Source organism: Heterocephalus glaber, unplaced genomic scaffold, assembly GCF_053883595.1.
Source record: "Heterocephalus glaber isolate CG9 unplaced genomic scaffold, H.glaber_assembly_v1.0 deba00001550, whole genome shotgun sequence".
Lineage (NCBI taxonomy): Eukaryota > Metazoa > Chordata > Mammalia > Rodentia > Bathyergidae > Heterocephalus > Heterocephalus glaber.
The window spans coordinates 5697557-5769645 of NW_028258343.1; the positions used below are offsets into that span (position 1 = coordinate 5697557).

General features: G+C 36.1%; 1 pseudogene across 1 annotated transcript; it reads right to left on the reverse strand.

The window, feature by feature from the left end:
• Nucleotides 1-41852: 41852 nt before the first annotated feature.
• On the reverse strand, nt 41853-52306 carry LOC147824220 (THO complex subunit 2 pseudogene; annotated as a pseudogene). The gene is made up of 2 exons (XR_015442474.1): nt 52219-52306; nt 41853-46351 (listed from the first exon to the last, which is right to left on the reverse strand). The product of XR_015442474.1 is annotated as a THO complex subunit 2 pseudogene (transcript).
• Between the last annotated feature and the right edge of the window lie 19783 nt (nt 52307-72089).

The window sequence follows — 72089 nt, forward strand, 5'->3', positions numbered from 1 at the left end:
GGTAAGGTGCTTGCCTAGCATATTTGAGGCTCTAGGTTCATTCACAGCACCACAAAAAGAAAAAAAGGTGATATCATAACACACTTGAGAAAAATGTTTGCATTTATCGTCTTTAATTTCTTTGTAACTTTAAGTACTTGTTGGTTTATTGTGACTCTTTTCCTTTTTTCTACAAGAGTTTCTGTTATCTCTGCTTTGATACATGCATTTCTGACTTTCTCTGCTACCATCATTGCAGAAGATAGCCACAGGGAAGGTACCTGTGTTCCTGGTGAGACTGAAGCAAAAAAATCATTTACCTTTTGGAGAAGAAAGGTAAGTAATTTCCTCACCTTCTTTGATTTCTCTCTTTGTTCTGTGGCTTTGATACATCTAGTAGCTCTTCTGTAGACTTCTTCCTGTTGTAGTGCTAAAATAATTTTTCATTAGGTAGTCGACAGAAAATTAAGGCCACTGCAGCAGTAGTTAGGGTTGGAGTCTCAGAGTAGGTGACTGAGGGGTCAGTTTCAAAGAACTAGAAAGCAAAATCTTTATTCTCAGGAAGTTAAAATATTAGGCCAAAAAATGGAATAAGAAATATTGAAACTAATTGTGTCATCAAGTGCAAATTGACACAGGACAGATTGAGAAGGCGAAGTTGTAAGGGGATAATGCACTGGAAGGAGATAACAACCATGAAGGTGACCGCTGATTTGTATCATTTGGAGGGGAGGAATGGGGCCATGCAGATACAGGAGGACATATATGAGTCCTACATTAAATCATTTCTCTTGTTAATGATACAATGGGAATAATGCAAAGGCTTATCTTTGAGAGAAACGAGTAATGATAGATAAGAAATCAAGTGAGGAATGTGCTGCACTTCCCCTTTGGGTATAAAACACTCTTCATTCCACTCAACCAATTAAGTCATGGCACAACCTGGGAGGCAGATGTTCTTACTTTATAGATGATGAAATGGAGGATCTGTGAGATTCAATAATTTGATCAATTCTCATACAAAAAGCATATCATGGCACTAGAAGCCAGTCTTGCCCTCTCTGGGGAGCATCTTCTAAATGCATCACTTTTTGAATTTTACTTAAAATTTTCTTTGATACATTTCATGTTACCAGTAAGTATACATTCTTTATATTTGTATTTCGAAGAGAAAGTCCCCCGGTCCACCACGCAAAGCAATGAAAATCATCTTCAAAGAACCCAGCTGTATCCAAGGTATCAATATTTGACAATTTGCTTTGAAAATACTTACATATCTAGAGGAAATCATAAGGCATCTGAAATGAATAGACACTTCTCAGATGAAGAAGTAGAAACAGCAAATAAATATATGAAAAAATGTTTAACATCACTGGTCATTTGAGAGTTGCAAATTAAAACACTGAGATTTCATCTCACTCCAGAAAGAATGGCTACCACCAAGAAATCAACCAAGAACAAATGCTGGCAGGGTTGTGGGGGGGGGGGGGAGGAACCCTTTTCTACGGTTGGTGGGAGTGTAGACTGGTGCAACCACTGTGGAAATCAGTGTGGAGATTCCTCAAAGAGCTAAAACTAGGTGTTCAGATATTGCCCTTCTTGGTGTATTCCTGAGAGAAAAGCATTCTACCACAGTGATATATGCACACTGATGTTTATAGAAGCACATTTTGTAATAGCTAAATCTTGGAAACAGCCCAAATGCCCATCAACTGATGAATGGCTAAAGAAGATTTTGTTTTTTAAATACAATAGAGTACTACTGTGCCATAAAGAAAGATAAATTGGAGACATCTCTAGGTAAATGAATGCACATTAACACCATACTCTTAAGTGAAATAAATCAGACACACCTGTGTAAATATCACATGGTTTCTCTGATGTGAGAAAATGAAAGTATAAATAAGGAACAAAATATATAATAGATGTTGTGAAATAGGCAGAAAATGTTCAAATGGGAAGGGAAACTACAGAGGAGGGAGGGGAAAAGAAAGGAAAGGAAAAGGAAATAAAGAGAATATAAGGAAAAATGTCAACAAAGCTTTTGTACATGAGGAGGGGCAGAGGGGTTGAAGAGATGGGAGGGAAAGGGGAAAAAAAGAATCAAGATGTATATGTACAGGTACAAATTCCATATGATAAATCTTATCATTATGTGTATCTAAAATGTACCAATAAAATTAATTTTTTAAAAATACTAGATACAAGAAAAGAAGAATAAAGTTCTTCTTAAATAGGAAAAACAACCTGTAATGATCAGAAAATTGGTCAGTTATGGAAAAAGCTCTCAGTGGTAGTGTCTGTTCCAACCATCTCCAGAAGAATGGACATCTAGTGTTGGAAACTGGCCTGTCCAGACACAATGATAAACCCAACCTTGACATTTTACTGACCCATCAGACAACGTGTTTATCTCTTAGATGACCTCTTCTTTCTGATACACTTCTACAGTCAGAAAGAGCTGATTTCGTTAACAGTTATTTTTATCACTGAACCTTCATAAATTGAAGTCCAGTCTTGATATCATTCTGTGGGAGTCTGGCTGCTATGAATTCACTCCTTAGAGGAATAAACTTTACTTTGGGGGTGATAATGTTGTTAGGACCATTTTCAAAGCAGGAAATTCACCCTTGGTGGTACCTTCAGCCTGTGAACTGAACATCTCAAGGCAGAGTTGCATTGACAGTAATGTTTCCTTTTTGGAACATTTGTTGGAACATCAACATCAGTGATGATTCAATGATAGGAAGATAAGAGATTTCTAAACCACCACATAACATACGTCACAGGAAGGATTTAAACTACTGCCTGTGATAATTAAAATAAAATGGAAATCCTTATATTAGACTAATATTTAATGAAAAAACAACATATGTGGAAAATATGTAGATGCTGATATATTTACTAAAACATCTTCCTTATAGTTTTTTCTATATCTGCATAGATATGAAATTATAGATTTTACATGCACCTAAATAATGTGAGATTTTGCTCCTTTTTATTGAGATTGTGATTCTAGCAGGACATTTTTTTTTCCTTTGGAAAAGGTTATTTCTATTTTTGAAGAATAGATTTTGAATAATAGAAGTGCAGTGCAGGAAAGGGAGGGCAATTTAAAGTGTGGAAACCTGAAGAAATCTCTGAATTTGTAAGCAATTCAAGGGATACCTCTGGGGAAGAGAAATTACAGAGAGAATGAGAGAAAGAGAGACAGAGAGAAAGAGAGGGAAATAGAAGAATGAAAATAGAGAGAAAAGGAAATAGTTCTTTTGAATTATATAATGTGTGATAAATAGCTTATGTATTTGAGTAACTTCCAGGACAAATGATTAACTCATTTATTGATGTCCAGCTGTTCTGCTTTTCCTTCCTTCCTTACTTGCTAAAACACTGATTGTCCTTACATCTGGAAAGTACATCTGGCAAGAAAATGTTTATGATTCCTTCACTGCTAGTCAAAGTGGAAACTCTTAGCCTGGGTATGAGGCTGTTTCTGAACATGAACCTTTTACTTAAGGAGCCTTTTTGGTATTGTCTGGAACTGAGCATTATAATTCTCCAAAGAAAGTAGTAGCTTGTTTAAATATTCCCTTGATTTTAACATACTAATGTACATTTTATTATCATTTCAGCTATTTTATGTAGTCATTTATTACAAAAGTGAACTTTAAAAGTTCATTTTGGAATCTTGTAGCGATGACTGTCATTGTATCTATTTGAAATAAAAATGTATCTTGGCCAACAATGTGTCCCTTTTAAAAGAGCCTGAGAATTGTATTCTCAGATTAATGATCTGTTTATTTAAATGATGACCATGGGGCTCAGAAGCAGAGGACAAACATTTGTTGAGTTTTGACAGTCTGATACATTATTTGTGGTCAGCTCTTGTTCATTAAGGGCTGAAAAATCTTTGAGCCTTGCAGATGGTAACCTGTAAGGACCCGTGGGCAGTCTCCCCATCTTAGCAAGCTCTCCTCTTACCACTTCTCCTCTACTCCTCTACTTCTAAGGTAGAAGTCAGTGGGACATGAATTTTAGCACTTTGGTTGTTGAAAGGAACATATCAACTATGATACAACTTTTAGGAAAACTGTTTACCAGGCACTATTAAAGACTATCATATATTTTTTCTATATCTCTTCCAAACTCCTCAATGCATGCAATATTTCCAAGATGTAGACATCAAGATTGAGAACCAGTGAGATGTTTGGACACCTAAAGGGTGACAGATACTGCAGATACTGCAGATACTGCAGCAGAAGCAAAAGATGCTTGCAGTTCTAAATTGAAGCACATAGTCTTTTTCACTGTCTCATTGTTTCTCTCTAGTGTCTTGCACTAATCAGTATTTGCTTCTTGACTATGTTCTTCCAGATCTAATTTCTAGGTCATTTTCTTGCTAGTCATTATTTCTCTCTCCCACACACCCAAAACTTATTCCAATCATCAATATCTTAAATGAGATGTGAGATGTCGATTGCAGCCTAATCTGTGCGCGTATGAGCTGACCTATGCCACTACCATCTCCAAAAATTATATTAATGCAGTTATCAAAATACTGAAAAGAGAGAGGATTCAGAGCCGAGTCGCTGAGGAGGAGGAGGCTTCTGTTCGTGCACGCCATCTGCCACCCGACTGGATACAGGTGAGGGGGCGAGAACGTCGCCACTGTAGCCTCCAGAGAAGACAAGGGCATCGCTGCTTCAGTCGCCATGGCCGCCATTTTCGCTTGCAGCCATTCTCCGTTTTTCTTCAATAGAAAAATCTATTATAAAAAATGGTTGTGCAGCACCTGGAAGGAAGCTCCCCTGCCGCCATCCCAAGCTCCTAGGGCAGAGAAGCTGAGCTGGTCTCAGAATCTGGAAGGAAGCTCCCCCACCGCCATCCCAAGCTCCTAGGGCAGAGAAGGTGAGCCATGTGGGTGCCAGAAGCACCGCCCCGCCCGTGGAAATGAGAAGACACGTAAACAAGCCTCAAAAACAGACTTCTGGATCACCTACAGCAACCCCAAAGGGAAAAGAGATGGAACAATTTGATACTCAACCACCTGGACCCTCTGAACTGGCAACAAAAGAGGATCTGGGAAAAACGAAATCAGAAATAATTACTGAGATAACAGCAAAGATTGTGCTCATGGTGCAAGACATGATTAATAAATCTAGAGAGGACACAGATAAAAAAATAGAGGAGCTGAGGAACATGATGGAATCCCAACATAGGAAACAAATGGAATCCATAAAACAGATGCAAACAGATTTCCAGGAGATTAAAAACTCCATTGAAAGTCTGTGCAGCAGAATGAACCAATGTAAGGATAGAATTTCAGATATAGAAGAAATGACTGCAATTAGTAACCAGGAAAAGAAAAATTGCTTTAAAATTGTAAAGGAACACGAGAAATCAATCCAGCAGCTGCTAGATGATCCAAAGAAGAATAATATAAGACTGATTGGAGTCAATGAAGAAAGAGGAGAGAGTGCAGATGACATAAAAAAACTTCACAGAAGTGATGGCAGAAAACTTCCCAAGGAGGGGAAAAGAACTTGACATACCAATAAGTGAGGCATATAGGACTCCAACAGGCCTTGATCAAAAACAATCTACACATAGGTATATAATAGTTAGGATTCCAGAAATCCAACAGAAGAACACAATTTTACAAGCAGTGAGAGAAAAGAAACAAATCCCATACAAAGGAAAGCCCATCAGAATCACAGCAGACTTCTCAATGCAAACCTTCAAGGCCAGAAGAGCTTGGAGTGATGTATTTCAAGCTCTAAAGGAAAACAGCTTCCAACCCAGATTGATGTACCCTGCAAAACTATCTTTCAAAATTGATGGAGAAATAAGATACTTTCATGATAAAGAGCACCTCAGGAACTTCATAAATACCAAACCTACACTCCAAAAATTTTAGACAATACCCTAGGAAAAGACAATGAGGATCACAACCCCAGGAAACCCAGCAGAATGAATCCATTGAGTGTGACAAATTAAATACAAAGGGGGAGAAGCCAACAAAAAGAAAAAGTCATGACAAGGCTTTTAAAACTTTTAACTTCATCTCCCCAATGAGTGTATAATTCAATCTTGTTATTGTACTGATTAGTATTTTTCTGATTCTAGAGTTGCACACCTTTCCTTGTGCTATACTATTTATCTTCTTCTTATGTCTACTTTTTAATTGCATTGTCTGTTAATGAGCACTAAGAATTCTTTATATATCCTGGTCATAGGTTATATGCATTGTAAATATGGTCTGTTTAAGGACTACTTTTCATTTTAATGATGTCATTTAAAGTTCTAAATTTTGGTGGAATCTCATTTATCAATTTTTTTCTTTTATACCTCATGTCTTTTGTATCCTAGGTAGTTCTTGCCTAGCCTGAATTCATAAACATTTTCCCTTATAATTTCTTCTTAAAGTTTTATACTTTTAGGCTTTCATATTTGGGTTCATAGATACCTTCAGGTATTTTCATGTATGGAAATAAAGGGTTGAGGTTAATTTTTTATATATGGACACCAGGCGTTCTAGTGCCATTTGCTGAAAACACTATCTCTTCCTCAGCTCTTGTATTGAGTTTATATTCTATAAAATGCTAATGTTAAATAATCTTTCAAAACTCAGTGGACCATATATGTGTGGTTCTATTTCTAGATTCTCTGTTTTATTCCAATGATCTATATGTCTTTCCTTACACCAACACTGCCTTGATTACTGTAGCTTTAGAAGAAGTCTTAAAATTAGGTACTAAACGTCTTCCAACACTTTTTTTTTATCTTTTCTAGGTCCTTTGTAGTCCTACATAACTTTTAAATTTCAATATCCAATTCTTCATTCATAGCAAGTATACACAGACCTGAATTTTTATATATAGCTTGTGTTTTCTAATCCTGATAAATTCAAATACAAATTCTAGGGGCTCCCAGAGATTTCTTAGTATTTTCTCTGTAGATGATCATTTCATCTACATATAAAGATTTTACTTCTACCTTGCCAATCCTATCCTTATTGTGTCATTTTATTTCCAGACTATTTTGGTTGGGCCTAAGTTTCAAAGTTTAATGGACAGATAAAGAGTAAGCATATCTGCCCTTTTTCCCCACCTTAAGGAGAAAGCATTGTATCTTCTCCATTCACATAAGGCGTTCTCGCTGGAAGTATGGAGTACATGTCTTTAATCTGTTGAGAAGGTTCTGTTCTACTTCTAGTCTTCTGATAGATTTTACCATGAATAGCTGTAGAATTAGGTCCAATACTCTTTCTCCAACTAGTGACAGGATCATATGGCTTTTTCCTTTCCTCTGTTAAAATGATGACTTTTGGGGGTGGGTCTTCCAAAGCTGAACCAACACTGCCATGCCTATAACAAAACCACTTTCTACATACTGCCAGATCTGACTTCTAATATTTTGTTTTGTTAAACAAACTTCTATCTATGTTCATACTTTTTTCTTCTATTATCTTTATCCAGTTTTAGGATTAGCACAATGTTGAGTTCCTGAAATGAGGGGAGAAGTGTTCCTTCTTTTTTCTGCTTTAGTTGTTTGATATAATTTATCAGTTAAAATGTATACGAGCCTGCTGTTGTCATATAGGTAGGGTTTCAAGCTAGGAATATACTTTCTTTAATAGGTGCTATTCAAATTTTATATTTCTTCCAGAGTTAGTTTCATTACATTGTTTTCCAAGGTACTTCTTAGAGGTTGTCAAATTTATTTCAAAAAAGATTTTTGTAATATGCTTCCCTATCCTTTTAAATTCTGTAAAATCTGTGGTAATGTCTCCTAGATCTTGATATTATAATTTAAAAAATGTATAATTGATATTGTGTAACAGGAAGAAAAGGTCTGAAGGAGCAGGGGAAGTGGGAGGGGTAGGGAAAAGAAAAAATATGTGAAAAGGAAAAAAATGGAAACAAAGTCTTTGCAAATAGGGAAGGGTGGAGGGGGTGAAGGGAGGGCAGGGGAAGGGGAAAAAAATAAGAACCCAGATACTCATGTAATGGTACAAGATCCCAATGATGAATGTAACTGTATTTTATACCTAAAATGTACCAATAAAAGAATTTAAAAAAAAACTGAAAAGAAATGTGTAATATTTAACTGTAGATGTAAATGTATATCTCTTTATTAAAATGTTGTTAATGCGATTTAGTGATGAGTCCAATATTTTTCTTAATTTTTAAGTAGTAAAGCATAAATAACATTTTGAGATCTACATAAATATTGTAATATGATTAGGAAATAATGTGATTACTATCATTACCATAGTTATGGGTACCACCAGTATTACTGTAGTATCACCCTCATAATGAAGGAAATGCTAAATTTCTGTCAAAGTGGGTGAAAATAACAATATTTTCTCCCCAATCTGTTTGCAGGTGCTCTGGATTGTACTCATGGACCACTGGGATCATTGTGAATCATTGAACTCAGCTTTAAAATTCAATTCACTGAAGGCACCAGGACAATTTGTTTGTTTCTGATCAGGCAAGGGAGATAACATGGGAGCGACAAAGTGTTTTGCTCACATATCTGTGGTGCTCTCCTGGGTTTTTCCACTCAACAAAAACCTAGGCACTTCCTTGTTATGCTCCAGTGTCCCTCCCCGACTCCACTTGGAATATGATTGTTTATTCTTTGTTTTTTTATGTTTCTTTTTTATTAGTATATGTTTGAAATACATAATAATTCCATTCATCTTATGGAATTGGTGTGTGTTGATGTATATATAATATCTTAATAATTTTACTTCCCTTCCTTCTCCCTCCATTCCCAGGTTCCTTTCCCATCTCTACAAAGCCTACCTTGCTGTTTCTTACCATCTATCTTTTACTCTTTCCTTTAAATTATTTCTATTTGGGGCTTATCATATATGGGAAACCATGAGATATTTAACCTTTTATGTTTGATGTATTTCACTTAGCATTATGTTCTCGAGGTGCAAATAACTCATATTTATCCTCCTTTATGGCTGAGTATTATACTATATTATATATAATCACTTTTGTAACATGAGTCCAAACAGCTGTGAATGTACATTAATTGTATAAATAATCAAGGGTATCATGGAGCCATATCAAATGCCTTTTGATATTAAGCTGAACTGTACTGGGAGAAACCCTATAAAAATACAACTCAGTGATCCAGTTTTAAAAATAAACTAAAAATTAATTTAACAATTTTTTTTTCTTTTTGAATCCTGAAGGCACATCATCTTCACTGTAGTATTTTCCAAATTTAGCAAATTGTTGTAGAAAGTGACTAAAAATCAACTTGAATGATACTTGTTTATGAATTTCAGAATGCATCTCATTCACTTTTCTGAGAGGGTAACAGTCTTGAGGCTTAATTATAATTTGCTTCATCCTAAGGCTTTTAGCTCATTTTCAACAATAATAAAATGTCCATATAGTATCTCATAATCTAGTTACTCTCTGTCCTCCTCTACTTGTTTTTTCCTTCCTTCCTTTTCTTCTGTCCTCTGTCCTTTTCTTTTCTTTTTTACATTTTTACACAATTAATATGGAGTTATGTCAACTACTTTGGTCATAAAGAAAAGGAAGAAATACCCATTGAGTCAGACCTCACATTTCACTCTCATGAAAGCACTGACCATCTTGGACTTGATATTTGAACAGCTGATTCAGCTTGGTAAGACCAATCTTTTAGGAAGGATGAATTTTTCCATGGATGCATCTTGAATAGTTTTCATCTTACTTCCACTCCTCCCAGCATGAAACTTCCAGCATACTTGAAAGCTATGGTGAAGGTATTTTTTGACATTAAGCCATTTTGAAAGCAGTCTATTCACATTTTTTATGCTTTAGCATTTTTAGGAAGCTTCAATTAAATTTGACTTTAGCTTTTCAACTTTCTAAATTAAGCTCTCCTGGATGTATGTCATTCATCTTCTATTTTTGGTATATGAATGAATTTCAGAGTTCTCAGTATAGGCACTCTTTCATTAATTTCCACTATTTTTGCCATTGAAAAGTGGTTTAATAATTAATTTGCTAAGGGTCTCGTATGTACCTGTTAAAGAATCAAATTGTAGAAGTACATTATTAAATTTGCATCTACTTAAATTTGGTGATTATCAATGGACAATATGTGTGGAGTACAGACAATATTTTATTAATATAGCCAGTTCAGATCAGGATAATTGGTATATCTATCATGACAGTATATATCATTTCTATTAGAAACCTTCAAAACTTTCCCTAGTAGCTATTTTAAAATGTTCAGTTCATTGTTGTGGACCATAGTTATCTCACCAAGGTGTGAAACATTGGAAGCAATCCTTTGTAACTGCTTCTCTATAACAAATGGTCATCCTGTATCTATCTTTCCTTCCCCTATACTCTTCCAAGGCTTTGATCATGTATTATTCAGCTTCATGTCACTACAGTGAAACACCTGAGATAGGTTACTTGTGAAGTAAAGAGAGGTTTACTTTAGTTCATGGTTCTGGAGTTACAAAGCCATGACGCCTAGAACAGTTAATTTCTTTTGAGGATGGCAGAAAGCAATGGTGGGGAATGAGTTGGAACAAACTGCTCACATTTTGAACCAGAGCAGAGAGAGAAGGGACCAGGTCCCAAAATCTCCTTAAGGGGCAAGCTCCCAAGGATGTATGGTCTTCCTAAAAAGGCTTACCTCTCAAATGTTCCCCACATGTCAATATCGTCCCCCTGGGGAATCAGCTTTTGAATCACGGGCCTTTGGAAGACAGTCAACATCCAAACTTAACGAATAACCATTGTCTCTACTTCTTTGAGATCAACTTATTCTTCTACACAAAAATGAAAGCAAGTGGAATTTGCCTCTCTGTATCTTCTTATTTCACTTAATTTAATCTCTTCTGGTTCCATCTATGTTACTGCAAATGTCAGAATTTCATAGAATTTCACGTGATATTCTATTGTGCATATGTACCATATTTGCTTTACCCTGGTATTATTGAACAACTAGGTTGATTGCATATCTGCATTATTGTGAATAGTTGCAATAAGCATGTGAGTGCTTATTAACTTATTGATAAGAATTCTTTTGCATAGATACTCATCAGTGAGATTGCTGGATCTAATGGTAGTTGTATTTCACATTTCCTTTTTTTTTTTCAGATTTAGATATTTGGAAGTTCATTTTCTTTTTTTTTTTTTTCTTCCACCATGAAGTTTATTGGTACATTTTAGGTATAAAATACATTTACATACATCATTGGGATCTTGTACCATTACATGAGTATCTTGGTTCTTATTTTTTTTCCCCCTTCCCCTGCCCTACCCTCACCCAATTCACCCCTCACCACTTGCAAAGATCCCGTTTCCATTTTTATCCCTTTCTCATATTTTTCCCTCTTTCCCCTCCCCCACACCTCCCTCACCCCCCAGACCTTTACTTCCTATTACACAATATCAATTACACATTTTTAAAATTAAAATATCAAGACCTAGGAGACATTACCACAGATTTTACAGAATTTAAAAGGATATAGAAAGCATATTACAAAAATCTGTTTTGAAATAAATTTGACAACTTCTAAGAAGTACATTGGAAGACAAATTAATGAAACTAACTCTGGAGGAAATATAAAATTTGAATAGCACCTATTAAAGAAAGTATATCCCTAGCTTGAAAACCTACCTATATGACAACAACAGGCTCGTATACATTTTAACTGATAAATTATATCAAATATTTAAAGCAGAAAAAAAAGGAACACTTCTCCCCTCATTTTAGGAACTCAACATTGTGCTAATCCTAAAACTGGATAAAGATAATAGAAGAAAAAAGTATGAACATAGATAGAAATTTGTTTAACAAAACAAACTATTAAAAGTCAGATCTGGCAGGATGCAGAAAGTAGTTTTGTTATAGGCGTGGCAGTGTTGCTTCAGCTTTGGAAGATCTACCCCCAAAAATCATCATTTTAACAGAGGAAAGGAAAAAGCCATATGATCCTGTCACTAGTTGGAGAAAAAGTATGGGACTAAATTCTACAGCTGTTCATGGTAAAAGCTATCAGAAGACGAGAAGTAGAACTGAACCTTCTCAACAGATTAAAGACATGTACTCTATACTTCCAGCAAGAATGCCTTATATGAATGGAGAAAATACAATGCTTTCTCCTTAAGGTGGGGAACAAGGACAGATATGCTTACTCTTTATCTGTCCATTAAACTTTGAAACCTAGGCCCAACCAAAATAGTCTGGCAATAAAATGACACAATTAGGATAGGATTGGCAAGGTAGATGCAAAATCTTTATATGTAGATGAAATGATCATCTACAGAGAAAATACTAAGAAATCTCTGGGAGCCCCTAGAATTTGTATTTGAATTTATCAGGATTAGAAAACACAAGCTACATATAAAAATTCAGGCCTGTGTATACTTGCTATGAATGAAGAAGTGGATATTGAAATTTAAAAGTTATATAGGACTACAAAGGACCTAGAAAAGTTAAAAAAAAAAACAGTGTTGGAAGACATTTAGTACCTAATTTTAAGACTTCTTCTAAAGCTACAGTAATCAAGGCAGTGTTGGTGTAAGGAAAGACATATAGATCATTGGAATAAAACAGAGAATCTAGAAATAGAACCACACATATACGGCCCACTGAGTTTTGAAAGATTATTTAACATTAGTATTTTATAGAATATAAACTTAATTCAAGAGCTGAGGAAGAGATAGTGTTTTCAGCAAAAGACACTAGAATGCCTGGTATCCGTATATAAAAAATTAACCTCAACCCTTTATTTCCATACATGAAAATAACTTGATGGGACCTATGAACCCAAATATTAAAGCCTAAAAGTATAAAACTTTAAGAAGAAATTATAAGGGAAAATGTTTATGAATTTAGGCAAGAACTACCTAGGATACAAAAGACATGAGGTATAAAAGAAAAAATTGATAAATGAGATTCCATTAAAATTTAGAACTTTAAATGACATCATTAAAATGAAAAGTAGTCCTTAAACAGACCATATTTACAATGCATATAACCTATGACCAGGATATATAATGAATTCTTAGTGCTCATTAATAGACAATGCAATAAAAAGTAGACATAAGAAGATGATAAATAGTCAGTATAGCACAAGGAAAGGTGTGCAACTCTAGAATCAGAAAAATACTAATCAGTACAATAACAAGATTGAATTATACACTCATTAGGGAGATGAAGTTAAAAGTTTTAAAAGCCTTGTCATGACTTTTTCTTTTTGTTGGCTTCTCCCCCTTTGCATTTAATTTGTCACACCCAATGGATTCATTCTGCTGGGTTTCCTGGGGTTGTGATCCTCATTGTCTTTTCCTAGGGTATTGTCTAAAATTTTTTGGAGTGTAGGTTTGGTATTTATGAAGTTCCTGATGTGCTCTTTATCATGAAAATATCTTATTTCTCCATCAATTTTGAAAGATACTTTTGCAGGGTACATCAATCTGGGTTGGAAGCTGTTTTCCTTTAGAGCTTGAAATACATCACTCCAAGCTCTTCTGGCCTTGAGGGTTTGCATTGAGAAGTCTGCTGTGATTCTGATGGGCTTTCCTTTGTATGGGATTTGTTTCTTTTCTCTCACTGCTTGTAAAATTGTGTTCTTCTGTTGGATTTCTGGAATCCTAACTATTATATACCTATGTGTAGATTGTTTTTGATCAAGGCTAGCTGGAGTCCTATATGCCTCACTTATTGGTATGTCAAGTTCTTTTCCCCTCCTTGGGAAGTTTTCTGCCATCACTTATGTGAACAGTTTTTTTATGTCACCTGAACTTTCTCCTCTTTCTTCATTAAGTCCAGTCAGTCTTATGTTATTCTTCTTTGCATCATCTAGCAGCTGCTGGATTGATTTCTCATGGTCCCTTACAATTTTAAAGCAATATTTCTTTTCCTGGTTACTAATTGCAGTCATTTCTTCTATATCTGAAATTCTATCCTCACATTGGTTCATTCTGCTGCAGAGACTTTCGATGGAGGTTTTAATCTCCCGAAAATCTTTTTGGATCTGTTTTATGGATTCCATTTGTTTCCTATGTTGGGATTCCATCATGTTCCTCAGATCCTCTATTTTTTTATCTGTGTCCTCTCTAGATTTATTAATCATGTCGTGGACTATGAGCACAATCTTTGCTGTTATATGAGTAATTATATCTGATTTCATTTTTCCCAGATCCTGTTTTGTTGCCAGTTCAGAGATTCCAGGTGGTTGAGTTTCAGATTGTTCCATCTCTTTTCCCTTTGGGGTTGCTGTAGGTGATCCAGGAGTCTGTTTTTGAGGTTTGTTTACATGTCTTCTCATTTCTGGGAGGTGGGTGCTTCTGGCACCCTCAAGGCTCACCTTCTCTGCCCTAGTAACATGGAATGGCGGTGGGGTAGCTTCCTTCCAGGTGCTGGGACTGGCTCACCTTCTCTCTCTCATTTCTTAAGGACTCTTCATTTTGCTTTCCATAACGGCTCTACTAATTTAGATTCCCACCAGCAGTATGTGAGACTTCCCTTTTCTCCACATCTTCACCGGCCTTTATTACTTTTTGTCTTTTTTAGTAATAACTGTAATTGAGTTGAAATAATATTTCAATTTTGTTTTGGTTTCTATTTCCTTGATTATAGGTGATGATAAGCACTTTTTATCTACTTGCTGGATGTTTGTATATGTTCTTTTGAGAAATGTCTATTCATGTAATTTTCCTACTGTTAAAATCAAGTTGTTTGGGTTTTGCTATTGAGTTTGTTTTCCTTATGCATTTGGGAAATTAATTACTTGTCAGGTGAATAGTTTGTAAATATTTTCACTCATTCTTTATGATGTCTCTTTATTCTGTTGATTGTTTCCTGTGCTGTGCAGAAGTTTCTTAGTTGATATAATTCCATTTGTTAGTTTTTACTTTTGTTCCTTATGGTTTTGGAGTCATTTCCAAAACATGTTCTCCCAGAGCAGCCTACTGAAACATTAAGTGCAATAGTCCACTTGAATGCCCACCATGAGGCCTACATCCAGCAGAGACTGGACAGTTGGTCACATTTCCCATCTACACACCTTGGCTCAGATGGTAACCACAGTCTTTGGTGAATGGACACAGAGGCCTCTGGTTTAGGAAGGACACCTCAAAAACCAAAAAGGCCCTAAAGCTAGGAGAGAAAATTGTGACTGCACGGATCCCAAGACTGCAGATCTTGGAAAGAAACTACTCAATCAAAAACAAAGGAACTTTTTCTTTGAGTTGATCTTTTTTGTTTTTCTAGTTTTTATTATTTTTCTCTTTCCTTCATTAGAGTTTTTGAAGGATTGGAGGTTTTTTGCTTCTTTTCCTTCCATTTAGTTTCTTTTCTCTCCTTTTTTCTTTTCTATTTTTTCCTTCTTCCTTTTTATCTTTCTTTTATTTTGTGTATTTTTATCTCAGTTTATCTTTTTCTTGTTCTTTCTTTCCTGAAACTCTTTGCATCACTACTTATTTCTTTCAACTTTTCAGTAGGACCCCAATTCACTTTTCTCTCCTCCTTCACATATACCATTGATTAATTTCTCAAAATTTCCTTTTTTATTCACTGGTTTCTCACCCTCTCTACCTTTACTAGTATAGCTACTAAGCTTTGTGAATCTTTAGATAGCAAGTTAACTTACCCTATTGTTAAATACTGTTTGATACTTACTAGAGCTAAAGTTGTTCCATTTAATAGATATTTACTGTAGGTCAGTAGTAGCCCAAAATTTGGTTTGTATCCATGTTCATAATATAATTATAAATCTCCTTCCTATGGTTATGGTTGGTACACTATTGGTCCTTATGTTTAATCAATACTAAGTTTTTATTTGACACTATAGTTGATGTTGATTTTCTTACTATAGTCAAGATGGCATAGCTGTTGCTATTAACTGGTTTCTTGGGAAGCCGATATGTGGATTGCCTTAGGATTGTTAACAATACAGTGGCTAATTCCTGGAGAACTGAGTACTGAGCCATTTTTACTGCAACCTTTCATCCCACATAAACAGAGGAGGTGGTTGGATCCTTGGGACAGACACAAAGGCCAATAGCCACACCCAGAGAAAAGTACACATTAACTGAAGAGGTCTCCATATTAGAAACAAAGCTTTCCACTACAATCAGTCCACAAAATTCAATACAAAAACAAAGAAGGAAAAAAGGAAAGAATAGAAACATCACAAGACAAGCCAACAAAATGCCTCCAAAAACTCCCACTTCACCCAAAGCTGGTCCATGGGTAATTGAAGGGGAGGAACTGAAAGGCACACACCTGATTTATTTGAAATGATGTCAGGGAGATAACAAACTGGGTCCCAATAAAGCTAACAATGACAAAAGGGCCAATAGAATAAATACACCAATCAGAATGAGTAGTTAAGTAGAAGAAAAAGATGCAGAATCAGCTACAGGAAAAGAAGGTAATGACAGGAATAAGTCAATACTAGAACTCAATCAAACACTTCACAAATGAACTTAACAGATGTTTACAGAGTGTTCCACCCCACAAAATCAGAATACATATTCTTTTCAACTGCACATTGGTCATTCTCCAAAATATACCACATACGCTCATAGCACATGTTTAAGCAAGCGCAAAGTAATTGAAGTTATCCCCTGTATACTATCAGACCATAGTGAGATTATCTTGGAGATCCATAGCAAAAGAAACCGCAAGAATTTCATAAACACATGAAAATTGAACAACACACTTCTGAATATCCAGTGTGTCACAGATGAAATTAAAGAACAAATCAGAAAGTTCCTACAGTAAAATCACAGTGACAGTACAACATATCAGAACCTATGGGACACAAGGAAAGCAATGTTGTGGGGGAAATTCATTGCAGTGAATACTTGCATTAGGAAAATAGAGTGAGTCCAATTAAACAACCTGATGCTGAACCCCAAGCTTCTAGAAAAAGAAGAGAGGGACAAACCCAAAGCTCATACAAGGGAGGAAATTATAAAGATCACGGCAGAAATCAATGCAATGGAGACTAAGAGAATGGTCCAAAAAGTCAATGAAGCTAACAGTTGGTTCTTTGAAAGAATGGACAAAATTGACAAACCCTTAGCCAACCTTATCAGAAAAAGGAAAGAAAAGGCCCAAATCCATGCAATTAGGAATGAAAAGGGTGAAATTACAATGGACCCAGTAGAAATCCAGAGGATCATCAATACCTACTTTGAGAACTTATAGCCCAATAAGATTGAAAACATAGAAGAAATGGACAGATTCCTAGATACGTATGAATTACCAAAGTTGAATGAAAAAGATCTAAAAATTCTAATCAACCCAATATCAATCAGTGAAATTGAAAACGTAATTAAAAACTTACCAACTAAGAAAAGCCTGGGTCCTTATGGCTTCACAGACCAATTCCACAAGACATTTAGAGAGGAATTACTGCCACCACTGTTTAAACTCTTCAATGAAATTGAAAGAGAAGCAATACTCCCAAATTCATTCCTGGAAGCAAGCATCACCTTGATACCCAAAGCAGAGAAAGGCCCAACTGAATAAGGGAACTATAGGCCAATCTCACTAATGAACATAGATGCAAAAATCCTTAATAAGATAGTGGCAAACAGAATGCAGAAGATCATCAAGAAGATCATACACCCTGACCAAGTGGGACTCATCCCAGGGATGCAGGGATGGTTCAATACATGCAAATCAATCAATGTAATACACTGTATCAATGGAGCCAAGGACAAAAACCATATGATTATCTCCATAGATGCACAAAAAGCACTCGACTAAATCAACAGGCATTTATGGTGAAAACCCTAAAAAATTGGAATAGATGGTCTCTACCTCAATCTGATAAAAGCCATCTATGAAAAACCAACAGCCAATATCCTACTAAATGGTCAAAAACTGAAATCCTTCAGACTAAAATCAGGAACAAGACAAGGATGTCCACTATCACCACTCCTGTTCAATATAGTTTTGGAAACATTAGCCACAGCAGTTAGACAAGAGAAATAAATAAAAGGAATAAAGATAGGAAATGAAGAAGTCAAATTGTCATTATTTGCAGATGACATGATACTCTATATAGAAGACCCCAAGAACCCCACCAAGAGTCTTCTAGATTTAATAACCAAATTCAGTAAAGTAGCTGGATATACAGTCAACACACAAAAATCAATAGCTTTCCTCTACAGGAAAATCAGACTCACTGAAAGAGAAATAGTGCAAACAATTCCTTTCACAATAGCACCAAAAAACCCCCTGAATACCTAGGAATCAACCTAACAAAAGAAATCAAAGACCTCTTCACTGAAAACTTCAGCACTCTGAAAAGAGTGATTGAAGATGATATCAGAAATTGAAAATATAATCCCTTGCTCCTGGGTAGGAAGAATCAACATAGTGAAAATGGCCATACTTCCAAAACTGCTATATAGATTCAATGCAATCACAAATTCAAATTCCAGCAGCATAGTTCACACACTTTGAGAAAACAATCCAAAAATTCATTTGGAACAAGTAATGTAGAATAGCAAAAGCATTTCTAGGCAACAGAGACAAGGCAGAGGGTATCACAATCCCAACTTGAAACCATACTACAAAACTACTGCAATCAAAACAGCATGGTACTGGCAAAGAAACAGACCTGAGGACCAGAGGGACAGATTAGAAGATGCAGAAACAATGCCACACACACTCAGCCACCTCATCTTCGATAAAGGAGCCAAACACCCTTGCCTGAGGAAAGATAGCCTCTTTAATAAATGGTGCTGGAGAAATTGGGTTTCAACTTGCCAAAGATTAAAACTAGACCTATATCCCTCACCATGCACTAAAATAACATCAAAATTGATTAAAGTTTTAAATATTAAAACAGAAATGCTGAACCAGCTGGAACAGAGGCTAGGTAAAACTCTTGAAGTCATTGGTGTAGGAAAAGATTTTAAGAACAAAACCTCAGTTGCCCATGAACTAGCACAAACAATCAACAACTGAGATCTTTTCTTATCAAAAAGCTTCTTCATGGAAAGAGAAATTACCCTCAGTGTGAAGAGACAATCTACAATGTGGGAAAAAATTTTCACCTGTTGTTCCTCAGTCAAAGGTCTACTATCTAGAACCTATAAAGAACTTTAAAAAATCAGACCACCCAAATTTAAAGACCCAATCCAAAAATGGGCATCTGAAATGAACAGATATTTCTTAGACAAAGAAGTAAAAATAGCAAATAAACATACGAAAAAAATGTTCAACATCACTGGTCATTGGAGAGATGCAAATGAAAACAACACTGAGATTGCACCTAACCCCAGAAAGAATCGCTGCTGTCATGAAATCAACCAATAACAAATGCTGGTGGGGCGGTAGGGAAAGAGGAACCCTGCTCCACTCCTGGTGGGAGTATAGTCTGGTGCAACCACTGTGGAAATCAGTATGGAGATACCTCAAAGAATTAAGACTGAAAGTCCCATGTGACCCAACTCTTCCCCTGCTGGGTATCTTCCCCAAAGATTTAAAAGACTCATACCACAGTGATATATATGAACCCATGTTCATAGCAGCACAATTTGTAATAACCAAAACTTGGAAGCAGCCCAGTTGCCCATCAACTGGAGACTGGATCAAGAAAATGTGTGGTTTTTTTTATAAAATGGAGTACTACTCAGCCATATAAAATGAGGAATTAGAGACATTCATAGCTAAGTGTATGCACATTGAAGTGATACTCTTAAGTGAAATAAATAGGACACACATGTGTAAATACTGAATAGTTTCTCTAGTGTGAGAAACTGAAAGTGTAAATAAGGACTTAATAGTATAATAGATAATGTGAAATAGGAAGAAAAGGGGCAAAGGGGAAGGGGAAGTAGGAGGGATAGGAGAAAGAAAAAGAAGGGAATAGAATTAATATGAGAAAATGAAAAAATGGAAACAGAGTCTTTGTAAATAGGGAGGAATGGAGGGGTTGAAAGGAGACCAGGGGATGGGGAAAAAATAAGAACCAAGAGAGACTATGTAAAGGTGCAAATTTCCAATGATGAATGTCATTATTTTGTGTGCCTAAATGTACTAATAAAATTCATTTTAAAAAGCAATGAACTCTGACAAAATGAAAAAGGTTATTAACAACTACTTCACAAACCTGTATATCAATAAATTAGAGAATGTAGAAAAAATGGATAGATTTCTAGATACATATGAATTACCAAAACTGAAATAATAAGATTTAAAACCCTGAATAATTCAGTAACAGCCAATGAAATTGAAACAGTAATGAAAAATCTACCACCTAAGAAAGGCCTGGGTCCAGATGATTCACTCCTGAGTTCTACAGAAACTTCAGGGAATATTTGACACCAGTGCTCTTCAAACTCTTTAATGAAATTAAAAGGGAAGATTTACTCTCAAAGTCATTTCTGAAAGCATTACCATGATTCCATAACCAGACCAGGATTCATCCAAAAAAGAAAACTGTAGGCCAACCTCTTTAATGAATATAGATGTAAATTCTTCGACAAGATACTGGCAAATAGAAGCAAATGAATCATCAAAACAATGATACATCATGACCCAGTAGGCTTCATTCCAGGGATGCATGAGTGGTTCAACATACACAAATCAATAAATGTAATACCTTACATAAACAGAAGCAGGGACTAGAATCACATGATCATCTCAGTAGATGCAGAAAAGGCCTTTAACAAAATCCAACATCCTTTCCTGATAAAAGCCCTGAAGAAACTAGGTGGAAAGGACTTTATCTCAATCTGATAAAAGCCATTTATGGGAAACCTATTGCTACTACCATGTTAAATAGGAAAAAGGCTGAAACCTTTCCCTCTGAAATCACGAAGAAGACAAAGGTGTTCACTATCTCTACTCCTGTCCAACTCAGTACTTAAGACATTAGCAAGAGCAATTAGACAAGGCCAAGAAATAAAAGGAAGAGTATAAAGAAAGAAGTGTCAAGTTATCATTATTTGCACCTGACATGATCCTCTATGTAACAGACCAAAAAAATTCACCGAAAGACTCTTAGAATTAATACCCAAATTCAGTAATGTAGCAGGATACAAAATCAACAGACAAATATCCATAGTGTTCCTGTACACTAATAGTGAACGTACTGAGAAAGAAATTAGGAAAAAAATACCACTCACATTAGCACCAAGAAAAATTAAATACTTAGTAATTAGCCTACCCAAGAAAGTGAAAGACCCTTACAATGAAAACTACAGTACTCTTTAATTGAAATTGAAAAGAGCATCAGAAAATGGAAATATATCTGTTATGCCTGCATAGGCAGAACCAATAGAGTCAAAACGACCATACTTCCAAAATTGGTGCACAGATTTATGCAATCACAATCAAAATACCAACAACACTCTTCACAGAACTGTAGAAAACAATCCTAAATTTCATATGGAACAAGAAGTGATCCAGAATAGCAACAGCAATCCTGAGTAAAAAGAGCAAAGAAGGAGGCATCACGGCCTTGGGCTCGAAGTTATATTACAAATCTGTAGTGATAAAAGCAGCATGGTGGTGACACCAAAATAGACATGAGGATCAGTGTAACAGAATAAAGGATGCAGAAACAACCCCAACTACATTTGGCTATTTGATCTTTAACAAAGGGGCTAAAAACATACATTGGAGAAAACATAGATTCTTTAATAAATGTTGTTGGGAAAACTGACTATTCAATGCAAAAGACTGAAGTTGGATCCATATCTCTTACCATGTACTAACGCAAAATCAAAATGAGTCAAAGGACTAAATAGAAACGCTTAACCTGCTCTAAGATAAAATAGGTAAAACTCTTGAAGTTGTAGGCATAGGCAAGGATTTTCTGAATAGTACCCTAGTTGTAGAGGAAATTGTATAGAAAATCAATGAATAATCATATCAAATTAAATGCTTCTGCATAGCAAAAGAAATAATTAACAAAGTGAAAAGAAAATCCACAGAATGGGAAAGTTTTTTGCCAGCTAATGTTCAGATCAAGGACTAATATCTAAAATACATAAAGAACTCAAAAAAAAATTAGACTCCACAACATAAAAGACCCAACAAAAAAAATGGGCGAGTGAAATCAGTACACTTCATAGAAGTACAAATGACCAATAAATACATGAAGAAATGCTCAGTATCACTGGCCATTAGAGCAATGCAAATTAAAATCACACTGAAATTTCATCTTACCCCAGGATCAATGGCTATCATCAAGAAATCAAATAACAAACGCATGAGGCTGTGGAGGAAAAAGAACCTGTCTACACTGTTGGTTGGAATGTAAATTGTTAGAATCGCTATGGAAATTAGTATGGAGAGTCCTCAAAAAGCTAGAACTGGAAATTCCATTTGATCCAGCTATTGCCCTTCTAAATAGTTTTTCCCAAAACAGTTACAGTCATCATATTACAGTGATACATGCATACCCATATTTATAGCAGCACAACTGATAATAGCTAAGTCTTGGAGGCAGCCTATATATCCATCAACAGGTGAATGGATAAAGAAAATGTGGCATTTACACATAGTGGAGTAGTACTTTGCCATAAAGAAGGATAAACTTGAGTCATTTTTAGGAAAATGAATGTTCTTTGAGACCAAGGTATTAAGTGAATTAAATCAGACATACAAGCTTCAATTTCACATGGTTTCTCTTATATGAGAAATCCAAATTATAAAGAACAAAATAAAAGACAAGTAATAGAAAATAGGGAGATAGATTTTTCTCAAATATGAAGAGGATTAAGAGCTAGAGGAAGGGAGGAGAGAGGTGAGGGAAAGAGTATGCCAGAAGGAGTTGAGCTGTGTTAGGTAGTAGATATCTGTACCAACGCTACACAAAGAATGGGAACAGTATGTATTGCAAATGCATGGTAATAACAAAGAATACAACACCGCTGTTTGTGAGCACATAAACAAAGGGATACTTTGTCTTCAAAAATTCTATATATACATCTCCTATAGTTTAAGAACTTCTTTTGATCAAAAGTAGCATTTCTAAGAGATTCCATGTGAAAAAGAACACTCACCGAGATGGGCATCTTAACCTCATCAATTTGGGTTTCCACAGTGATCGTAATGAGTTCTCAAGCCATAATAAGGGCACATCACATTTTTGTGTGTCTATATAATATATGCAAATATGTGTGCACATCTATATAAATACACATGCTCCCTTATAGTAAATGTCAAATATTTTCTTTGTCTTTGTCTGTTTTCTTGTTCCCCTTTGTTATGAGTGGTCCCTAGGGAATTGTCTGGGCAGAACAATTAAAACCTAGATGCAGTGCATTAAATGGTTTCTAAAAAGTGCTTGTGGTGTTTATATAGCATGACCATCCTGGAGGGAATTTTCAACAACTGCTCAAATCAGTCTATTAAGTGTTCTCTTGTTGTGTCCACAAGATGAAATGAAGTGTTAACATTTACTGGATCAATTTAAAGATACTTAGTTTTGACTTTCAAATATTTCATCTCCTTTTGTTCAAGTTATAGGAACCATGTTAGGCATAGGAGCTGAATTACCTGAATCATCAGGTCTTTACCTTCTATGGCAATCTGAATATCTCATTAGCTTCTGGGACATAATTTTTCTTTTTCTCAAAACTATTTCATGGTTAGTTATTTGCCTCAGTAGCCAAAAGAAAAGGAGATGCCATTCTATCTTCTGTATTAGCTTAATTTTACATCGCAGAGCTACATGAGCAGTTCTCCACCTACATTACCTGTCGAGGATTATTAGACGATTGTGGTTTTGGTCATCTACCCAGCATTATTTGAGAGGCTCCAAGAAAACCCTTGTACACTTTCAACAGCCTGTGGCAAATGCCCTGAATTCCATCATTAGTCAGTTTAACCCCTCTGCAAATTCTTGCATGAAGGAATCCATTAAACTATAAATTACCTAGTAGGAATTCATTTTATCAGGCCAGATTATTTTCTCTGAAACAGGGATGTTAAGTCAGAAATCAAGCATTCTGGAAGGAAGATTTTAATACAGGCAGAGATGAACTGTGCCATGATTTTACTTTTTGGTAATTTCTTACCTAATTCCTGTAAATTAGTATCATTGAGTCTTTGAAGAAGGAGTTACCCATGGTGGAGATGTGTGGAGGTCCCAAGGCAGAGTCAAATGGCCAGTTTTACACAGTCACGTTCAATGGAATAAGAGAAAAATAGACATATATGGACATATCTGCAATTGCACTTTAGAAAAAGTACCTAGGTAGCACCTTTCAGAAGGTGCAAGTAGGGAGCGAGAGGAGAATGCTGGCACGAGCTAAGTCACACAGTGCGATTTCTTTCCAAGTCTTCATGAGTTCTTACGTAGCGACCTCTGCACATGAAATCCAAGTAAAGTTCATTTAGTCTCTGCATTGCCACTCTGTCATTAAGTCTCTCCTCTGGGTCAAATTTTTCTCTCAGATTTACAGCCCCTACTTCTCTTGGCCTCCATAAGCAGGAAATTTCCGTGGATTGCTGAGTTTTCAGAATCCTTGCTGCCCACAGCAGACAAATGAAATGATTGCCTCAGCCTTAAGCATTGGTTACAGAGGAGGCTAGAGTATACTCTGAACCAGAAAAAAAACAAAAGCCAAAAAGCAGCCATGTTAGATGTCTGTTTCTCTTGGGACAAGTGTTTGGCAGAATTCTGAATTTAAGGTACTATCTTCTGAAGACAATATTTGTGCTTTTTAAGGAGACATTGCCCCTTAGGCTACTTGCAGTCATATCCATAGCGAATTCAAAGTTTTATAATCTGGTGAACAAGGATACAAATGAAAATTACACTAAATTCTTTCAAAATAGCTTGCAATTAGTGTGGAAAGATTGTTTAAAAAAATCTTAAAATATTTTCTTAAAATGATATTTAAGGGTGGTTTACAACACCTCAAGAGTAGCAAGCACTGCAGATCATCTTTCCATCTTTCATTTTTTAATCTACCGCTGTAAGACGAACGGCCCAATTTGTGAATCCTTTGGGCCTCAAATATTGTGTCTACAGGTTACAAAGTACAATGAAGGTTTTCTTGTTGTCTCATTGACTGGGTCAAGCTTAAGAGTGCAATTTAGAAATCAGGCCCCCTCAGGTACTTCCTTCATGACTTGTCTGGTGAGCTTGCTTACATATACAGCAATCTGTTCTCAGTGGTTGGTTTCAATGTATTGATTTCATAGAAGAGTTGTGACATGGCCTTATTCTTGGTATATTTCAGCTAATTCTGAGTTTTCTCAACCAAAACAGGATGTTGAATATTGTCCTGTTGCTGATTGGAATGATCAACCTTAAAATAAACAAAGATCCATTGGACTGACTTGGAGCACCACCAGTCCTACCAGAAGTGGCTGGGTAAGTGTCCAGGACATGCAGCATTCATTTCTTAAACAAGTTTACAGGATGACTGTTCTCTGCTGGGGTTTTTTTTTTCTGCCTCATTTCTAGGAAAATGCAAAACGTGCTTTTCTTCACATCATTGGATAAATTACCTCAGGATAAATTGAATCCTGTTTGCTGCCCAGTGGTTTTATATAATCAATTTTTTAAAACCTGAGGTTCAAACTGGAACACTTCAATAATATCAAAAATCTGAGTAGTTCTAAAAGTACTCCTTTCTCCAAATTGTATAGATTTTTTTAAAAGTGTAACTATAGTTGGACTTACTGGTCCAAGTTCAGGCTTTGACTTTTACTACACAGTAGGATTGAACAATGTCTTCGAATATCAGTGCCTTTGTTGGGCATGACAATATTTACCTCAATGTTTTGTTTGTTTTGTGAAAGTCAAAGACATGATGTAAATGAACTTTGTGAATTAAAAATGTTGATAATGGTAAGTTATGATTTTGATGTTTCTTGTTCTCATCTCTGTAAAGTGGTCAGCTGTCTTAACAGTGAGCATTGCTCTGTGTAAGCTTTATTGTATCGGCAATAGCTGAATGATGGGAAAGGAGGACAAAGAGGGCTGTCAAAAGAGACAAAGGGAACAGTGAGGGCAGAGGAAGAAAGACTGGCATATGGTGTGGAGGGGGAGGGGAAGGCATAGAGATCTTGGTCAGTGACAGAAACACACACACAAACACACACAATGCCTCTGCAGAAGTAGCTCTTGGATGTAAAAGGTGGATAGTAGGGTTGAGATGTCTCTGATCTTTTTTTTTTTTTTTGGCCAAATTTTGTCTTGTACCACCAACTATCCATTACAAATTGACAGCTAGAGTCATGATCGTTTAAAGAAGTATAAAAACTGTCTTGTTTTCAGGGTGAAAAGAAGTCTTTAAATGATATTATCTAGATTTGTTCTTAGGTCTTCGTATGCAACTATCTGATTCATAAAATACACGATTTAAGGTGGTCCTTTGGCATGCTGGGCATTCTGGAAACACCTTCTGGTGGAATTCTCAGTAAATGTTTTAGTCTCTATGTGAGGTCCTAAGGTTATTTGAGATTCTGGTTAAAATACAGATTTCTGGAACCTACTTTAAACTGACCAGAATAATGTCAGTTTAGTTTGAGCCTGGAAATCAGTGAATGACTTTTAAATGATTACTTCCCACACGACCGGATGAGAATTCCTGGTATGGTTGAAGTGGGCACCAACTCCAGGATCCTGAGACCAGGTCAGCCTCTGTTGCTGCACCCCTAAGCCGGCTGGGTGGCCCAAGGCTCCTGGGCAGTTGGTGCAGTGCCTTTTCCCTGGGGAAAAGGTTAAGGGTCTTCAGCGCCTCATCTTCTTTCAGTGCCTTCCAGATTAGAAGCTCAGAGATGCTCCGTGTACCTTTTATTTTTAATCTCAGTGTTACTGAACCTCTCTGTGTTTCAGTTTGCTGTTTTAGTTTTGTTTGTAGTTGGTGAGTCACAGAAAAAAACTAAGCATTTTTATCTGCAACTTTTGATGTGTTCTAGGTTCTATTATCTGTGCACTTGGGCTACAAGAATGTCTTTTCGCAAAATGGGAGAAATACTGAAGAAAAAGAAAACTTGATATTTAGAGTAGGGGCTACTGTCATGCATCAATCTACATCAAAAGACCAGAGGCTTCCGGCCCTCCCCCGCTCACTGTCTGAAGCCTTCACCAGCCTCAGACCACTCTCAGCCAAAGGAAATGTGCGGAAGTGTGTTTTTCACAGGAATTAACTCTTGCCTCCAAACAGGCACCTCAAATTGCCTCAGCGCCCTTACCTCATTAATGGTCCTGTTATGCTTTCTTTTTTCTTTTTTTTTCTTTTTGTCCACATCGGTGTTCTGTTTTGTTATAACTTTGCAAATTCAATTAATGTTTTGCAGGTAAAAGAGGGAAAAGCCCATGGAATCTTTATTGCTTTATTAAAAATATCCATAGAGCAAGAAAGAATGTGACTGCATTTTTATTTATGGTCTATAAGCCCAGATGAATGCGTGGTAAACGTTGCTGAGATTGTCGCAAAGCAAATCACCATGTCACAAGAAATATTATTAAATTCTATAATTTCCTTTTCTGAAAGTAGTTTCTCTGTGTGGAGTTGGAGAAAGAAAATTACATTCAATATTCACCTTAACCGAAAAGCAGCTGAGTGTGGTGGCTGATATCCTATAAATAGCAGATCTGTGACCTCATTCCTGTTCTCTCCCAGCCTAGCTGTTTCCAGCTTCAAGTTGAATAGAAAATTGTCAATCATCTGATGAATCTGGGCATATAGGCAGCCTATTTGGATAGTTCTGGCTTGCTCCTTGTTTTTCTTTAGTGAGTCAGGCGTTATACCTCCATTTAAGCAAAAGCAGTCTGAGGTCTGTGTTTGTTGCTCTTTGCCTCCATTGCTCAGGTAATTGCAGTTGTGTGGAATTGGCCTAACGTGACCTTGAAAAACTGCTTAACCTTTTGGAGCCTCAGGTTATCCATCTGTAAAGCGAATATTGTAGCTGCCTCTCCCTCATTTCAATGGAATGCTTTGAGAATTGATTAGATAGTGTGCATAAAGCAAGTTGACCTCTTCAAGAAGGAACACAATGTATGATTTTATTTCTGGTCTCAAAGCTCTTAGACCAGGCCTCTTCAGTACAACGTGGTCATTCTCTGTGCTTTTGGACTGCTTGGAGAGGAAATTCACACCATTCAGGGCAAAACAATCCACTCTAGTTTCTAAATGGTGGGGATTGTCTATCTATGGAGCACAAATTCAACAGATGGTTGCCAACCTTCCACTTGATTTTGTGGCTCTTTAAGCCGTGTTCATTAAAACTTCAACAGGCAGACCACTTTGTAGAGGCTTGGAAGGAATGTGTGAATGACAGTTTGTGATGTAAAGGATACAGCCCATAGGAGACATGTGTGTCTTATGTCTCTGATTCTCAGCAGCAGTTGTTAAATTAACATGTAAAATAACAAATAGGGTTATCCTGTCAGTGATGGGAAGTGCTTAAATTGTTTCCCTCATGTTTGTGAATCTCTTACTGATATCAACATTTTGGCACTTTACTAATAAATGTGTTTTGCCATATTTGAGTACAAACATTTTTCATGTTTAATTTTCAAGTTCCTGTTTTTCAGAAGGCGGAACACAAGCCTGAACCAAGGTTTTGGGAAACAGATACCAATTCTATTTCAGTTTTTGTTTTATAATCTTCGCAGAGATGTATTATGCCACAGCACTTTTTAAATGTAAGACTGGCAAAACTTGTTTATTGCTTCTTTCCCCTTTTCTTCTGTGGTCATGTATGTACACATGGCTTCATTATTTTGGCTTGGTGAGTTTTCATTTATTTAGCAAATGTCTGACTTTGCTGAACATTTTAGCTATTTCTCTGGACCATTTTCTTGCAAGCAATAAATGTAGTTCTTTAAATGATTTCTTTCTCTTCTGTCAACTTGGGAACCAAAGTAAAATTGACATTCTCAGAAAACAAAGGTGCTGTAGAACTCAAAAACGTTTACACTGAAATAAAAATTTCTGTTTACTTACAGCTCAGTTTCTGTTGAAAAACAAACATCATAGGGCCTCAAAAAAAGAAGAGCAGCCCCCTGCCGACACATTCTCTCATTGATTGATGATGTTGTCTTGGCAGTGCAGCTTCAGAAATGGGACTCAGGAACAAACGGGTTGGGTGTTATTCAAGGAAATACCTTTTAGAAAAGAAAATAAACCCTAAAATTTACAGAATTGTATTTGAAGCTGGTGAAATCAAGTTCATTCATTCTGTGAAAAATAAAGAAAATGGGCTAGTGCTTTGGCCTCATTCCTATGACACCAATCTAATTTGAAGGACCATAGGCCACATTGGCATGTGTGATATTATGTGTTGAAAGATCCACATAAATGGGATCAGGGATTCTCTAATTTTGGCTGGCTTTGCCCCTCCCAACTAATACAAGCCCAGCTCAGGCCTGAATTAAAAACTATATAAACCCAAAGGGCCACTGAGATGGTGCAAAGCTGGACAGGGTTAAGGTTCATAAGGGATTGCCAGGCAGTATAGTGCATTGCATAGAGTAACTCAATTTCTCCTCAAGTTGGCTTTTTATGATAGTAACTTTCATTATACAAATGAGGAAATGGTACAGAGCGGTTAAGTCATCAGCCAAAGATCACACAGCTAGAAAAAAGCAGAACTAGAATTTGAATTTAGTCTGAGCTCAGAGTTCATCTCTTTCGTGTTAGATTTTATACTGCTTCTCTTTATTTAAATTATAAACAAATAAAGCATTAACATATTAAAACTTTTAGTGCAAAATAATTTTTGAGTTGTCACATCAGAAATTGTCACATCGTATTTTCATTTTCTATTTTCCAGGCATTCTTTAATTTTCTGCTTTCTATTTCCCTAGTGGGCTCTATTACTTTACTGTAATGGCTTTGAACCCATGTGTGACACAGTTTTACTTGGTTCATGTGAATCTTTTATTTATTTTTTACTGCTGCAAAATCTATAAAATTAGTTCAAGAAAGTACAAATCTGTTCTCCATTTAATTCTAATATTTTGCTTTTACCATGAACAAAATTGTATGTCTTCAATCTCATTCTCAAAGTATAATTTTTACTTTTTACAATCATTTCTTTGTTTTCCTCCCTAGTCCAGTATTTCTCATAATTTTGGAGGCTTGGGAGGATAGTGTTTGATGTGTCTTTTTGGGGTGAGTACTCCTCCCCACTATTCTTCTGAGTGGAGGATTGTGTTAATTTATTTTTTTATTTCTCCATTTGGTATGGTTTTCTGGAATGACTCCCCAAACTCTCATGAGCTCCGAGGTGGGGGTTTTGTAAAGTGATTGGGTCATCAAGGTGTTGGACTCATTGGTCAATTCATCCCCTGGTGAGTTTAGCAGCTGCTTGCTGTTGAGAAGTGGGCCTGGTTGGAAGAGGAAGGTCACAAGGCATGGCATGGAAAGTTCTATCTCCCTCCTCAGCTCCTGTCTCCTCCCTCTGGTTCCTGATCACCATGACCTGAGCAGCTTTCCTTTGCCCAGGCCCTTCCACCGTGCTGCTTCTGACTTGGAGCCAGCCAATGATGGATTAAAAGTCATGAGCCAAAACAAACCTTTTCTCCTTGAAGCTGTGAGTGTCAGGTATGATGTACCAGAAAAGACAAAGTGACTAACACACCATTCATGCATTAGTAGACTTGTTTTTCACTATAAAAGAAGTAACTTAACAACTTCCTAACCATTTGCAGGATATTAGGACTAGAGTGCTGATATTTAAAAAAATAAGTGTTGGAGTATTAAATTTACGAAGATTCAAAAGAATTATATAAACATGAGTAGACTCTTGTTCTATTCTCAGAACAAACTAGGGAATTTGGTTCAATGCTACTGTCAAGTATTTCCAATTCATTGATGACCTTGTGGAGCTTAAGTGGCAAAACCTAAAGAGCAGTAGATCTGAAGCTTTTGTATCTGCAGCATATTTCCTATTACCTCACTATATTAGTCAGCTTGAGTTGCTGGAACTAAATTCTATAGTCTGGGTGGTCTAAACAACACAAATTTATTCCTCACAATTTTGAAAGCTGGGAGTCTAAGACCAGCATGCCATACTGATTTTGTTCTACATTAAGGTCTTTCTTCCTGACTTACAGATGGCTGCCTTCTCACTGTATCTGTGCATGGCAAAGGAAAATAGAAAAGAAGTTCTCTGATGCTAATAAGGCTACCAGTCTCATCATAATGTTCCAACCTTATACTCTCATCTAAGTTACTTGACTCCCAAGTGCCTCATCCCCAAATATCATCACATTGGGATTTAGAGCACTGATATCTGAATTTAAGGAGGGACAAAATTCAGTCCATAACCTTCACTTACATTCTTTTCTGCTGTCATGCTGTTAAATTGAAACTTTCCCTTAAATACTATTTTACCAACTGAAAGCAAGAATTTGATTTGGCCTTACAAGATGATCTTGACTTTAGCAGCCTCAATATCTCATAGGAAAGGCACATAAAACAACAACAAAATGACAACAAACAAACAAAACTCTTTGTTAAATAAGATAATAATGTTGATTTGCCCATGGTCCTTTTGTTTTAAACCCAACAAGCTCAACTGCCAATAGAGAACTTTTTGAGATGATGGAGGGGATTTGTGTGCATACTGAGCCACTGGGCTCTAAATTTCTTATTTCCTAGAGCAAAGTCTTTATTTTTAGCAAAATCATATAAAATTATTGAAGGCTGAATTATCATAACTTGAGCTAAAATCCCTGGATAATGAGTACTCAAAAACATTTTCTCCAGAGAGGGTGCAGACCATTTAAAAAAAACTTTCGTTAAGCTGGTTGTGGCAGCATACACCAGTAATCCCAGCACTCTTGGTGGCTGAGGTGTTAGGATTGCAAGTGCAAACTCAGCCTGGGCAACATAGTCACTTAGTGAGAACTTCTCTCAAAATAAAAAAGGTGTTAGGGATGCACCTTGGTATGGGCCCTGGGCTCAATCCCTAGGACTGCAAGAAAAAAAAATATTAGCAAGAGGTGCTGTTACTGGAATTTGCTAGAAAACCAGAATAAAATAAGAAAATATAATAAATATCTCAGTGAGAATTTCTGAGGATTTGGGTATTCTGTAATTGGCTTTTAGGTTTTATAATTTTGTTCTCCTTGTTAAGTAAGCAATGTTTTGTGATAAAATCTTTTTTAAAATTTTACTGTTTTTCAATCTCTTGGTTTCCATCTTGGAACTCTCTCGCTTATTAAGACTTTCAGTTTTCTTAGACACTTCTGCTTGGAAACAGTAATTGTAAACATTTCTTGGAAGATCTTTGGCAGAAGAAGAGAAAAGGGTAGTGGCTTGAGAGAAAACTATGGTTAAGGGAAAGTCTGAATTCAAACTAGACTTAAATCAGAAGATCTAGATCTCCTTTTCTTCCACTGTGGTAGTTCTCTGATTAGTTATTGAACAAATAATTGAAGTTAAGTTGAATAAAAACCACCTTTAAGCTGTTCTTGAAGAGATCATGCTAGATGACAAACTCAACTCTAGACAAATGACAACATAATACGAGTAAGTGCTGTTACAAGAGACGGGCCAACTCCTATGATACCATAGTGAATGTCTAACTACATCAATGATCTATTGATTTTGAGATACTTTTTTCATTAAATCCTTAAAATTTATATGACTGAATTATATGACCAAGAGCATCTCAGTTTCTTAGACTAAGCAGAAAATGTGAAGTAATCACAGCACATAGCCTGTCTAGGGAAAGAGACTTGATACATTTTATAATTTCAGGGGCAATTTCTAGTCTGTCTGAATCATCAAGGGACAAAAAACATAGATGATGTAGAATCAGTCTGTAAAGATTTTGAGCCTTTGTGTAACAATGACTATGCCAAGAATTCCTAGGTGCCTAAGCAATGGCGTTCTTCCCCAGATCCTTGTATTGGTCAGCTTTGTGTCACTATGACAAATGCTTAAAATTTTTTTCACCTTAAAGGATAGGTTTATTTGGGGCTTTCAGAGTTATAGTTCATGGTTTTCTGGCTCCATTCTTTTTTAGGCCTGAGACAAGGCAGAAACGTCATGGTATGCGGTTCATGACAGAGGAAAGCTGTCCATCTCATAGTGGCTGAGAAGCAAAGACAAAGGGAGAAGATATGCTTGTGGGCTTCCTCCTTCTGCTTTTATGACATCAGGACCCCCAATATATTGGCTAGTGCTGACCATATTCAGGGTGGGTCTCCCCCTCAGTTTGCTGTTCCACATGCCAATTGTCTCTAGAAACTCCTTCACAGACATGCCCAGAAGTGTGTTTTATTAATTCCTTATGTGTTTTCCAATATAATCAAGTTGGGAATCCAAAATAGCCATTATAATTCTGCTACCAGCAAGGAAATGTATTTATCTATGAAACTTTTCAGTTTTAATAATGATACTTCTGTTTTTGTTTCTTTTACAGAAGCAAAAAAAAAAAAAAGAGAGAGAGGTGAAGAGAAATAGGGGTCCAAGGAGTACAAATACTCCTTTGTGGTATGTACTCTGCCTGTACAGAAAGAACTTTATTTTCTCTATTTTTGATTCATGATACGTAGTTACATGTGATTGAGACCAGAATGCAAGGGTAAGTAGAAACATAGGTAATTATCTGTTTTCCTTTCATACTTTCTACATGGAAAATGAATATGTGTCTGGTTGACTTTGATTGTGAGTAGCTTAATACAAACAGAAGAAGTCAAATTTTGCAGTAAACTTTGTAGTCTCAGGTGACTGTGCTAGTAACTCTAAAAATTATAACTGCACATTTGATTGCAGAGTTTCTTCTAGTCTTCCTTTAAAAGTAAATTCATGCTTAGTCTCAGCAAATCTGGTCACGTAAAAAATTCCTACAAGTTGGAATGATAAAAAGTTGTAAGGTAAGGAATCCAGAGATTTTCCATATTCCCGTTTTAAAGGTGTGTTGTAAAAGGATCTGCCAGCAAATCCACAAATTTATCACAGTAGTCCAGAAGTCCATATTTTTCCAACTGCCTGCTTGTACTCCCCACACAAACTGTTAATCGCAAGTATTTTTCTGGATGAGGTGATGACAGATGTTACCAAAATGTCCCTATTAGTTATAAATTAGTTCTTCCAGGCACATACACACACTCACAGATGTGAAAGACAGCAGACATGTACCTCTTGTTTGGGAGGCAGCTCAAGGTGGCTGAAATTCAGTAAGTATACAAGTACCAGCTAAGAATCAGGCAGCATTTTTCAAATTCCAGAAGGAATCACAGGGAGCAGGGGACTAGAGAACCAGCTAGGAGATGAAAATTGTATCTTGGGGGAGGGGAGGAGAATGGACAGTTCTTTATACCCTTCTGTTATAGGAAAAAAGAGCAGCCAGCAGAAAGGAGATGAGGATCAACATGGGGTGAGGGTGGAGGGGCTAGCAACTGCTGAGAGAGTCAATAGGCAGATTGTTCATCACACATTGCCAGAAGATTAGCTGAGCAAATGCACAGACAATGCTGATTAGTGACTTGAAATGCATCAGTTCTTACTGGGGAGAACAAAGACAGTCCAGATCACTGCCCTACAGCCTAACAGCAATAATGGAACCCAGCTATGCTCAACATAATGTTTAGAGCTGAGAAATGTGGGCACCTCATCTATCTGTTTGTATTCACTAAATTTCTCTCATCTCTGAAATGGCCTCAAGAGATACATATCTTATTTCTACCGGGTTATCCAGGGACTGGTAGTCTTATAATCACACCCAACATGCTTCAGCCCCTTGTGAGTTGTGTATTTCTTCCCATTTAATCTGAGAAAGCAGATATCATTGAATTGTCACAACTTGGCTTCTTTTTTTTACACTGACCTTGCAAATGCAGGTGGTTACATGGGGGAAAATTTAAATTCCTCTCAAATTTTATTATGTACTTAACATAAAGAACCATTACCAGCAGTTATAGATACATTTGAATATTTTAAAGTTATGAAATGCCATAGAAAATATTTGCCTTTTACCCTTTCTATCTATATTTTTCAGACAAAGCCTATGTATTATTTGTTTTATCTTGACCTCTTTTCTTATTATGAGTCTAGAAACCTCCTGTACTTTTATTCTTCCACTCTCCTTTTGGAGCTTTGTTTTAGACACCTAGGAAATAGAATATGACCTTTGGTTAGCCATAATCCTGAGAAGTAAGACATTTTCAAAGAAATTCTTTGTGTGATAATACTATAGCCATCAAATTCAAATTTTCCATTTAATTGGTATTATAATTAAACCTAATAATAGTACTACCCTTTACATTTTCTTTACATATGCAAAAATAATCTTAGTATTATTTATAGATTTGTGTTATTCTTTATTAGAAGCTTTTTCTATTCCCTAGATAAAAGAGCTTTACTTTAGTCACAATGCTCTTAATAGGATTCATCCAGAATGAAAGCACCATAAGGCTGATGTATCTTTCTCAATCCTCGTTGACATTTTGCACCTTACTGGGCTTGCAGTTTTCTCTCTTTCTCATTGGTTCTTTACTTTTATTTTTATTTTTATTTTTACTTTTTCTTTCCGGTACTGGGGATCAAATTCAGCACCTTGCATTTGCGAGGCAGGCGCGGTGCCACTGAGCTAAATGCTTGGCCCCCTTTCTTTTTATTTTTTATATGTCCAGCCCTATCTTTATTTTTAATACCTGATGTATTTAGGGCACTCTTCTATAAATTCAGAAAACAATTTTTTAAAACTTCAGAATATATTTATATATTATTGTATTATATTATATTTATATATTCTTTATATATATCATATATCCTTTTTTTCTTTTTTCTTTTTTTGTAGCTAATCATGCCATTATTAAAATGTAAACATTTTTGAGGAAATTATATGTATCATATTTAAGGGTCAACAAATTGTTAACCATAATATATAGAGAATATCCACAATTAAATATTTTAGAAAAACATACAGAACAGAGAATTACAAAAGCAGGCAAAAGGCATAAATAAACAATTCAGAGATGAAATGCAGTCACCAATAAACACACAAAAAATGTCCACTCTGCTTGATAAATTTTATCCAATGCAGATTGATTGAAAATAAATCTCTATTAAATGACAAAAAAGGTGGCTAATAGCTAGTGCTGGCAAAGATAAAAGAAGAAAGACTTATTTCATAGCAATTTATTTTTAGTCAACTTGCTAATAGCTATCAAAATATATCTAAAATTGTAATTTGTTAATACAATTTCTAGAAAGTTAGTTACAGAAAATTCAGATGTGAGCACAATACCTTCTTTCAATAATGTTTATAGAGGAAAAAGTTAACTTCGGTAACTAACATTATACTCACACCATGGAATAGTACAGTACCTAGCAACTAATAAGAATGATATATTAATGTGAAAATACTTCTGCATATATTAACTCTTTGAATGAAAAAGATGACTCTCAGAGCTATAAACATAGAATAACCTCACAGATGTTACAGAGATGGAGAAAAACCTATGCATGTGTATAAAACTATAACAAATATCTAGAAATATAACACTAAACTGCCATGCATGTAACTCTGGATAGACAAAGAGAATTGCAACAAGGAAAGATGGGAAGGATTTAGCTAATTATTCTGGGTTTTATAGTTATATTTTATTTTGATATCAGAAACCAGTAAAAGAATGTATTTTCAAGTACATAGATAAATTTGAATCAAGCTAAAGACAATGTTAGTTAATAATGGTTTGCAGGAAATAAACATGAATGAATAAAAACATTGTGTTATTTCTGAATCACCAGATAAAGTTATTTGTGCTATAATGCTTCTCAGAAAAATGTGTTTTTTCTCAATGACATTGATGTTTTAAGAAATAAGTTAAGCATAACATAAATGTTGTGTTATGTGAGATTTCATCTATGTGCGACTCTTAATGTGTGATTTCATACATGAGAAACAGTTGAACATAGAGAACTACATCCACCTCAGTTGAGTCACAAAGAATACACAAAATATAAACACTTATACTCAGACTTCTACTGCACAGAATGAGTCACATCTGTCTACGTGTTGTTACAACTTTCTATGTGATTTCATATGACCTTCCTTCAACCACTTCACAATGACTAAAGACTGAAACCCTTGACATTAATTTCCACAAGCCAACTTCAAGCTTTTTCATGACAAATTGCCATATTTATTGTAGCATTTATGGATTAGCTAACTGTTTAATATGTATAAACTATGCTACTGTATTATTAAGGTCCTAATATTGCGTATTACTGAAAAACTGTTAGAGTGCTGTACCCTAACACCTCTTTCCCTATAAAGCCTGGGTTTTATTGCTTTACTTTACATAGCATAGCACATTTTGGGATGCATATGTTGCACTATTATAGAGCTGATGTTATTCAATATGTGATAGACTAATGAACCTTGGAGTCTGGTACTCTGCTTTGATAGGAATAAAGCAATGCATGGCATTTATTACAGACAATTATCTGTACATCTCTGCCAATCTTTAGAAAAGAAGCCCCAAACTCTGTTTCTTTCAAAAATATTTGGTTTCCTAAACTCAGGACTTCCGTGCTACAGTGCAGCCTACAGTATGTTCAGGTATCATGTAATACTCTTTGTTTCACCCCTTGGAGTTTAAGGTTTGGGGAACTAGGGTGAAAATAGTAATTCTCTGGCTACTGCTATGACACTTTGTTTTTGACTCATGAGTTTTTTTTGACTCATGAGTTTTGTATGTGTGTGTGTTAGCTTTCTTTCACTAAGACAAAATATCTGAGAAAAATAACTCAAATGTGGAAGGTTCATTTTGGCTCATGGCTTTGGAGATTTCAGTCTATGGTTTTCTGGTTTCATTCTTTTTAGTTCTATAGTGAGACAGAACATTATGGTGGGGAGGACATGGTAGAGCAAATCTCACCTTACAGCAGTCAGGAAGCAAAGAGTGAGAGGAAGGGACCGAGATAGGTCATACCCCTCAAAGGCATGCTCCCAGTGATTGACTTCCCCCAACTAAGCCACACCTCCTATTGTCCATTTAGCTATGAGCTCATCACTGGATTGACCCATTGATGAAAGTGCCTTCACAATAACCACCTCTTCAGGCTCCACTTCTGAATATTGGTGCATTGGGGACCAATCTTGCCAGTATTCATGAACCTGTGGATAACAGGTTGACTTGCAAGGCAGGTAGAATTTGAGGCTCTCACATTTCTTAAACAACATATTCTGGGACATCTTTATATATGAGTATCTTCATAATAGTTCAGAACTTTATTGTAAAGATCACAATCATGAAGTAGTGTCCTTTTATTGTTAGACATGATATATCAAATAAAAGGTAACAAAAGAGAGTGTTGGAGGACTTAAACTAAGCAATATTTTTAGTGATCTAAGTATGTGGGGAATATTTTTAGTTTTCATTTTATTTGATTAAAGGAACAACTCCATATAAAGTTAGGATTATTTAAATTAAACATTTGGCTATATGTAGTTGGTTATCTGATTTGCTCAGTTGATATATATTGAGCTTCTATCATATAGAAAGCACAGATAGTGATACAAAAATAAATAAGTAGAGAAGACCGCCCAGATATAATTGGTAAGTGCGCTCAGATCCAGTGAGAAGCCCATGTGGACCAGAGCTGTGTAGATGCTAAGGTCCCAGCCAGGGCCCCTCCAAGACACCAGTGGCTTGGGCCTGCAGGCCCCTGACAAAGGCCGGCCTGGAAAACAGCAGTGCAGATGCACAGGGCACAGCCAGAGGCCTGCCCAGATACCATCAGTAAGTGCATGGAGACCCCAGCCAGAAGACCACTCAGACAGTAGCAACTCGGGTGCCCAGCCCCTAGCCAAAGGCCCTACCAGACAACTGCTACACAGGTGGGCAGGCCCCAGCCACAGCCAATCCCAAATACCTTGCTAAGTGTGTGCAGGCCCCAGCCTGAACCATGCCTGGACAGCAGCATAGTGCAGGGATACAGAAGGCTACCATCCAGGAATTGGAACAGTGGAGGGCAGCAGAGAGAAGGCCTCTCTGAGGCTTACTGAGAATTCAAGACCACTAGGTGAGAAAAAAGTTGTGTTAGCAAAGGCACAGCAGGCTGCATTTGTTGACATGAGAAGACATGTAAACAAACCTCAAAACCAGACTTCCAGATTACATAAGGCAACCCCAAGAGGCAATGAGATGGAACAATCTGATACTCAAACACCTGGACTCCCTGAACTGGCAATGAAAGAGGATCTGGAAAAAATGAAATCAGAAATAATTTCTCAGATAACAGCAGAGATTGTGTCCATAGTGAAAGACATGATTTATAACTCTAGAGCAGATAGTGACAAAAATAAAATAAAATAAAATAAAATAAAATAAAATAAAGGAGCTGAGGAACATGATGGAATCCCAACATAGGAAACAAATGGAATCCATAAAACAGAGGGAAACAAATAACCCGAAAAGTAAAAACTCCACTGAAAGTTTATGCAACAGAATGGGCCAATGTGAGAACAGAATATTAGATATAGAAGACAGGATTGCAATTATTGACCAGTAAAAGAAAAATTTGTTAAAAATAAGGACCATGAGAAATCAATCCAGCAGCTACTAGATGATGCAAAGAAGAATAACACAAGACTGATTGGAGTCAATGAAGAAACAGGAGAGACTGCAGATGACATAAAAAAAACTGTTCACAGAAGTGATGGCAGAAAACTTCCCAAGCAGGGGAAAAGAATTTGACATACCAATAAGCGAGGCATGTAGGACTCCAACTAGCCTTGATCAAAAAAATTCTACACATAGGCATATAATTGTTAAGATTCCAAAAATCCAACAGAAGAACAAAGTTCTACAAGTAGTTAAAGAAAAGAATCAAGTCACATACAAAGGAAAGCCCAGCAGAATCACAGCAGACTTCTCAACACAAACCACTGCTCCTGGTCTAGAGGAAGGGGCTTCCCAGCCACCATCCCTCCCGTTGCTCCCAGCCCAGAGGAGAGGGCTTTTGGGCCATCATCCCTACTGCTGCTCCCGGCCCCTGTCCCACCTCTCCCAGCTCAGAACAGGTAATCCATGTGGGCACCAACAGCGCCCCCCCCAGTCGAAATGAGAAAACACATAAATAATTCTCAAAACCAGACTTCCAGATCACCTACAGCAACCCCAAAGGGAAATGAGATGGAACACTCTGATACTCAACCACCTGGACCCACTGAAATGGCAAAAAAAGGGGATCTGGAAAAAATGAAATCAGAAAAATCATGAAAAAATGTTCAACATCACTGGTCATTTGAGAGATGTAAATGAAAATGTCTCTGAGATTCCACTTCACTCCAGAAAGAATGGCCGCTATCATGAAATCTACCAATAACAAATGCTGGTGGGGCTGTGGGGAAAGAGGAATCCTGCTCCACTGCTGGTGGGAGTGTAGATTGGTGCAAGCACTGTGGAAATCAGTATGGAGATACCTCAAAGAACTAGGACTAGAAGTCCCATTTGACCCCGCTATTCCACTGCTGGGGATCTTCCTCAAAGAATTAAAAGAATCATACCACAGTGATATATGTGCGCCCACGTTCACAGCAGCACAGTTTGTAATAGCTAAAACTTGGAAACAGACCAAATGCCCATCAACTGGAGACTGGATAAAGAAAATGTGGTTTTTTTTTTTTTTTAATGGAGTACTACTCAGCCATAAAAAATGAGAAATTAGAGATATTTATAGCTAAGTGGATGCACATTGAGGCAATACTCTTAAGTGAAATAAATAGGACACACATGTGTAAATACCAAGTAGTTTCTCTGGTGTGAGAAACTGAAAGTGTAAATAAGGACTAAATGTGTAATAGGTCATGTGAAATAGGAAGAAAAGGGGCAAAGGGGAAGGAAGTGGGAGGGCTAGGGGAAAGGACAGAAGGGAATGGGATTAATATGAGAAAATGGAAAAATAGGAACAAAATCTTTGTAAATAGGGAGGACTGGAGGGGTTGAAGGGAGGGCTGGGCAAGGGTGAAAAAATAACAACCAAGAGAGAATATGTAAAGGTGCAAATTTCCAATGATGAATGTCATTATATTGTATACCTAAAATGTAGCAATGATTAGAATGAATAATCGATAATGTAAAACAGGAAGAAAAGGTCCAAAGGGGTAGGGGTAGTGGGAGGGGCAGGGGAAAGGAAAGAAGGGAAAGGAAAAATGATGAGAAATGGAAAAAATGGAAATAAAGTCTTTGTAAATAGGGAAGGGTGGAGGGGGTGAAGGGAGGGCTAGGAATGGGGAAAAAATAAGAACCAAGATGCATCATGTAAAGGTACAATTCCCAATGAGAAATGTAATTGTGTTGTATACCTACAATGTACCAATAAAAGAATTTAATAAAAAAAAAAGAAAAAAGTGATGTTCTAAATAAAGAACATCACAATATCTGTTTGACCATAACTAGAATAAGAAATACATTCTCAATAATCAAGATGTAACATTAGGAGATTTATTGGGCCGGGGAAATTTTGATGACACAATTAATGGGATATTAGGAATAAAATTATGTTGCTGTTAAAACAAGTAAAGATCTTTCCCCAGAACCGAAATCAAAAATTTTACAAGAAGCCAAAATCCTCAAGCAACGTAATTATCCCAATGTTGTAAAACTTATAGTTTGCACACCAAGACAGCCTATCTACATCATCAAGGACCTGGTTCCAGGGGGAGATTTCCTCTCCTTCCTGAGAAAGAAGGATGAACTAAAATTCAGTTAGTGAAATTTTCATTAGATGCTGTTTTTGCGTGGAGTATCTTGAGTAAAAATTGTATGCACAGGGACCTTGCTGCTAGAAACTGCCTGGAGGTGAAAATAATGTTCTGAAAATCAGTGACTTTGGAATGTCTTGTCAAGAGGATGGTGGTGTATATTCATCTTCTGACTTAAAGCAGATTCCCATTAAATGGACAGCACCAGAAGCTCCTAATTATGGGAGATACCATTCTGAGAATGACGCATGGAGCTTTGGCATCTTCCTCTGGGAGACCTTCAGCTTAGGGGTCTGTCCATACCCATATCTGTGTTTGTCTGAGGACTTATGATGTTTCTTCTCTTCCTTTCCTGAACAGTACCGTTTCTCTTTCTTTTCTATCTTTTCTTTATCATGCCTGGACTCCTTTTTGCCACCGGCGGAGATTTTATCCATCTTCTCGGATTTAAATGAATCACTGCCTTTTTCTTTGCCTGAAGATTTTGACTTATTTTTTTCCTTGTCTTTCTCATTTGGATAAGGAGACTCACAAGGACTTTCACTTTTGTGTTTTGAAACCCCCATCGTTCCATTTTCCTCTTTCCTCCTCTTGATTAAGTCCGGTGGCGCTTCACGGTCATTGTTTGAATGATCCCTTTTCCGTTCTTTCCTGTCCTTTTCATCTTTTCTCTCTCTTTCTCGGGATCTTTCCCTTGACTTGTCCAAATCTTTCTTGTCCATTTCTCTCTCCTTACTCTTGGACAGTGGTGGAGGAGTATGATTAATGTAGAGCTTTGCTGAAGACTCCTTGAGTTCGATGAGACTGTCCTTTACTGTGGAGGAATGTGATGGAGAAGGGTGGGTATCAATTTTGCGACGTTTTTGTTCCCTTTCAGGTTCTGCAATATCTGATCGGGGAATGGGTGACTTCAAGGACCCAGAAACTGGTGTTTTTTCTCCTCCTTTAACATTTTCCTTTCTTTTCATTTCCTTTGCTCTATCTCTTTCTCTCGACGGCTCTTTCTCTCTTTCCCTTTCTTGAGTGGGTTTTGCTTCTACGATGGGGACAGCAGTCTTGAATTTCTCATCTTTAGCTTTTTCTTCTTTCTTGAATTTTTCTTTCTCTTTGTCAGACTTAGGTGTTCCTTCCTTGGTCTCTCTTGCTTTTTCATCTTTCTTTGGCTGCTCTTCCTTTGGTTTTTCTTTACCATTTTTACCAAGTACCCTGGCCTCTGGAGTAGTAGCTGGAGTCTTTTCTTTTTTCTCTTTTTCTTTCCCTTTCCCTTTTGCTTTGTCATTTTCTTTAACAGCTTTGCTACTGTTAGAGCCACTATTTCCATTATTTGAATTTCCTTTAGGTGTGGCACTAGATGCTTTATTAACAGCTTTCACACCACACTGAGATCTCTCCCTTGATTTATCATTCTTCTCATTACTGCTCTCATACAACTTAGAGGAACTTCCTGTTGATGATGAAGAAGACCCACCACCAGGCCCATTTTGTAAACTGGCAACAGCACTCCTTGGAGAAGGGTCTTTGTGATGAAACTCATTTTCTGGTATCATGTATGACTTTCTACTTTTCAACTGCCCAGAGTAGCCCATAGCCAATGCATATAGATCTGGCCTCTTCTCTTTTTCTTCTTGGTAGATTTTATGCACTCTTCTTTCCAAAGCCTGACCCAAACTCAAAACTTTTGGATACCAAGGAAGTATTTTTGTTAGCACAATCAAGATATTCCTGATGTGAGTATATTCGCCTGTTTCAAGGCAATGAACTGATGCCTTGGTTAGCTTGTAATGCCATTTAAGTACAACATGTCGAAAATTTTCATAATCTAATTGATCAGCTTTATTTCCACCATCAAATCCAGTTGCCCGCAATATAGTAAGGAATCCTGGATGGTTTCCACATTCCTTTTCATATGTGGCTCTATCACTATGCCACCTGGTTACAGTCTCTAACATACAGCAAAGAAATCTCCCATATCGGCTAGCTTCATTTTCAGTACAGCTTGCAACTGTGTAAATTATATTAGAGAAAACTCGATCATAGCAAAGAACTGTGGAAAACTTTGGAGTTTTTTGTTGATGTACCAACTCAACAAAACGAGCACAGTAAACAGCATCAATTGCTGAAAAAATACATCGAGGAAATATACACAGCTGTAGAAATTTTGTGATGGTCTCATTTTTGGTAGATTTTGCTAAAAGCCAGTTGTTCTTTTCTAATTTCAATCTTTGTAGAACTCTCTGTACATGTTCCATCTGTTTCTTTTCTTCTTTAAGAAGCTTGTCCTGAAGGGCAGTACAACGTTCCTTCTCTTTTTTCTTTTTATTAGGAGGCATTTCCTGATTGTCATCAATTGCTTTCATCTGGACTTTAAGTTTATTGACTTCTCGTTCATAGCTGGTATGTGGAACTGTAAGGTCATACATTGTCAGTGACCAGAATGTGGCATAGAATTGAGGGCTGATGTCATCCCAGACTTTGGAAACATGTAAGGAGACCACTGCTTCATGGACTGGAGCCATCACCATCTCACATGATGTAATGTATTTATGAACTTTATGTTGCCATTTACTTCCCTTTTCTGATTTTTTAAGTTCATCATACTTTGATGAAATGTGGTGTGTGTACATTGTCCTAGACAGAAAAAATGCTGCATCATGGGGTGTATGAAATTCATTACAGAGCACATCAATGGAAGGCACTAGCTTTATATAATCTTCTGTGCTTAGATTTGATGCTAAAAACCCACCAAACTGTACCAGGGTATCATGACACTGGTCATAGAGCTTTCCCACAAGTTTCAAATGTTTCTCTCCACCTTCCTGAAAGATTATCCCATTCCTCTGCTGAGCCATAAGTAAGCAGAGAGGAAGAGCAAGATCATGGTCCAACAGTGCATCCTTTAATCTCTGAGAGGATCTTTTAGTGTTTCTGATCTGGCCAAAATAACCACCCTCAGCTTTCAACTGCTCACCACCTGTCATAGCCTCTAGTTGTTCCATTGTCATCTCCTCTGTAATTTCTATTCCTGCCATTTTTTGCACCACTTCTTTCAATATAAGCAGGTCAAAACCTTTGCCTGCCTTTAGTTGATTGGCCACATACTGCAGAAGACCCTCAAGATCAATTGGATATTTACGAAAAACTGCACCACAGAAACTAGCCAAACTCTGAAGCCAGCTGGAGATAGTCGTGTCATCATGTTTCATTCTCTCCTTTTCTGGATTAGCTAAAGCTTCAATGATACAATAGGCCAAGACATCATAATTCAATGAAGTGAGGTATTTCAATGAATCTACTACAGGTGTTATTAAGTTATCATACTTCTGTATTTGTGACAGGATATAATCAAACAAAATGGTTGGATTGCTGTGGCTCAACTTCCCAATTTGTCTTCCTGAAGGTTTCACATTTTCCTTGGTTAGCCTCTTCATGATATATTTGGCTCTGTCTATTGTTTGAGCTTTAACTTTTACTAAAAGTGGGTGACTCTTATAAGTTTCATTCTTCCACTGGCCATACAGACGGTATCTATGCTGGTAAGGAAATGTTTTAAACATTTCCCATAGTTCCTCAGACATACAAGCATTGCAGTCCATCAAAGAAAGAGATGGAAGTAGTACCTGGTCAGTAATGCTTAGCAAACAGCTAAGGATAACTTCCGTTTTCTCTTTATCTTGTTTTCTTCCATCAGACTCCTTCATAAATGACCTGCCTATGCGCACCACTTTTGCAAATAAAATAGGATCATGAGAAAGGTGAGGACCAAGGTAACAGAACATACTGAATGTATCTCTTCTCAAATCTTCAAAGCTCTCTGCTTGCTTTGGTGCTCTCTTGTTTTGCAAAGCATTAACAGGTGAGCCTTTAGCACCTTTAGGAATGCCAACTCTTCGGTAGAGAGGCTCAATAGTTATGTGAATGAGATTGCAAATAGCAAGGGCTATTAGCTTATGTGAAGCTGCATAGTATGGAGGCATCTGATCCATAATATTTTGTGCATGCTGCCAATCACCGATCTTTAACAAAGCTTCCAACAAACCAAGTTTTTGGTTGTCAGGTGGCTTCTTTACTTTCTCCTCTTCTTTTTCCTTTCTTTTTTCTCGCTCATCAAGTTTTGCAGAAGACAATACAACCATTGTAAGTTTTCTAACAGTTTTCTTAGCTTCCACAATTTCTCGTTTGTGTTCATCCATAATGCAATTATCAGCTGGAAGAAGATGTACGTAAAGATCATCTAAATCAATAAGATTACATTGCAGAAGTACTGCTGCAACTCTGTATAAAGACGATGGAGTCTCGCCATTGGGTTCCTGGTAAAACTTGAATTTGAACCCAAGAATATGACACAGTGTTTGCGGTTCACACATACTCATGTAAGATTCTAATAAAGATATAAAGAAGTCATCGTGTTCTGGCCTGCATCCAAACACTTGTAAAATGACATCCAAAACTCTATTGGGATCCAGATTAAAGCATCCTATTAAAGATTTTATATTTTCTAAGATTAAATCACTAGTAATATTTCCAGATAAATCTTGCCCCAATTCAGCAATCAGCTTGGCATACCCTTCATTCTCTTCTCTTAACAACTTGAATTTTTGCTGCTTATAGAAGAGTTTTGTCTTGATTTTAACTGACTTTTGATTGAATTGCTGTGACTGTTTAATGAGTCCAAATGAGTCCAATGTTTCCGGATCTAGGCATTCCTTTAGAACTGTGTCTGAAACAAAATACAAACATGCTAATACCAACTGTGTAAAATAGTCTCTCTTGCTTTTGTCTTCTAAACAATCTGTCTCAATATCTAATATACAGAAAACATCAGCAAGGATAGAGGGCACATCCTCACGAACATTTGATGCCTGTTCGTGCTTTACATTTCGGTTAATGGGCTTTTGGGTCACCATCCCTACCGCTGCTCCCGGCCCTTGGCCCACCTCACCCAGCTCAGAGGAGGTAATCCCTGCAGGCACTACCAGCCCCCCACCACAGTCAAAATGAGAAAACATGTAAATAAGTCTCAAAACCAGACTTCCAGATCACCTACAGCAACCACAAAGGGAAATGAGATGGAACATTCTGATACTCAACCACCTGGACCCACTGAACTGGAAACAAAAGGGGATCTGGAAAAAATGAAATCAGAAATAATTTCTCAGATAACAGGAGAAATTGTGCCCCTAGTGCAAGACATGATTAATAAATCTAGAGAGGAGCTCAGGAACATGATGGAATCCCAACATAAGAAACAAATGGAATCCATAAAACAGATGCAAATAGACTTCCAGGACATGAAAAACTCCATTGAAAGTCTACACAGCAGAATGAGCCAATGTGAGGACAGAATTTCAGATATAGAAGATAAGATTGCAATTAGTGACCAGGAAAAGAAAAATGGCTTCAAAATTATAAGGGAACATGAGAAATCAATCCAGCAGTTGCTAGATGATGCAAAGAAGAATAACATAAGACTGACTGGGCTCAGTGAAGAAACAGGAGAGAGTGGAGATGACATAAAAAAATCTCTTCCCAGAAATAATGGCAGAAAACTTCCCAAGCAGGGGAAAAGAGCTTGACATACAGATAAGTGAGGCATGTAGGACTCCAAACAGCCTTGATCAAGAAAAATCTACACATAGGCATATAATTGTTAAGATTCCAGAAACACAACAGAAGAACAAAGTTCTACAAGCAGTCAGAGAAAAGAAACAAATCACATACAAAGGAAAGCCCACCAGAATCACAGCAGACTTCTCAACACAAACCATCAAGGCAAGAAGAGCTTGGAGTGACATATTCCAAGCCCTAAAAGAAAACAGCCTCCAACCCAGATTGATGTACCCTGTAAAACTATCTTTCAAAATGGATGGAGAAATAAGATACTTTCATGACAAAGAGCACCTTAGGAACTTCGTGAATACCAAACCAGCACTCCAAAGAATTATACACAATATCCTAGGAACAGACATTGAGGATCACAACCCCAGGAAGCAAAGCAGAATGAACCCATTTGGCATGACAAGAAATTAAATGTAAAGGGGGAGAACCCAACAAAAAGAAAAAGTCATGGCAATGACAAGTCAAAACATTTCAGTTATAACCATCAATGTTAATGGTCTCAATTCACCAATCAAAAGAAATAGACTGGCAGGATGGGTCAAGAAGCAAAATCTAACAATATGCTGCATACAAGAAACACACTTAATGCAAAAGGAAACACATAGACTGAAAGTTAAAGGGTGGAAAACAATACTCCAAGCAACAGGAACCCCCCAAAAAGCAGGAGTAGTTACTTTGCAGTAGCTACTTTGCAGATCAAGTAGATTTCAAACCAACACTGATTAAGAGAGATGAAGAAGGACACTACCTCCTTGTAAAGGGAAGAATCCAAGAGGAAGAGATGACAGTCATAAATATCTATGCACCAAACACTAGTGCACCCAACTATATAAAACAAATACTAATGGACATGAAAAGTCATATATGCACTAATACAATTGTAGTGGGGGACCTCAACACCCCACTGTCACAAGTAGATAGATCAACTAGACAAAAAATAAGCAATGAAATACTAGAACTCCATCGAACTCTTGAACAAATGAACTTAACAGATGTTTACAGAGTCTTCCACCCCACAAAATCAGAATACACATTCTTCTCAGCTGCACATGGGTCATTCTACAAAATAGACCACATACTCACACCTAGAACATGTTTAAGCAAGTGCAAAGGAATTGAAGTTATCCCCTGTATATTATCAGACCATAGTGTGATGAAATTGGAGATCCATAGCAAAAGAAACTCAAAAAATTTCATAAACATGTAGAAATTGAACAACACACTTCTGAAAAACCAAAGGGTCACAGAGGAAATTAAAGAAGAATTCAGACAGTTCCTTCAATTAAATGACAGTGACAATACAACATATTGGAATCTATGGGACACAATGAAAGCAGTCTTAAGAGGGAAATTCATAGCAGTGAATACACATATTAGGAAAACAGAACAAGCCCAATTAAACAACCTGATGCTGAACCTCAAGCTTCTAGAAGAAGAGCAGGACAACCCCAAAGATCATACAAGGGAGGAAAGTATAAAGGTCAGAGGAGAAATCAATGCAATGGAGACTAAGAGAATGATACCAAAAATCAATGAAGCCAAGAGTTGGTTCTTGGAAAAAATCAACAAAATTGACAAACCTTTAGCCAACCTTGTCAGAAAAAGGAAAGAAAAGGCCCAAATCCATGCAATTAGGAATGAAAAGGGTGAAATTAAAACAGACCCAGCAGAAATCCAGAGGATCATCAATACCTATTTCCAGAACCTATATGCCAATAAGATGGACAACACAGAAGAAATGGACAGATTCCTAGATACATATGAATTGCCAAAGTTGAATGAAGAAGACCTAAAAATTCTGAACAACCCAATATCAGGAATGAAATTGAAAATGTAATTAAAAACTTATCAACTAAGAAAAGCCCAGGCCCTGATGGCTTCACTGCTGAATTCTACAAGACATTTAGAGAGGAACTACTGCCGCTACTGTTTAAACTCTTCAATGAAATTGAAAGGGAAGCAATACTCCCAAATTCATTTCTGGAAGCAAGCATCACCTCGATCCCCAAAGCAGAGAAAGACCCAACTGAAAAAGAGAACTATAGGCCAATCTCACTAATGAACATAGATGCAAAAATCCTTAATAAGATACTGGCAAACAGAATGCAGAAGATCATCAAGAAGATCATACACCCTGATCAAGTGGGATTCATCCCAGGGATGCAGGGATGGTTCAATATATGAAATTCAATCAATGTAATACACTATATCAATAAAGCCAAGGACAAAAACCATATGATTATCTCCATAGATGCAGAAAAAGCATTTGACAAAATCCTACATGCATTTATGATAAGAACCCTACAAAAAATTGGAATAGATGGTCACTTCCTCAAACTGATAGAAGCCATCTATGAAAAACCAACAGCCAATATCCTACTAAATGGTCAAAAACTGAAATCCTTCAGACTAAAATCAGGAACAAGACAAGGATGTCCACTATCACCACTCTTGTTCAGTATAGTTCTGGAAACATTAGCCATGGCAATCAGACAAGAGAAAGAAATAAAAGGAATAAAGACAGGAAATGAAGAAGTCAAATTGTCATTATTTGCAGATGACATGATACTTTATATAGAAAACCCCAAGAACTCCACCAAAAGTCTTCTAGACTTAATGACCAAATTCAGTCAAGTAGCTGGTTACAAGGTCAGCACACAAAAATCAATAGCTTTCCTCTACACCAATGACAGACTCACTGAGAGAGAAATAGGGCAAATAATTCCTTTCACAATAGCATCCAAAAAACTGAAATACCTAGGAATCATCCTAATGAAAGAAATCAAAGACCTCTTCTCTGAAAACTATGGCACTCTGAAAAGAGAGATTGAAGATGATATCAGAAAATGGACAGACATCCCCTGCTCCTCGGTAGGAAGGATTAATACAGTGAAAGTGGCCATACTTCCAAAACTGCTATATAGATTTAATGCAATTCCAATTGAGATCCCAGCAGCATACTTCACAGACCTTGAGAAAACAATCCAAAAATTCATTTGGAACAAGAAGAGACCCAGAATAGCAAAAGGAATTCTAGGTAACAGAGACATGGCAGGGGCTATCACAATCCCCAACCTGCAACTCTACTACAAAGCTACTGTGATAGAAACAGCATGGTACTGGCAAAGAAACAGACTTGAGGACCAGTGGAACAGATTAGAAGATGCAGAAACAATGCCAGACACACTCAACCATCTCATCTTTGACAAAGGAGCCAAACACCCTCACTGATAGCCTCTTTAATAAATGGTGCTGGAAAAATTGGGCTTCAACTTGCCAAAGATTAAAACTAGACCTGTATCTCTCACCATGCACTAATCTAAAATCAAAATGGATTAAAGATCTAAATATTAAAATAGAAACTCTGAACCAGTTGGAACAGAGGTTAGGTAGAACCCTTGAAGATATCGGTGTAGGAAAAGATTTTATGAACAAAACCTCAGTTGCCCATGAACTAGCACAAACAATCAACAAATGGTATCTCTTCTTACTAAAAGGCTTCTGCACAGCAAGAGAAACCACCAGCAGTGTGAAGAGACAACCCACAATGTGGGAAAAAATCTTCACCTGCCCTTCCTCAGACAAAGGTCTATTATCTCCAATCTATAAAGAACTTAAAAAGATCAGACCTCCCAAATTTAAAGACCCAATCCGAAAATGGACATCTGAAATGAACAGACATTTCTCACACAAAGAAGTAGAAATAGCAAATAAATACATGAAAAAATGTTCAACATCACTGGTCATTCAAGAGATGCAAATGAAAACAATGCTGAGATTCCACCTCACTCCAGAAAGAATTGCTGCTATCATGAAATCAACCAATAACCAATGCCGGCGGGACTGTGGGGAAAGAGGAACCCTGCTCCACTGCTGGTGGGAATGTAGACTTTTGCAAGCACTGTGGAAATCAGTATGGAGATACCTCAAAGAACTAGGACTGGAAGTTCCATTTGACCCCGCTATTCCACTGCTGGGGATCTTCCCCAAAGAATTAAAAGAATCATACCACAGTGATATATGTGCGCCCATGTTCACAGCAGCACAACTTGTAATAGCTAAAACTTGGAAACAGCCCAAATGCCCATCAACTGGAGACTGGATAAAGAAAATGTGGTTTTTTTTTTAAAAAATGGAGTACTACTCAGCCATAAAAAATGAGAAATTAGAGACATTTATAGCTAAGTGGATGCACATTGAGGCAATACTCTTAAGTGAAATAAATAGGACACACGTGTAAATATCGCACAGTTTCTCTGGTGTGAGAAACTGAAAGTGTAAATATGGACTAAATGTATAATAGGTCATGTGAAATAGGAAGAAAAGGGGCAAAGGGGAAGGAAGTGGGAGGGCTAGGGGAAAGGATAGAAGGGAATGGGATTAATATGAGAAAATGGAAAAATAGGAACAAAATCTTTGTAAATAGGGAGGACTGGAGGGGTTGAAGGGAGGGCTGGGCAAGGGTGAAAAATAAGAACCAAGAGAGACTATGTAAAGGTGCAAATTTCCAATGATGAATGTCATTATATTGTATACCTAAAATGTACCAATGCTTAGAATGAATAATCGATAATGTAAAATAGGAAGAAAAGGTCCAAAGAAGTAGGGGTAGTGGGAGGGGCCGGGGAAAGGAAAGAAGGGAAAGGAAAAAATGATGAGAAATGGAAATAAAGTCTTTGTAAATAGGGAAGGGTGGAGTGGGTGAAGGGAGGGCTAGGAATGGGGAAAAAATAAGAACCAAGATCCATTATGTAAAGGTACAATTCCCAATGAGAAATGTAATTGTGTTGTATACCTACAATGTACCAATAAAATAATTTAATACAAAAAAAATTTAAAAAAATAGAAATAAATTTCCGTTAATGACATGATAGGACAATTCATAGAGATCGTGCTGTGAATCTCTGTAAGTTGAACTATCATGGCTTTTATTTTCACTGAGAAGCCGGCATAAATGCCCAAATTTACCTCTCTCTGATTTCTCCTTGTTCTTTATCCACTCAGCGGGGAGGGCCGCAGTCGCCGCCTCCATCTTCCCCTCCATAGTAACAGAGGTCCGAATGTTTAGAGCGCGAGCACCGCCCACGCGGAATGCCGCACGAGCTGCGAGTTCGGTTTTTGATTTCCCTCCCCACTTTCTCCCCCAGCCTGCGGAAGCCCGAGGCCCGGCCACTAAGCAGGTGACTGAGACCCGTGAGCCCCTTCACGAAGTGAGTGAACGCTGGCCGCCTGTAGTGTTCACTTTAAAAATATTAATTTGGCATGTTTCTTTAAAAACAATTCTGCCTCAGTCACAAAGATTTGCTCTAATGTTTTCTTGTAGAAATTTTAGAATTTTATAAAGGTTAGTGATCTATTTGACTTAATTTTTTATTAGGAGTAAAGAATTGCTCAAAATGTATGGTTGTCTGAATATACAGTTCCAGCATTGTTTGTTGACAAAGGATATCCTTTCTGTATTTTACATTTTTGTGAAAAAAAAAAAATCAGTTATAGACAATGTTCCCATGGCTCTGTTTCTGTACTCTGTTCTATTCCATTGATCTTTGTGGCTATGCTGAAATTCAAGATTGTGTTGAGCTGTTTGTCAATTAGAATTGTCTCAACAACATTAAATCTTTCTGTTTATTTGGGTCTTCTTTGATTTCTTAAACCAATCTTTTCTAGTTTTTGGTATATTGTAAACTTAGATTTATACATAATAAATACTTCTCTTTTGCTGCTATTATAAATAGTCCTGTTTGGTTTTAATTTTTAATCCCTGTTGTTTATTGCTAATACTATAGAAATATTTTTAATTGAGCTTCAGCTCATGGCTTACTAAACTCATTTATTAGTTCTAGAAGATTTTTTTTTTGTAATTTGTTAGGGTTTTCTACTTAGATGATCATGTTGTCTACAAATAGAGTTTTGTTTATTCCTTTTCAAAAAAAAAATAACCGAATACTACAGCCTGTCCTATTTGACATATAAAGCCATGTTCTATAACATGTTAATGTTAAATAACCTTTCAAAAATCAGTGGACCATATATGTGTCGTTCTATTTCTAGATTCTCTGTTTTAGTCCAATGATCTATATGTCTTTCCTTACACCGACACTGCCTTGATTACTATAGCTTTAGAGGAAGTCTTAAAATTATGTAATAAATGTCTTCCAACACTGCTTTTTTTCCCTTTTCTTTTTACTTTTCCAGGTCCTTTGTACTCCTACATAACTTTTAAATTTCAATATCCAATTCTTCATTTATAGCAAGTATACATAGACCTGAATTTTTATATATACCTTGTGTTTTCGAATCCTGCTAAATTCAAATACAAGTTCTAGGGGCTCCTAGAGATTTCTTAGTATTTTCTCTGTAGATGATCATTTCATCTACATATAAAGATTTTGCTTCTACCTTGCCAATCCTACCTATCCTAATTGTGTCATTTTATTGCCAGACTATTTTGGTTTGGGCCTAGGTTTCAAAGTTTAATGGACAGATGAAGAGTAGTCTTATCTACCCTTGTTCCCCACCTTAAGGAGAAAGCATTGTAACCTCTCCATTTGTATAAGGCATTTTTGCTGTAAGTATGGAGTACATGTCTTTGATCTGTTGAGAAGATTCTATTCTACTTCTAGTCTCCTGACAGCTTTTCCATGAACACCTGTAGAATTTAGTCCAATACTTTTTCTCCAACTAGTGACAGGATCATATGGCTTTTTCCTTTCCTCTGTTAAAATGATGACTTTTGGGGGTGGGTCTTCCAGTGCTGAGCCAACACTGCCATCCCTATACTAAAACCACTTTCTACATCCTGCCAGATCTGACTTCTAACAGTTTGTTTTGTGAGACAAAAATTTCTATCTATGTTCATACTTTTTTCTTCTATTATCTTTATCCAGTTTTAGGATTAACATAATGTTGATTTCCTAAAATGAAGGGAGAAGTGTTCCTTCTTTTTTCCGCTTTAATTGTTTGATATAATTTATCAGTTGAAATGTATATGAGCCTGTTGTTTTCATATAGGTAGGTTTTCAAGCTAGGAATATACTTTCTTTAATAGGTGCTATTCAAATTTTATATTTCCTCCAGAGTTAGTTCCATTCATTTGTTTTCCAAGGTGCTTCTTAGAAGTTGTCAAATTTATTTCAAAAAATATTTTTGAAATATGCTTTCTATATCCTTTTAAATTCTGTAAAATCTGTGGTAATGTCTTCTAGATCTTGATATAGTAATTTTTAAAATGTATAATTGATATTGTGTAATAGGAAGTAAAGGTCTAAAGGAGCAGGGGGAAGTGGGGTTATGGGAAAGGAAAGAAGGGAAAAGAAAAAATATGAGATAAGGAAAAAATGGAAACAAAGTCTTTGTAAATAGGGAAGGGAGGGCAGGGGAAGGGGAAAAAATAAAAACCAAGATACACCATGTAAAGGTACAAGATCCTAATGATGAATGTAACTGTATTTTATACCTAAAATGTACCAATAAACTTAATGGGAAAAAAAAGAATCATACCACAGTGACATATGCACACCCATGCTTATACTGTCACAGTTTGTAATAGCTAAAGCTTGGAAACAGCCCAGATGCCCATCAACTGGTGACTGGATAAAGAAGATGGGTTTTTTTTATAAAGTGGAGTACTACTCAGCCATAAAGAACAAGAAACTAGAGACATTTATAGCTAAATGGATGCATACTGAGGCCATACTGTTAAGTGAAATAAATAGGACACATGTGTAAACACTGAATAGTTTCTCGGGTGTGAGAAACTGAAAATGTAAATGAGTACCAAAATAGATAATATATAATGTGAAATTGGAAGAAAAAGTCCAAGGGAAAGGGGAAGAGGATGAGGAGTGGGGCAGTAAGGGAAAGGAAAGAAAGCAAAGGAAAAAAATATGAGAAATGGAAAAAAGTCTTTGTAAATAGGGAGGGGTGGAGGGGGTGAAGGGAGGGCAGGGGAATGGGGAAAAAATAAGAAGCAAGATGCATCATGTAGAGGTGCAAATTCCCAATGATGAATGTCATCATATTGTATACCTAAAATGTACCAATAAACTTAATTAATAAAAATCTATGACATGTGAGTGATTAAATTCCTATTATAGATCTGTAATTCTTAATATATTCTCTTTATTAAATAACTTTATTTCGTTACATTCTAGACATCATATACATACAAAATATGCAATTTAAAAATAATATATAAAAGTACATATAAACAAGAAATTTCATTTTCCTTCCTATGCCAATTTATTATTTTACAATTCTTCCTATGTTGGAGACCAGAGCTCCAAAACTAATAAGGATTTGACTTTATTTATATATTTCCAAAGCTACATGAAATTTGAAAGAATTTCAAAATGCCAGGAGCTTTTAAAATCTATAATTTGTAACAGGTATTAAGGCATCTTCATTGAAACTCTAGGAATGGTTTACAGAAAAATTCCAGTAGCTATGCAGAAACAAGTAAATTTGGAGGATCACATAGGTTCCCTGTCTGGTTACTACTCTTCCATAAATTTTCAAAGGAATTGTTAAATGTGCTTGTATTTCATGATTTGAGATTTTCAAAAAATGTGTCACAGCCTTGGGTGGTGGACCCCAAGTTTGTACAGTGTTTGCCGCTGGCATATTTTTGAACTATGTGTTGTATACCAGAAGTTACATCAACTGTACTCAATGATTATATATGCGAACTACTAGCCATCATGTCTACCTAAAGTCTTCAAACAGCTCTTCTGAGGAAAGGATTTTAGCCTATAGAGAAATTTAATATAGATGATGCAGTAGTTTTTATTTAAACATGTTATGTGGTTAGAGATATTATTAGAGTTGCTAATCTACAGAGCAAGAGAGATTATCTGTAATTGATCTGCTTTCAAATGTCCTACTTCAAGTAAGTACCTCTTTTTTGGGAAAGCAGATTTTATTTAGTCTTAAAAGAAAAACTCTAAAAAAGCATAAATTTCATAGGCTGTTCTTTTTATTTTCATATTCTCTTTTTGGAAGAGTAGCAGAGTAAAATAGGTACAAATAACTGGTGAATACCTCAACAACCAACATACTTCTGTTTCCTGATATTTTTAAATCACTTTAATTTTATGCATAAAACCCAATTCTGGAAATCAGTGAAACTCCCTCATTGGCCTCTAACTTGATCCAAAGTTTCTATTGTGTATCAGATTTTCATTTAGTCTTTTTTTTGCTTAAATTCTTTTGTTGGTACATTTTAGGTATACAATACGTTTACATTTACCATTGGGTGCTTGTACCTGTACATGATGTATCTTTATTCTTATTTTTACCCCATTCCCTGTATTCCCTTCACCCCCTCCACCTTTCCCTATTTACAAAGACTTTGTTTCCATTTTTTCCTTTTCTCATAATTTTTCCTTTCCCTGTTCTTTCCCCTTCCCCTCCCATTTTTCCTACCCCTTCAGACCTTTTATTCCTATTTTAAATTATCAGTTGTTCATTTTAGTCATTTTAATCCTTATTTACACTTTCAGTTTCTCTCACTAGAGAAACTACTGGATATTTACACATGGGTGTCCTATTTATTTCACTTAAGAGTATGGCCTCGATATGCATGCATTTAGCTATAAATGTCTCTAGTTTCTTGTTCTTTATGGCTGAGTAGTACTCCATTTTATAAAAAAAAACACAATTCCTTCATCCAGTTTCCAGTTGATGGGCAATTGGGTTGTTTCTAAGTTTTAGCTATTCCAAACTGTGCTGCTATGAACATGGGTGCACATATATCATTGTGGTATGATTCTTTAAATTCTTTTGGGAAGATACCCAGCAGGGGAATAACTGGGTCAAATGGAACCTCTAGTCCTAGTTCTTTGAGGTATCTCCATACATATTTCTACAGTGGTTGCACTGTAGATCTCTTGAAGACATTGGTATAGGAAAGGATTTTATGAACAAAACCTAAGTAGCACAGGAACTAGCACAAAGAATCAACAACTGGGATCTCGTCTGATTAAAAAGCGTCTGCAGGGCAAGAGAAACCACCACCAGGGCTAAGGGACAAACTACAATGCGGGAAAATTTTTTTTAGCAGCTGTACCTTAGACAAAGGACTACTATCTAGAATATTTAAAGAACTGAAAAAAATCAGACCCCCAAAATTCAAAGACCCAATTCAAAAATGGGCATCTGAAATGAATAGACATTTCTCACACAAAGAAGTAGACATGGCAAATAAACATGAAAAAATGTTCAACATCACTGGTCGTTGGAGAGATGCAGATGAAAACAACACTGAGATTCCACCTCACCTCAGAAAGAATGGCTGCTATCAAGGAATCAATCAATAACAAATGCTGGCAGGAGTGTGGGGAGAAAGGAACCCTTCATTTAGTCTTAAGGGAATTATTTTTACCATCTCTAGCAGGAATTAGGTGCTTTAAGTTACCTATTTGCTCTGTAGACATTAAATAATATTTTGGTAAATGCCTGTGGATTTTAGCAGTATATTTCAATGGATTTAAGCAATTTTGAACATACTCTACTGTTAAATAATAATGACTTTTTTGCCAAGAAGTGCTTCACTAATATTAGTTAAGACTAGATGGATCATCTATCAGCTTCTGGGAAAGATCATTATCCCCATGTTTTTAAATGACAAAATCAAGGGAAAAAATTTAAGGAATTTGATGAAAACAGCATTATCAGTCAGGTAGAAATAGAATCTCAACATTTTCCAGTCCCTGATATTGAGACATTTTTACAGTTCTGTATATTGTTTCCTACCTCTCCTTTTCTTTGTAAGGAGAAAGAAATGTTTTTAAGGGACTAGACTCATTAATATTCTTAAAATTGTCAGACATTTTGCATACATGGGTTATCTAGTTACTGAGAGTTAAAAGCTCTAGCATTTACCGAGTTACTTTTGAAAAAGACTATAGTTGTCATTCAACCCAGATATAGACAGTGGACATTGGACTTTAAAGCCATATTCGCCTTTGCATTTACTTCTACATTTCTCCCTTTAGGGTAATTTGTGCAAAAAGGCAAAGAAAGTCATCATTATCATTACATTCTTTATGCCCTAATTCCTTTAGAGAAAACTTCCCTCATCGCCACCTACTTCTCCATGGGTCATTTGAGGCATTTCCAAATTGAAGGAATTGCATGCATTTTTCTGTAATAGATAATTTGGCTGAGCCCTCCCAATGTTGCTCACTTTCTTTTTGCCTCCACTGAGTTCTGGGTGGGCACATGCACCTCTCTGAGCATAAGGTGTTTCTTTATTGGTTTGAAGGAATGTGGTACAGCTCTGGTCAAAGCTCTGGAAGATAATGCTCATGGTTGCAGATTCAGGAGGTCAAAAAAGAGATCAAGAACAAAGACTGAATTAGAAAAATTGGGGAAAGGAAAGAATTTAAATTGAAACTGAAAAATAAATCTTATTATAGGGAATTAAGCAGAAATTTACTTCCTAGATCTTTTATCATCATCACAAATAGATATTTTTCACCTTATTTTTGTGTGCTACTAAAGAATCTGGCCAAGTGAAAGCTTTTTTTATTATTATAATAAGTTACTGATTTTGAGGGAAAATGCAAAAAATAGAGCAGAAAGATAGTGAATGTTTTCAATATCTATATGTTTGACACACTTCTATATGTAACTCTGAGTTAGATGTTTTGGGTGATATATAGAATTAATTGTAGCACAAGATTTCTGTTCTGAAACAATTGGAGGGCTAAAGTAGGAAACTGTACAACAATTAAAGTCTTTGAATTGTTATAATATAATCTAAAAGCCTTTGGAAAAATTTGATACTTGAAAGTTCATTTCAGAAGTGTTATTATAACTATTGTCATTAGTCATTCATATCAGTTTGTAAATTAATTCCAAATTAACTTCAAGTTCTTTACATTGCTAATAATAATAGTAGGAACAAGATGAAATTGAATCAGCTATATTTTGCAAGCAACATGATAATATTTTTTTTAAATACACTTAAGATAGACATCAGCCCCAGTAGCTAATCAGTTCTTTTTGACCTTTTCTCCTTGTTGGCTCTGAAGAGATAATGAAAGATTCATCCATTCTTCACTAGTATTAGTCAAGCATTTCGTAGTGCTCAAAAAAGTCCCTGTTATTTGATAATAATCCAGAACTAGCACATGTAACCTGGGGAAGCAAGGTCCTGCATTTCCAGTGAGAAGACCATCAATATGGGGAGCTAATGGAGGCAAAGAAGCTGGGTTCCCTTCAGTGGTTTTGACCAAGAAAAAAGGAAAGAAATGAAGAGAGAGGGGCAAATTCTCACAGGAAAAACTGCCAAGGATGGAAACTTGTAGGACAGAGCCTTGATAACAAAGAAACCCCATAGCAGAGAAGGAAAGTCTCAGGGGACTGTGCAACTGGCACAAGGACCGTAGTTCATCCTTTGGTGCCTTCTTGCAATAGGCACTTTCGTATGCTGCAGTGCAATCTGCCCCTTGGCTCATCATCATGCTCTCACCCCATCAGCCTCATATAGGCTGGGATGGCTTCATATCAGAATAGGATGATTTGATACAAGATGCTACAGAAATGTAGTGCAAGTCAAGCAAGTCTCAAGAATTAAAACATAGAATGTTCCCAGGACACTGAAAAAGGAGGAAACTTTTTTGCAGCAATAAGCAGGACTGTGTATATAGCATTAGCACATGCCTATAGGCCTCTAGTCTTCCCTTTGAACATCAGGCTGGGCTTATCAGTTGGTTCTTATATCTCTCTGCTATAAGGCTTAGAATCTAAGTATTATTCATATAGTCTTTTTATGTGCATTTTTGCTTCCAGTTTTAAAAATCATGTTTCCAAATCAGCTTATTGTTTCAGATCATATCCTGAATAAATTATGTGAACCAGTATAACATTTATAATACTGCTTTATAAATCACAAGAAACCATTATTGAATGTATACACCATGTAACATTCTATCAGAGGGCCAGGTCAAATTTGTTACTATATATTGGCCTTATTTCTTGCTTTGATCAATAGTATATCATTGAGCCACAACTCTTGTGTAACTCAAATTTGGGCTAGGTCTACAAAGAAACAAAATGATATGTGAACTTTTCCTTCTATTGCAGCTTCAGGGCAGGCAATGAACTGCATCATGTACAGTTGTCTCCAGTGAGGCAGGGGGAGGAAGGTTGGAGCCATTTCCTTTCTTTCTCCCTACACCTCTCATCATTTATACTCACCTATCCCTGTTTTGAAAGATGAGTGTGCCTCTGTCTTAGTCAGCTCAACCTACCATAACAAATTACCATGAACTGTTGCTTACACAGAAAAAAATTTATTTCTTGTGGTTATGGAGGCTAGGAGGTCAAAGATCAAGGCATAAGCAAAGTAAATCTCTTCTCTTGGCTTACAGATTGCCACCATGTCTATGTGCTCAGATAGCCTCATCTTTGTGCTATCTGATATCTCTTCTTATAAGTCCAATAGTTTCTCTGGTGTGAGAAACTAAAAGTGTAAATAAGGATCAAAATGTATAATGGATAATGTGAAATAGGAAGAAAAGGTCCAAAAGGGAAGGGGAAGTGGGAGGGTTAGGGGAAAGGAAAATGGAAAAGAATAAACATGAGAAAAGAAAAATATGGAAAAAAATGTCTTTTTAAATAGAGAGGGTTGGAGGGAGGGAAAGGGGAAAAAAATAAGAACCAAGATATGTTATGTAAAGGTATAAATTCCCAATGATGAATGTCAACATATTGCATACCTAAAATGTACCAATAAAATTAATGAATGAAAAAAATTAGTATTGTTTGTGCTTTCAATAGATGCACTATAATGGGAAGATAAGAGGAAAAAAACATGCAGGTGTTTTAACCAGAATATGATAGGATCAAATTAAGGATTACAGGTGCTCTGAGAGAAGGATGGATCGAGGAAAGGTGAAATTTCTTATTATGGAGAGTACAATATTGGAAGCATGGGAAAGTGTAAATGCAGGCAGGAAACTTAATGGGCCATTGGGAGAAAAGTCTGGAAAGGGGGTTTGGGACCAGATTTCTAGATACTGGGTCAAAAAGGGTCATGAATGGTTAACAATACTTACTGATCCCAGGACAGACACCTTTAAAACAGAAGCATTTCTTTAATGCATTTGACAATCAGTGGCGTTTTACAATATCTGCCGTGTTACAATTTCTCTGAGTCAGGTGGCAGCTGGGGAAAAACAAAACTTCATTGTTTTGACACTTTCTGATAGGATCGAGAAAATTCTAGAATCTACTTTAATTTAATGAGACCATATTAATCATTGTAGGATAGAAAGTTGTAGGGTAGAAAGAAAATCATTGTAGGGTAGAAAGAAAGACTTAAGAATCACTTAAAAAATTTGTAGGACAGGAGGCTTACTAGAAAAACTACAATATTTGCTATGTATAAATGCCTCCTCTTTGTTAGCCTTGTCCTTAGAATTTAATCTATTGTCACATTTCTTTCTCTCAAAATTCTTGAGATAGGGATCCATTCATTTTTATGGATAAGTAAAGATTAAGAAAAGTTGTGTAAGTAGATCAAGGTTACTGAGCTAGTAACTGAAACTTTATTCTAGGCAGTTTTGAGATCTCATTTCAGTGCTTGCCCACTCTCAGAACTCTTCTGTTACTTATGTCTGTGAGTACCCACACCTGTGACGAGTACATTCTTAGTCTCTTAGGGCAGTGCCCTCTCCTTATGGAAGAGGAGGTGATGGTGTAACAAAAAAGCTTCCCTGAGAAACAAAATCGAATCTCAGCTTGATAATTTATTTTGACATCCATTAAGATAAAAATATTTATTATTATTATTAATTTATTTATTTTCACAGTGCTGGAAATCAAACTCAGGCCTTTGTACACTTTAGGCAGGTCCTCTACTGAGTTATACTCCTAGACCAATATTTACTATTTTGTGTTTGTCTGTATTAGTGTTGTTGCACATTTATTTTAATCTTTTACAAAGTTGATGTGGAGACATATGGTGAAGCTACTGTGCAGTCAGCCTGCTGAAAACCTAACTATAACATCCAATTTTCAGCAGCTTTTCCCAGTTTGGTTAATAATATTAGTAACTTGTTTTCAAATTGACAAAATTAGCTTCATAATTATTTTATTTTAGGGATTATTTTCAATTAATATGTAAAATAAAGGAGACCCAAGAGGTTGAATGATTTGCAGAGTCACACAGAAAGGTGATGTAAAAGTAACCATAATAAATAACCTGAAACTTATCACCACTCATCTTGCATGACAATTTGGGCATCCATTGCTGAAGTTAAATTACTGAATATCGACTAGAGGGTCTCTTGTCCTTGTTGCAAACCCCAAATACTGCATCCATCAAATTTCTTTTTCCATCCCCTCTAGTGTTTAAATTATACTGTGCATTTGCTTTTCCATCACCACTCTGTTCTACATCAGTCAACTCTTGAGATTCAGTTGTCCTATACTGACCTAAAACTTTATAATTTTTTTGTTTAAAAAAGATAATTGACTTGAATGTGAAGTGAGATGATTGGTTTTAAGTTTGTCAAAGGAAATGGATCTATCAAAAGCCAATGAAGTGAACTTGAATGGAATATAGGTTAAAATGCTAGAATAGAAACTTTTCAGATGGGTGAAATGGTAAAAATAAGACAGTGTGTTGGAAAGTTTGAAGTTGATAAACATGTAGAATTTTATTTATTAACATATTCTTTTGAGGTTAGAATTATTTTAACTTTATCTTATAGTTACTGTTTTCCTGTTTTTCATACCCAAATCATAAAAGCTTGAAAATTTGAACTTCATATGAAAAAACCAGATTGTTAGAGCTGCTTCTCTACCTCTGAATTTGACTTAATTTCTTGTCCTGGATTATGAATTATATGAAAAGGATTGGTTGATATGGGCATTTAACAGTTCACCCTGGGCTTGAATCTTGTTATATTCTTAATGTGCAAATTATGTATAAGGTATTATTCACTTTGAACTTATTTAATATAAATTAACTAGGCCTATTTTATATTTTGAAAGAAATTGATTTTAGTTTATTGGAGTGACAATCATCATTATTACAACTAGTCACGATAGAATCCATGAAATATGAGGGAAAATACACACCCAGTATGACAACTGTCTGAATCATAATAGTAGGCCCACAAATACTCAGTAAAAATTGATAAAATTATGAGTTTGTTTGATATTGTCATTCCACTAAAAGTATCCTAATATCATAAATAGAGCAGCTAAATATAACCTTTTTTTAGCTAAAAATGTTGAGAAGTATTTTTAATAATACCAGGTTTCCCTTGGGGAATTGAATTGGTTTGTACATGTTAGTTATGTATCTTTTAGAACTGTTAGAGAAGATTCATCATATTCAGTATTACCTTCTCAGTTTGGGCACCTGATAAAGATAGGTAACTAAGTTTTAAATTGTATATGCACATTTAAATATACACAAATAGGATATAATATATGCTATGCTATGCATGCTATAATATTATCTGGTAACATTATTTTAAAAATTAAATTACTTTACAATAATATTTTTTCCCTTTGGGAAACCTAAGTTTAACTCCCTGTGGAACATAGGCAAATCAAAAATGACAGAGTGGCTATTTCCATGGAAACCCAATGGTTCCTTACACAGGTTTCATGGGTGATTTCATCATGAAGGAGATTCTCAAAAAGGCAACAATAGAAGCTACTCCTTCAACCTCTGGATAGTTCCTCCTAGGAGGGAGGTTACTCCTTCCACTTACTGTGGTTACTCCACTTACTGTGGTATAGCAGTTTTCTGACATGTCTCTTGTACACTTGCAAGTCCATAAATGGCCAGGAGATTAACGCATTAAAGTAAGCAAAGCTTCATTTTGCAGATGTATGGTGATAAGTGGAAAATATCACTGTGACAGAATCTTACAACCAGGTCTATGAAGAGGAGGAGCAGAGAACAGTTATATTCTCTAGCGGTAGATAGATTTAAAGCAAGTCTTTTAATGCAGGGACTCTGGAGGGAGCAGGAAATACAACATAACTTTAGTTCAGTGGGTATAGAGAAATGAATATCTTGAAGCACTACTTGATGAGCTTGTTGTTGGTTGTAATTTTATTTTTTAGGAGTAGATATTATCCTAATTTGTTCTCAACACAGAGATGCAAGGTTATACCCAATAATTCATGTAGTGTTTAATTTAAGAGCAGAGTTTTAGATTTCAGTCTCCACATCGGCCATTCTTATGTCTATGTTAGAAGTCAGATGGTTACCATCTGGAGAACTGATTAGTCCAGATATGTGCCACTGCTTAGTAAGGGATATAGCTAAATTATCTTATTTCATGATTTTTTTGTTCCCAGCATTTGATGCTAATAAACCAGAGAGATTAACAGAGAAGAATCTTCAGAGCCCAGGATTTCAAGTGTTGTAGTTTAGACTACCATTTTTACAATTTTCATTAACCTCTTCTCTTTTGGAGTAGGCAAAACAATGGCCCCTAACAATGTCTGCTTCCTAATTCTTGGGTCCTATAGATATGCTGCTTCATGGCAAAGAGTAATTAAGATTACATGTGGATTTAAAGTAATTAATCAGCTGACTTTGAGATCAGACATTTTTGGGATTATCCAGGAAGGCTCAGTGTAATCACTGGGGACCTCTAGGTGAAACAGGAAGGCAGATGAGTCAGACAGAGAAGGAGCTGTGAGGGTGCAAGCAGAGATCAAAGTGATAAGATTACTGAGATGGAAAACTGAAGGAGAGCATAAGCCAATGAATACAGGTAGCCTCTAGAGATAGAAAAGGTGAGGAAATGGATTTCAGCCCTGCTGACACATGGATTGTAGCCCAGTGAAAGACACTGTGCTTCTGCTACGCTGAACTGTAAAATAATAAATTTGTGTTGTTTTAAGTGATTTGTCACTTCATCAGTAGGACACTAATATAATCTCAGTTATATAGTCCGGTTTAGCTCCTTTCCTCTGAATCATAGCATGTGTCATTTCCTCCACTGTTGTGGCCTTTTGAAAATCATGAATCAAAGAAGTTTGAGTCAGAATGAAGCACTACAAATTATCCTTCCAATATTGGTTTTTGAACTATGCTAAGCCCAAATTTTGTCTTTGAATATTTTTCTTTTAAAATGGGAAACTGACGGGGCAAAAAGACCCGTGGTGATATCAGAGACTGTACTGAAAATAGATATCTTTACCAAGATAATGCCCCAATTCACAGGTAATAAGCAAGAAACTTATGTTATAAATCCAACACCAGAAAACCACATGATGATGTGTTTTCAGCCAAAATATGCCCAGGTGGTTTTCAAATAGCATTATAATACTTTGCCGTCACTCAATCAAGTATGGTTTTATAACAGATGATGGAATTTATAGTATACAGCCATTAGGTAGAGCTAAAGCCAGAGAGCTGAGAGTATAATCTAAGTGGTATGACTTTCTTGTAAGGTCTGTGAAATTGAGATAATTTCCAAATATGCACTATATGCTCCCTATCTCTTTGTATAGTCTTCCTGCTCTGAAAGTGCTACAAGGTTGTTTCTATAGACCTTTCCCTTTTTAGGTTTAACATAATAAAGAATTTTAGACTTCTGCCTTTTGGGCCTGTTGTATTATTGCTTCTAACCTAACATGTTGCTTATTGTGTTTATCCAATTACTGAGGAGACCTACAGATTTATTGATGACTATTATAAAAGGAAACCAGGTGGTAACTGGGAAAATAAATGCAAACCAAAAAGTCATTTTCATTGTAGGTTTTGCCAAATCATAAGTAAATTGTAGCCAGGCATTGACTTTATACTAAGATGTGACGAAGAATGCCAAAAGCAAAATCAAAGATAGCAACATTACAAATATCCAAGTTAAAAGATAGCAAGAGTATGTTAAAAATCCACAATCTCGAATCAGTTAAGAGAAAAGAGCATCAGTGAGAAACTAAGAAATAACACCAGCAAAAAGAAGTGTGGTGATCCACAGCCCTTCTCTGTGGGTCTTGCATATAGGCTACAGGTTCTCATTGTTACTCAAAACTCTGGAGTGGAAGTTTCTCTTTCAAAAGATCATTTGATTTTACAGGTTTTCTAAAGAGAGTTTCTGGTTGAAATATGATTCAAAGATGATGTTATAGTTTTCCATTGAGAAAGATGAATTGAAGGGCCAACATTTTAGACTTTTCCTTATGTGTAAGTTAACAGTCTCTGATATGCTCTTATCAGATAAATAAAACTATCTTGCCATAGAAATTTTCTACTTATAATATACTATAAAATGTTTTCAATTTTTTATAAATCATTGCATTAATCTTAGAATTTTATGTAGGTAATATAGTATATATTTACATAGATATAAATTTATTATATTCATAGTATATATATTTCTGGGTAGATTTAAGTAATATTTACATAGGAGATATTTATGTAAGTTGATATATATTTTATCTATCTTTTAGGTATACAAACACCTATGCAAAAGAAGATAAAGTTGAATGTTTCAATCTTATCCTTTAAATGTAATTAACATAATCATCTATGCAAAATCAGTATGTATATGTTATTTGACATTACTACTTCAACAAACTAGAACAACTCCCCTAAAAACAGGAAAATTATGTTTATTATCTTGTATTCATATTCTTGTTTCTCTGTAATTATTTATATTAATTATAATCTAAAACTAAAGGACAGTAGAATAAACTAGAGCACATATTGAATACAGTTTTAATGCATCTTAAGGTGATAAGTAGTTGCACAGTATAATTTAAAGACATTTTCACATCTTGTTGAATATATGCATAACCCATATCTAAAAAATAAATAAATTTATTTAATATAATGTTTAGTGATCTATACTTTTAGTATATTTTCTTACTTAGAACTTGTCTATTAAAAATAATGCATCAATTAAGTCAATTTAATTTGAGGCTAAGGTCTTAAAGTTGATGACATATCTGGAAATTATAAGTGAGACTAACATAAAATCTGATGATTTATAATAGTATAAGAATACACAATATCAACAGCTATGTTTCATTTAGTCAAACACATTTTGATATATATTTGTATTCTAAATTATTTATATAAATAAGGATAATTTAATGGATTTAGAGAAAGTTGAAGGAAATTTTAAAAGTTGAAAATGAGAAATTAAACCAAATGATGTCTTCATTAAAATTATTGCATTCTATTTTTCTAAATTATATTTGAAAAATTATTTTTCTAATTGTATTTAACTTAAAATTAATCACTAATTTGTCTAAATAATCATCTATATTTCATAAACATTAAAAATATAAATGAACTTTTAAATTAATATATCATAAAAATCTGCTAAAATTAGTATATTCATTTCAAAGGCTCTATATGCCTAACTTTTATTGAACAAGACTGCTATTCAAACTCAGAGGTAAAATTTTTCTTCTTATTTACAGTTTTGGCAAGAAAAAATATAAAATATTAGAGCAATTTGATTTTGTTTTTGGAAATTTTTAAATGTTTATCTAGGCTAGATATTCCTAGAGTGTGTACAAATGACAAAAAAATTATTTCTGATCATTTAATCTTTAACATTCCCTAAGAAACAGAAAAATAGTGTAGGAGAGGAAGTAAAGGTCAGCAGATTTCAGACATAATACATTATCACTACAGATTTAAAATTTCTTGAAAACGCATTTTGACACTCTCACACACAAATACAAAACACACACACACACACATGAGACACAGAGAGATTAGAAATCATAATAGCTGATTCAACTTCAGCTTTTTATAATTCCATCAAGTTTTAAATTGTACATCAGTCTTTGAAGAATAGCTATGAAAAACAGTTGCCTATATTTTCAAGATAGACCAATCAATCTCTCTGTAAAATTTTTTTTCTGTCTAAATGCCTATTCAAATAAGCATTCTTGCTAATGTCAAAAGTTTCCAAAGCAGACACTGAAATTTCAGATTGTACTGGGCTGAAATTATTTTAGAGACAGATGAATTAACCTGTGAAAGTAGATCCCATCTAAACGGCAAAAGCCCGAAGAGATGGTTCTGCTTTGTGCCTCTAGAACCTGGCCAAAAATGAGCTGTCAAAACCCCGGGCCTGGATGAACCCTCTGGGGACTGAGACAGGCCAGACAAAATCAGACAAAGCAATTTTACTACCACAAGGAAGAGTCTCTGTAATCTCTTTAAATATTTACATTTAAATCAACTTTATGAAGCTATAATTTATTGTTTCATTTTTGTGTTTATCAGTACATGTTTGCCATACATAGTGATACATTTCTTGTTGGGAGTTGGTCCATGTACATGACACATCTTCATTCTTTTTTCATTCCCCTTCCCTCTCCTCCCTCCATATCTTGATCCCCTTCCCATTTGAGTAAGATATGTATCTCCCTATTTCCCATTATCTACCTTTTATTTTGTTTTTTGTTTATATTTTTTTCTTCTATAAGAGAAACCATGTGATATTTAATCACTTATGTGATTTATTTTACATATGGTCTCAAGGAGCATCCATTTTCCTACAAATGACTCAAGTTTATTACTGGTCTGTATGGCAGTCTAATATTCCATTGTGTGTAAATATGACATTTTCTTTACCCACTCATCTGTTGATGGACATACAAATGACTTGGAAGATTTAGCTATTATGACTTGTGCTGCTATAAATATGTGTATGCATGTATTATTGTAATATGATATCTTTAACTATTTTGGAAAGATATGTAGAAGGAGAATGGCTAGATGAAGTGGAATTTTCATTTTAATTTTTTTTTTACAAATCTCCATACTGATTTCTGTGACAGCTGTAGTAGTTTATATCCTGACCATCAACTATATCCACTTAATCCAGGTTTTGAAAAATTGACTGAATACAAATTGTGTCCAAAGGATGCCAGTCTGACCTGATTCTAAACTCTTCAGTCCTTGGGATTTGATTTACATGGCCTGTGTACCTCCTCTCTCTACATATAGATTTTCTCTTCTAGACTCATTACAAAGAGAAAGATGAACCAAAATGTTTTTAGGGGAAAAAAAAGCATTTTCAATTTTCTACTTAATAATTAAAGAATTTCAAACATGTTTCTTTATCCTTCATTGAGAAAATAAACTTAATGTTTACATGTTGATAAAATACAATTGAAGCTCAGACCCAATTTAGATCCTACCTCATTTTTGCCAGACAATCCTGCCCAATCCCAGCCTAAAGGATCACAGAGCCTATGGAGAATGTTCATCACCAGATCTTGTACAGAGCAATGAAGGAATCATGACTGGGTCATAGCGCGACCTCTATGTTTGTCAGTTGTTGATTCCTTAAAAGTCCACAAAATCCCTGATGTCAAGGGATAACGAAGTATATTTGATAAGGGAGAAAACCACCATAACAAATCTTTTTTTTTTTAGTATCGGGGATTGAACTCGGGCCCTTGAGTTTGCGAGGCAGGTGCTGGAACCACTGACCTAAATCCCCAGCCTTCCATAGCAAATCTTAATAGTATTTCTGAATGGTGGAAATCAAGGTAATATATTATACAGGATTTTAAGGATCAGACTAAAAAATTTTAAAGTCAGATATGCAAGGTAGAGTATTTGTTGGGATTGGAGAATTTATTGTTTAGTAGCTTTGGATTAATTGGGTTAGGGAAACCAGCATCTTAAAACTATTTGCGATGAGCAAGCTATCAGTCTTGTTAAGCAATCCTTTTAGTTAATTTACAGGCTTATTTTCAAGGAATAACCACATTTAGGGGCAAGTAGTTAACTTAAATTTCTATTGCTCTCAGTATGATTTCACACAGAGACAGAAATTTATGTTGGTTTCAGTTTTTATTCCTGTTTATCCTCCCACGAAACTTGTTTCAGGTTTCCAGAGAATGGACTGCTAGATGAGTCCAATAAAAGTATTGTGAAACTGGAAGTGCTGTGAGAGCTTAAACCTCAAAACCACCCTATTTTGAGGGGAATACAGGTCTTACCCCAATGATTGCCAATTAAATTACATACTCACAATGGTTTATTTTCCACCTAGTAATGGTTTCTATGCATATTTTGGTTTTATAAACATCTTACCAACATGACCTTGTAGCAAGTCTTCTTGAATTAACTCTAGATTTCTTTCTATGATCAAGTGCACTGGCTACAGCCATTACAATAGGCCAAACCTATTGATGAAGATTATGGTAATGAACATGGCTTCAAAGACAAAGTAGCAAATGTTGGTCAGACACCGAATCACTAATCTACATCATCAGCATATAGAACATCAGTATGATTGAGGCCCTAAGAAAATAAAATAAGCTTCCATGACAGTGACTCTAAAAATGGAAAAAATTAATGATCATTAAGTAAATTCTGAGTCACTCTGAGGTCATACAAAGAGAAGTGAAAAACAGAGGGTACATGAGTAAACCAGAGAGCTATTCTACATGTATTGCCTCACAGCCAGAGACTACTACTATTGTCACACATATCTCTTTGATTGAGTTCTGAAGTGCCAGGTGGGTGGGAACTAGAAAGAAAAGGGTCAGATTCACAGGGGAAAAGAAAAGACTTGGACTATTATAACTGTAAGGGCATGTCAAGTGCATTTTGAGCATAATGCATTAAGAACAGACTTTTAGGACCCATGAAATTAGCACTATGGCAAAATCTGAGAGCTGTTTTAAGTAGTTAGATCCTAGAATAAACCAAAATTATAAAGAAAATACTATTTCCATGAACTCATTTGAAAAATGACTAATTTTAATCTTGGCATTCAACATTAAAAAACAGTCTATCCCAATTTATAACCTCACAGAGGTTACTTGTATTTTTCTTGTGTTAAACTACTTACTTTTCTTTTGTTTCTCTATTTCTAATATAAATCACTGGCCCTAGAAATTTCAGGAACCAGATTGTGCTAGGGAGCAGGTGGCTTTCGGAGTACAGCTATCCACGTGCAAATGTTAATAGCTAATCAGTGTGGGGCTATTTAACTTGGATGGAAGAATCCATGGAGCCCTACAGGTGACCACTCCTTTCTGGGACTGGGAGGGCTCTGCTGATTATGTTAAGTCATGAGCATCTACTTTTCTTCTAAAGCAGAGTATCTTTAATGGTCCTCTATTGCAATCCTTTTGGACTTTATTTCCTGGGAACTTTGCGGTAGTCTTCACAGCTTTCAAGGGGAGAATAACTTTTGAGTATCATTCTTGAACTCGTTAGCTTATTCCCACGAGCCTTAGTGAAGTCTAAGAAAAACACTACCCTGCAGTCATCCAGCCTGGGGCTGTAAAGTTGTCAGATCTCATAAGCTTGGCATAGTGTTTGGGTCTGGCCAGGATAGGAGAATGCAAAAGAAAAAAAAGAAAAGAGTTCATGGAACACACATCTGTTGTGCACCAGATGGCAGTTGTTATTTCATCTTCGGTGGAACTTTTTCCCATAATTCTTGTTACATTTCTTCTACTGCAGTACTTATGAGTTTTCGGGGCGGCGGGGGGGGGGGGGGGGGCGGAGCAAAATATTTTGGGAAAAAATGAGGTGAATGTAACGTTAAAACCCAGGCTTTAATTGTTCCAAAACTCAGGATTTGCAGAGTTAAGTTTCCCATACCAGTCCTCCAACTGTGCAGAGTGTATTACAATAGGAACCCTCGTTATATAATCACTAAACCCAGGGTAATGTTACATAGTGTTCAGCAGATAGAGGGCACAAAATAATGGAAAGGAACTGCACTTTTTCTCTAATCTTAGATGTACAGAGAATATTATGTTACTGCATAAATATTACATGATCATGTAACAAAATATACTAATGAAATACACAGGTGCAAAGCAAGGGTGCAAGGGTTGAGATTGCATTGGGAATACTT